At 44.7% G+C, this 72,089-nt stretch overlaps 1 long non-coding RNA gene across 3 annotated transcripts; it reads left to right on the top strand.

The window, feature by feature from the left end:
• Nucleotides 1-22,925: 22,925 nt before the first annotated feature.
• 3632454L22Rik (RIKEN cDNA 3632454L22 gene) lies at nucleotides 22,926-60,852 on the top strand. 3 transcript variants are annotated; one of them, NR_040282.1, is made up of 4 exons: nucleotides 22,926-23,192; nucleotides 23,283-23,347; nucleotides 53,218-53,393; nucleotides 57,829-60,852. It is a non-coding gene; the product is annotated as an RIKEN cDNA 3632454L22 gene (long non-coding RNA). The 3 variants fall into 3 exon arrangements; NR_040281.1 differs by lacking the exons at nucleotides 22,926-23,192; nucleotides 23,283-23,347 and adding an exon at nucleotides 46,660-47,248 and having other exon boundaries at nucleotides 57,968-60,852; NR_040283.1 differs by lacking the exons at nucleotides 22,926-23,192; nucleotides 23,283-23,347; nucleotides 57,829-60,852 and adding exons at nucleotides 46,660-47,248; nucleotides 54,230-55,356.
• The last annotated feature ends 11,237 nt before the right edge of the window (nucleotides 60,853-72,089 follow it).

The following is a 72,089-nucleotide window of genomic DNA, read 5'->3' as shown; positions in this document are numbered from 1 at the left end:
TAGAAGGATGTACTAAAATATACCCATGGAATCCTATCTACTAGCAGAGCCCAAATAGAGTTCAGAGCATAGTGCCATGAAGGAACCAGTGTTTGTAGAGTCAGAGGTGCATTTAGGAAACCTTCAGGAGGACAGAACTATACCATTGTGTCTGGGCTCGCAGCTTCTAGCTCAATACATGGTTACAGAGGGGAAAAACAGGTCCAGTTTTAGAAGGGATTATTCAATTCTATCACCATTGTTGGATCTGCTGAGTCTGTACATCCCATATTGAGTGGGAATTTTCAGGGTAATCCTGCCGTTGTATGTGAGGCACTTATTGAGCTGGGAGGGCATCATGGAGGTGGAAATGAAGGTGGAGATAGCTTGGTCTTCTGGGTAGTGCTAATTGTCACCATGACACACTCTAGAATCATTTGGGTGATTGGGCTTACGAGCATACCTGTAAGGTCATATCTTGATTACATTCATTTGGGAAGAATCATTTTAACTGTAGCCAGTCTCATTCCTTAGACAAGGGACCTGGGTTGTATACATGACAAAATGGAACTGAGAAGTAGCACGTAGTCATTGCTCCCTGCTCCTGATTAGGAATGTGATATGACCAGCTCCCTCAAGGGCTTGCCACTGTGACTTCCCCTCGATGATGAATTGTAACCTGAAATAGTGAGCCAAAGTCAATCCTTTCTATTTTAAGTTGCTTTTGTCAGGGTATTTTATTACAGCTACAGGAAAAGAGACCAAGACCCTTTATCACCATGCCCAAGCTGCAGGATGACCACCAGAACTTGGGTCTGTAAGTGTAAACATTGAGGAGCCCCAGGCCATTTAGCTGATAAGTCTTGCCTTGATCTTTGATCCCCATCTCAGCGTTTTACAACTTAGTTAGTCAGACAAGCTAGGAACGATTCTCTAGGCCAGTCTTGACAACACGGGTAGTGAAAAATATCTTAGTTACTCTTCTATTGCTGGGAACAGATGGTATGAGCAAGTCAATTTATAAAAGAAAGAAGTGAATTGGGGACTTGTTTATAGTTTCAGAGGCTAACTGAGTCTATGATCATCATGGTGGGGGTATGGCATCAGGCAGGTGGGTATGGGGCTAGAGCAACAGCTGAGAGTTTACATCCTATCCACAGGCAGCAGGCAGAGAACGGGACTGAAGGTGGCATTGGCTCTTGAAACCTCAAAGTTCACCCCCAGTGACACACTTTCTTCAACAAGATCATACCTCTTAATCCTTCCTATTAGATTGTTCATCAGCCAGGAACCAAGTATTTCAATCTATGACCCTATGGGGGCCATTCTCATTCAAACTACCACAGGAAAGTTACTCAGTGTTCACTCAGGCAGCCCCTTGAATCACATAACTAAGGTAGAATGAGATCATAGAACATTTATCAAGTAAGGTGTCAAACCTCACCTGAGGTACCCTAGAGCCAGCTCTGGCAAGCTGTCTCTACATACAGAATTATCACCAACATTGCTCTTTGGATTTGTCCTATGGGTATCATCAAGTACAAAACTCAGTGTTCACTCAACCTTTGTCCCTGGAGGCAGTTATTACACATTTAGCAGGTCCATCACTGTCAGGGAGTCAGGAGAAAACAAAGCAAGAAGTCCTAGCCATGAACTGTAGTGGGTAAAAAGCACAAACAAATACATGCGAATGCTCAGACATATAGACAAACACTCCCAGAATAACATCCAGACAGGCAAACAAATGAACTTTCCCGCACAGTCTGGGCATAGAAACATCCCTGAAATTACAAATCAGTGTGCATTCTAACACATCCATATACAAACACAATCATAAACATACACAAACTGCCAGGCACACACTTACATAAATGCATACATGAAAATGAGCAGGTGAGATTCAGCCATCTGTCTTTTTTCTCCCTCATGTACTTCTCTAGCAGGGTGTATTTCAGACAGCCGGCCATCCTAACCCAGGTTCCAGTTCATAGGCCACACTGTGTTATGATGGACAAATAGATGTTAGCCCCAGTTTAGGCCTTTGATGGGCTCATTATTAAGCATCTCCTTGATCTTTAAAAGCTTATCTTTAATGTCCCAGCCAGCCTGCCCTCCCTTAAACCATCCAACCACTTACCCACTCATCAGTCAAACTGCCCATTCATCTACCCATCCCTACATTTATTCATCTATTCATTCACCCAACCATCCTCCCATTAATCCATCTTTCCACACATTTCCTCCTCATCCACACATCTAAATGCATATTTATTCCCCCTTCACACTTACCCTTCTGCCAAGCCATCTGTCCTCTTTCCAGGAACTTTCAAAGGATAATATATTGTTGTGTCTAGAAAACGCCTGAATTCTGCTGGCTTGTCTGTAGTAGCTCCCAAGTGAGTGTAGGCAATAGCTAATATCTACAGCCTTCTCAAGTGAAGCATTATCTGGAGGTGGTTTACCTACCATCACTTTTCTCCATACTAGAAGGTCTGCCTACATATGTGCGATCTGTTGTTGAGTGGGTGTTTTGTGTATGTCCATCATATAGCTGGGTTGTGTTCATCATGTTTGTGTATGAAGTGTGTTGTGTGTGTGAACATACATATTAATGATTGTACTGTATGCTGTGAGAATGCTATTTTGAGTAATGTGTACAATGGTGTGTGCTGTATTCAGTGGCATATGTGTGGTATTTATGTTTTCTGTGTCTATATTTAGTGCTATATGCTGTGGGTTGTAATGTAGATGCTGATTGGTGTATTTTATATGTGTGTTGTATAGTGTGTGGTATCAGCTGTTCTGTGCACCATGCTCTCTTCTATGTCCTGAACCATTTTGCCAAAATTCCTTCCTAATGACACACCAATGAGTGACTCCACTGAAATTCACACTGGGGAACCAAGGGGTTTGTTAACCTCACCTACAGAACAGTGGGTGGGGGAATTACATCCAGGAGTATGGATGACTTTAAAGCAGCCACACTGGAAGGTCCTCACCATGCATGAAGTATGCATGAAGACTCCTCACCATGTCTGTATAGATGGAACCCTCTCCTTGTCCTTCCCCAACTCTACAGTCCAGGCCTGCCGAGAGATCTAATTGCTGCCTGAAATTAGAGGCACTAGATTGCCTTTAATGAGTTCACAGGGGCAGTTGGGTACTCAGGTGAGGGTCCCATTGTCCTCCCTAACCCCTTCTTCCAGAGAGAGAATATCAACACTCTCCATACCAGGCTGTGGTGTTCCCACCTGTTTGCTCATCTCCATGGAGATTCAACTGGAAAGTGGACCACAGTGACCCAAGTGATTGCAAGGGCACCGAGGAATCTCACTTAAGAAGGCAGGTGAATGAAGGGTGAAGATGTACCAGAGACTTTTACTTCACAGCGAGGTGCCCTACTGACTTCTTCATGGAAATCCAGACACATCAGGGAACCATCCAGGAAGTGCACATGCATCAAAATATTTCATCAGGAAGTGAAGTCACAGTAGGAAATCTTACCTGAAAGCACGGATGCCCCAGAGACTACCACCTGAAGTGAAGGTGGATTGCAAAGATTCAAGTGGAAGTGCATATGGAGATGGTATGTTGGTTTGAATATGCCTGACCCACAGCGAGTGGCACTGTGAGGAGGTGTGGCCTTGTTGGAGGAAGTGTGTTACTGTGGCAGTGGGCTTTGAGGCTCCTGTGGTCTGGCTTTGCCCAATGTGGAGTAAGACTCTCCTCCTAGCTGCCTTTGGCTCCTCCAGCACCAAATCAGCCTGCACAGTACCATGCTTCCTGCTGTGATGATAATGGACTGAACCTCTGAACCTGTAAGCTAGCCTCAATTAAATGTTTGCCTTTATAAAAGTTGGCTTGGTCAGGGTGTCTCTTCACAGCAATAAAACCCTAATTAAGCCGGACAAGAAGATTTGTCTTAACTGTGGTCAAGATCATTACCTAGGCAAGGGGTCCTGGGCAGTATAAGAGTGGAAAAGGGGAGGTGACCTTTTGTATGCATATGGTCATCACTCTTTTCTTCTAAATGCAGACAAAATGTGGCCCTGCTGTTTCAAGTTTCTGCTGCTGCCATGTCCCTGTCATGTTGAGCTACAACCAGTAGCTGTGACCCAGATAACTTTTCTTCTGGATGTTACTTATGTTGGAGTACTTTAACACAGTAACAAGAAAAAGAAACAAAATACCTGGCAATTCAAGGTCAATAGGTAATCCCACTTGGAAGTGCAGGTTCTCTGTGGCGTCTCCCTTTAAAATACAGTTGTGCCAAAGAATTGGGACTCATCCAAAGTATTGGTTGCACAGGGAGATCTAAGTTGCCCAATAAAATTGTGTGCAAGTGCAGAGGTGGCAGAGTATTTGACCTAGAAGGTATGACTTATCAGGGAGAATTACATGGGGATGAAGGTGGCCCCCCAAAATCTCATTTTGTATTTCAATTGCACCAAAAAACTTACCTGATAATACAGGTAGAAGAGGATACTCCACCCAAGAGTAAATAGCCAACAGAGAGTCTCATATCACAGGTACAGATGAGACAGGTTTTCTAACCTCTTTAGTACAAGTTGCAAGAGACTCTGACCTAGAAATATAGGCATGTGTTGGAGATTCTAACCTAGGAAGATGGAACACCAAAGAGAATCAACTGGAAGTACAATTATACCACCAAGTCACACTTGGAAATGTCATTGTAACAAAAGAATAGTATTTGTCAGTGAAGATGAGCCATTGTGCTTATTCTAGAAGCTCTTGTGGTAATATGAACTCATTGGAAAGTTCAGCTTTACAGAGAGGACCTAGTGAAAGAGCTTTTGCGACAAGGGAGACTAACCTGGATGTGCACAAGCACCAGAGTGACCCCTCTACAAGGTCAGCTCTATCCTGAAGAATCATTAGAGGTATAGCAGGGATACAAACCTGAAAGTGATGATACATGCAACATCAAAATTCAGCCACATCAGGGTATCTTTTCTGGGAGTTTGGGTGAAAAAGGCAGTCCCATCTAAGAGTTACTTAGCACTGGGGCATCACCTCATGTTATATAACTGCATCAAGAACACTGTCTTGAAAGTGCAGGTACAAAATTGAGACTCACCTAGGAGAGGAAGTGAATCTGGGGATCTTGCTATGAAGTACAGATAAACTAGACAGTTTTTTTCCTAGAGTGAATGTGCCCAGTAAGTCTTTTGAGAAAGCATTGCAATTTGTTCAAGTAAGACTCATCTGGAATTTCAGGTACACTAGGAAGTCTCACTTGGCTATGCAGGTAAAACAAGGCATTTCACCTGCTACCTAGTGTGCATCAGGGAATCTGACTTAGAATTTTAGACTAGAAACAACTACCAGAAAGTCTTTATTGAAATTTCAGTTATAACAAAAGCCTGTGGTCACTCTCTGCAAGGAACATTACTGTTGGGCAGTATGTGCTAAATAAAAGGAGAAGCAAGGGTATGGTCTGCTTTGAGGGCACGATGAGTACAAAGACCTTTCCTGAGACAAGAATATGGCACAATAGCCATTGGGAGGACAATGCTTTTAGCTTTGTGCAAATTGAAGTCAGATAGATACATTGAAATTCTGCAGCAATGCCTCCAGCTGCCACCTCCACCCCCAGTTGTGGAGTTCTGAGGGTCAGGAACAAATCAGACTTACAGTGAAAATGCAAATTTCTATTTTCACAGCTATGGAGAATCTGAGATTGAATATGGACCATTATAAAAATCCAGACATATCGACTCCAAAGCCATTCAGAGGAAAAATGCTAGACAAACATTTCCATAAGGGCCCAAGCTGGTGGGGGGGTTGTGCACCACGAAGACCAGGGTCAACAGCATAAGAGGGTGAAGGTGGATGCCTGGGGTGTGTAGGAAGTGTCTCAGAAATGCTGACCACAGTTTGTTATAACTCTCCCAGCCCTGGCCAGGTGCCAAGAGCTGTCAATTGAGTGAAAGCAGATAAATGCTTTGGAGAAATGTAAAGATGGAGAAGGACTCTGGTTCTCAGACTGCAGAAACAGCTAGTAGCCTGAAAGGGAAACAGAAAAAACAAGCCAGACTACCTCGATAAGATCAGAGAAGCCTATGTCAGAAACAGTTACAAATGGGGAGGCTAGGTGAGAAGCAATAAAGGAAGTCAGACCCCAAGACCAGTTCAGAGCTCTAATACATTGCCATCTATGGAAACCAGACCTGAAATAACCACCTCAGAGTAAAACCTGTTTCCTTTGTCCCTTCTACTCTCCCTATGTCAAAGACACAACTGCAGGGAGGTGAGTGGGTAGCGATTGTCTGCAGGAAGCCCTTGACCCTTGGTGTGAACATAAGCTCTCTGTCATAGGCTATCTGGCTCCTGGCTCCTCATCCCGTTGTCTTGGTGTCCTCTATTAGTAGGTTGGAGATGTGTATGGAAGGGTCTAGTAATTCATAGAAAACGTCCAGCAATCTGATTTCTAACCCACAGGAAACATAGCATCGAGATGTAGCTAATGAATGAAATGGACAAGTGATAGAAAGTTCTACACTGCTGGATGAGGGGGGAAAAACCATTTCCTGAGTCTTGAGATATCACAGCCAGGACAAATTGTTAGGTCAAAAGCTGGGGTAAAGATAGCATGGAGATTGTGGAAGTGCCCATCCAATGACTGGTCCAGCTTGAGAACCACAGTATGAGAGGTAGCCTAACCCTGACACTGCCTGGAGGGCCAGGACCCAGAGCTTGGGTAGCTGAAGGACCTAGGATAGAACCGAACATGGCCAGAAAAAGTCAATAAAATTGATCCTAACGATATTCTGCTATACACATAGATTGATACCTAGTCTAATTGTCATCAGAGAGGCTTTATCCAGCATCTGATGGAAACAGAAGTATACAACCACAGCCAAACGTTAGCTGGAGCTCAGGGAGTCTTACGGAAGAGTGGGGAAAGAAGGATTGTAAGATCCAGAGGGGTCACGGACATCACAAGAAAACCCACAGAATCAATTAATGGGGGCTCATAGAGGCTCACACAGACTGAACAATCAACCAGAGAGCAGGCATGGGTCTGATCTAGGCCCTTAGCACAGTTGTGTAGCTTGGTCTTCTTATGATACTCCAAATAGTGGGAGCAGGGCCTGTCTCTGACTCTTTTGTCTGAGTTTCCTTTCCTCCTACTCGGTTGCCTTGTGCAACCTTGATTTGAAGGGATGTGCCTAGTCTTGTTGCAACATTGTTAGGCAATGTTCAGTTGCTATCCCTGGGAGGTCTGCTATTTTCTGAAGAGAAAGAAGGAGAAAGACTAGATCTGTGGGGAAAGGGGAGTTGGGTAGGAAGGACTTGAAGGAGAAGAGCGAGGGGAGACTGCAGTCAGGATTTAAAAAGAGAAAAAGATGTCACAGCCATAGAACACAGAGGCAGGCATCAAGAAAAACATCCATCCAAGTAAGACCTTGGAAATGACCCTGGGCATGAGTTGGCATGCTTGGGGCCCACCCCTCAGCACCCCATTTCTTATCTTCTTTTCTAGCTTTTAAAACATCCAAGAAAAAGACTGAAGAACAAAGCTGTGGATCTGTACCAGGAGTTGTTATATGAGGATGATAAGATATAGCCTAGAGACAGAGTTGATGCTGCTGAGCACTCGTGAGCTCTAGCAATCAAATGCAAAGTACAGAAAATTCCAGGGAGATGGAGAAAATAGAAACAAGCAGACTTACAAAAGCTTCTCTTTTCTCCTGATTGTGGGCCAAGCTTCTCTGTATGAAAAACCCAGAGTCTCTCTCTCTCTCTCTCTCTCTCTCATCTTAGCGCTGGGACCTATTTGTATCATATTCCCAATGTAGGCAAGAGCAGCTAGACAACCCATCAGCAAAAAGGACAGGAACATGCAAGTTTCAGAGAGAGATGATGATGATGATGGAACACTAGAGGTTTTATATTAACATTTTATAGGAAAGAATCTGCACATACACCTTAAATGTTTTGAGTAAAGCCTCTCAACACATATGTGCATGTGTGTATGTGTGTGCGCGTGTACACACACACACACACACTTTAAATCAATTTCCTTTATTCTGGTTCCCTGGTAAAAATGCTAATGAGCAAAAGCTTGGAAGACCTATAGATTTCTTTCTGTCTTCCCAGGCTCCAGCTCCAGTTGCCAGGCCTGCTATTCTTTACACTTTTGTAGTTTCCTATGTGGACGAACCCTTCTAAAGGTATCTGTTATGTGTGACATAGAAAATAAGCATAAGGAAAAAGACAAACCCAGGAAAGAATGATTGAATAAAAGAATGCAGCCATAATAGTTACATTTGTGTATCAGTGTATCAGGTGACTGTAAATACATTTCCTGTACTAACAAGACTACTCTTCACATGAATTGAGCTCTTAGAAGCACAGTTACTTTATACATCTTTAAAGATGTAGATCCAGAGACATCGAAAACTAATTAACCTGCCCTGGGCCACACGTCTGTCAGAGAAAGAGGCAGGATTCAGAACCAGGCAGGCACCTTTAAAATCTTAGTGCTGGCCAATGGAAAGATGTGGTCACTGGATAAGCAAAATAATGATGACACTTCTTTTTCCATTGCTGGATATTGATCTCAGGATTTCACACAGTGCAGGCAAGCACTGTATGATGAACTACATCCCCATCTGTTAAGTGATATTTTCTACTAACATTTAGTTGATTTTTGTGACACATTTTCTCCATATAGGCCAAGCTGGCCTTGAAACCCAGATCCTCTTACTTTAGCCTCCACAATTATTTCATATTAGGTGTGTGCCTCTATGTCCAAAGAGAGACATGCAAATCCTTTTTTTTTTTAATGAAAGCTTTATTTTCTGCATGCACAAGGAGGTGGCCAGTTAGGTGTCCCCAAGGAAGATTGTACAACATTTTTATAGGATGGGAACACAAAGCAAGGGGGAGTAGGGTGAGCTGTTGCATTGACCAGTCTTATTTTGACACAAGGGCTTAAACCAGGAATTTAGCATTGGTCTTATCTGGGTCACCTGGTTTCAGGTTCACGCCTTTAATCCCAGCACTCAGGAGACAGAGGCAGGGGCAGAGGGGCAGAGGCAGCAGAATCAATGAATTGGAGGCCAACCTGTTTTATAGAGTGAGTTCCAGAGCTACACAGAGAAATCCTGTTTTGAGGGGGAGGGGGAGGGGGCGGGGGAGGGGAGGGGGAGGGGAGAGGGAGGGGGAGGGGGAGGGGAGGGGGAGGGGGAGGGGAGGGGGAGGGGAGAGGGAGGGGGAGGGGGAGGGGGAGGCGGAGGGGGAGGGGGAGGGGGAGGGGGAGAGGGAGAGGGAGAGGGAGAGGGAGAGAGAGAGAGAGAGAGAGAGAGAGAGAGAGAGAGAGGGACCAACTCTTACTTTGAGCTGTTTGACCCTATTTTCAGGTAGTACCCACACTCAGGCAGGTGTGAAAGGACCACTCTTCCATCATGTACAGCTGCTTGTGGTGAGCCGAAACCCAGTTTCACAGCCAGGACAAGAAAGTGAAAGATACTTGGGTTGTTTTTGTTTTTTTTTTTTGTTTTCTCTCTGTCTTCTATCAGGGCCTGTGTTTCTTTACCATAACAAAGGACAGTGGAGTCTTAGCTCCCTTCCTCACCTATACCTTCATCTCAGCCATCAGCTGGTATTTGGTTTCCTGTTCCATCATGGTTTTAGGAGCCTGGGCCTTGATCTTATCTTTCTTTGGCCTAAGATAAGCACACATTTTAGATTTATGGAGACAGACTTGCAAAGTGGTTTTACAGTTTGTTCTTTGAAATGGTCAGGACCAAGGAGCAACCCACAAGCCCTCCCTGATACCCTGTGCCTAGTACCTCCTTGGCCTCTAAGGTAGTCCTGAACAAGCATCCAGTTAGATTAGAGGATGCTTCATCAAGAAATAACGGTGGGCACCTTATTTCCATTTTTTGCTGTGGCCTAATTGTGTTCTTGTTTTCTTAGCAGAGTTTCTGAGGATCATTCTGAGGATGTCTAGGTTGGCAGGACTGCTGTCTAGTAGCATACTCCGTGTCTCGATTCAAAGGTCAAGAGCTGTATCCTCAGAACCCACAGCCACAGAGAAGGATCCTACCACTGCAATTGAATTCCTGTGCATCCTGGAACAAGGAAGGGGCTGACCCTTCTGAGCCCAGTTTCGTCAGTGCTGATCACAAGCTGATGTTGAGAATGGCGTGAGACAAAGAGTGTGGTTAGCACAATCCCATGAAGTGAGGAATTCAGAAATGAACTCTAGATTAGAAAAGTGCTGGATCAAGACCCAATTCATTCATAGACCAACTGGCCTGTATTGAGAATACCACGTTCCTTCACTCAGCCTCAGTTCTCTCAACAGAAAATTAAGTTTCCTAGCATCCTGCCACCTGTAAGGGTCAAAAAAGGAAACAGATCTGGAAACTCCTAGTAACATAAGCACTCTGGGCAGCTGAGAGGATCATCCACAGCACATGGCTTTGGTAACAACAGGATTCCCTTACTCCTCAGCCGTTTCATGCCTCAAGGAGTCAACCTTGCCTGTGCTGTGATAGACAAGGTGCTATCTCAAATACAGTACAGAAGGAACCAGCCCGAAGATACATGGGATTGACAGGGTTAGCCTGCCCCCTCTCTGTCTCTCTGTCTGTGTCTTTGTCTCTCTGTATCTCTCTCACACCCACTCTCAAGGATGATGATAAGATGAGACTTCAGCCTAAAGGATATTACCTAGTCAGTTTGGAATAAGCATCACAAAACAATGGATATAAACAAATATTCAGAAGGTAGCTTGCTAAACATGGCTAAACAAGACATGGCTGTTGTACATGTGAACTCACTACAGCCTTAGTTACCTGCACATGACATGTGTAGGATCAAGACAACCACCATTCCTTCATGGATTGAAGAAGGGCCTCTGGTGTTCCATCCCTAGCCAAGATGTACTAGATTGCTGTAAAAGAGTCACTTTTTTTTGTGGATATGATCAAGATACATTGTATACATATATGAAAATTTCAAAGAATAGAAATACTTAGAATTTATTCAAATATGGATAAAGATATGGTCCAGGTGTAGTGATGCCACAGGCCTCTAATCCTAGCACTAAGGAGGCAAAAGCAAACGAATCTCTATGAGTTCTGGGACAGCCTGGTCCATCTAAGAAGTTCTTGTCAGCCAAGGCTAATGGTGAGACCCTGTCTCAAAAAGAAAAAAAAGAATGCAGATATCAATGTAAAAATAACAGAACATAGAATTTTTTAAATGAAAATTGTTTTCAAAGATTGAGATAGAAACTAAGAACAATGAAACAGGAGGTTAATATTGCAAATTGCATCACTGACAACAAATAACCAACACCACATTTACTGGTACACTGGGAGTCATGGGAGTCATACTGTATTATCCAATCGGCAAATAGCATTTGTGAGTTAAGATAACAAAAGAGAGAGGGAGAGAGAGGGAGAAAGAGATAGAGAGAGAGGGGGGGAGAGAGAGAGGGAGAGAGAGAGAGAGGGAGAGAGAGAGAGAGAGAGAGAGAGAGAGAGAGAGAGAGAGAGAGAGAGAGCAGAGAGACACACAGAGGGAAACAGAGGAAGACTGAGACAGGGACAGAGAAAGCATAGATAGAGACAGAGAGAGATATACATAAAAGGGGGAAGATTAAGACTGCTTTACTGCCAGAAACAAATGAGGGTCTGTAAGAATAGTGTGACAACCATATTGGATCCTAGAGCTAAAAGAAGTGCACACAAGACCCCATTCCTAACCCAGAAGCTATCTCCAACTGATAACCAGTTGGAATGAAACTTTAGTTTTCTCCAAGGGAGTCTCACTGGGGAAACAAATTACTTTTAAATGTAGGCTGAATGTCCAGCAGTAGACAGATGGCCAACAGAAAATTAACTCAATGATATCTTTAAAAGTTCTTTGTCTCATAATGTCCTGTCAGCACTCTTTCTAAAATATATCTTTTAATTTTAATTTATATATACTTTTTCTTTCTCTTTTTAACCCTATAAGTCCTTTGTGCATATACCATGCCCTCCAGTTTAGTGCTTTTATGGAATTCCTCAAAGTGTGAATGAGTGGGTCTCTGATTCTTGTACCCTCTCTTGGGCTCTTTTCCTCCTGTTTGTTGATCTTGTCCAATTCTAGGTATTAGTTTTGTTTTATCTTATTATATTTATTTTATTTGTATCCCATAGAAACCCATTTGTTTATTTTATAGTGAAAGACAGAAGGGAGGTGAATCTGGAAGGGAAGGGAGGTGGGAGGAAGCTGGGTGAAGAAGAGGTAGGGGAAACTGGAATCAGGATATAGTATGGGGAAAATGATCTATTTTAATAAAGGGAAAAAATTTAAAAGAATAGAGTGACAAGATGAGTGAAAATGGCACTTGTGCCAAGGAGATATCACAAGTGCTGTAGCATATTTACAATATTTAAGTGCAAATAAATCAAGAAATATTTTTAAAAGAAAATTTATATAAGTTGTTGCATAGTACAATGAAATGACAAATAATAAGGTAAAAAAATGAGCTAGGCTCTTAGAAATGTAAAAGTTTTTGAAGAAAGTACTAAAAATGTACTATTAGTAATAAAATCAACATAAAAACATCCCATTGCAAAACACAGACAATGGAACCAAAAGTGTAATCATTCACCCGTGGCACCAGAAACTAATGCAAATTTTCAAAGTTATATTTAAAAAAAATTAGACACACATCATTCCCTTCAAGACTTACAGAAAATCACAGAAGATGGACATATAAAAAATGTAAGGGCCAGGTTATGAGCAGGTATGCAGCAAAATGATGTCTTCTGGACATGATATTGCACTTAAGTATTCATGGCAGCCATGGTTCTCTGCATAAGATTTGGTTCATCAACTTTCCATAATGGATGGAATCAGGAGCCTATGAGGCTGTACCCCTCCCTGGGAGACTATTGGCAGTTAGTTGGTGGAGGGAATGACTTTTTCTTCAGTGGTGTAGGTACTAGTAATGTATTCCTGCTACAGAAAATAAACCACCCACTAATGCTCAGACAAGGAACTCAAAATTCAATGTGTCACATATAGAAAGAAAACATGAACGTAGAATAGACATTTGTTGGGAAGAAGGTTCCAGCTAGGGATGGAGAGGCTAGTGGTGGAGGGGTTAGAGATGGGGGAGCTAGAGGTGGGGGAGATTAGATAGGACAATAGGGGGTTGAAAATAATTGAAATTAACTACATGAGATTGTCAAACAAAACAAAACAAAAAAGAATTAAAAATGGACAGACTACTGGGAAAGATTAGAAGCTGCCTCTGCACAACTGAGCCATAGATAAAAGTCAGCCTTAAAAACAGAAAAAGAACTAGATGGGGGGGGGGGGGGCGGGGTCTCTATCTGAAAAGCAGAAAAGCCAGTGCTCAGCTGCTTGCAACAGGCCAAGGTGAGTGGTAGCTGTCACGGAACTACCCTATCCTCTAGAACACAGGCACCATGAGCATAGGGAGCTGTGCTGAGGACCTTCCTGGAATTCTGGTGGACAGGCAGCTATGGGTGGCCAGTGGCGATTGTGGGGGCCCAAAGTTGTGATTATAATGGAAAAAGTCACAGTTGCTGCAACAAAAGTATCTCATTTGGGGGTAATTTTTTTCTTTCTTTCTTAACTCTTTGCTATTGCTGCTGACTTGGGGCAATTAACTCCTGCTGTTCAGCAGCAGGAGGTTAAGCAAAAAAAAAAAAAAAAAAAAAAAGGCTTAATTGAGAGGGCTCTTTTCCCTCTAGTTCAGAGGCCCCTTGCTGGCCAGGCAAGAGGCTTGGAGTTTGTTAACTCTTCATGAGCCAGAGAGAAAAGCAGAGGAAGAAAGAAAGGGAAAGGAGTCACACAGGCAGAAAAAAAAAACCACACACACTCTGGATGTAACAAAAATGGCTACACTCAAATTTTATTATTGCTTTCAGCTTTTTATAACTTTTAGACAAAAAGTTCTCTATGTAAAAAAGAATTACTTTGTAGATAAGGTGTTACCTTAAAAACAAGTTACAAAAGGATGTTCATAGTAACTTCAAAGCTGTGTTTCATTCTATAAACTCCTAAGTTCAAAGCAAGTTTCCCATGGCCTTGCTTTATCATTGTGCACGCATGTGGCTTCATCCTTGGATTTGACCTAGACTGAATGTTTTCCCTTAATTATAAATTTGTGTCAAGCCTGTTTCTCATCTCAGAGTAGTTAGTATGTGACACATGAAGGTTTACAGAACTCTATTTGCAGCCTTCATATTATAGAGGGCTTGAAATTACCTGTATACATTTAGGAATTTTATAAGGTCATTATTAGGAATTATGAAATTATTAATAATTTGCCTACACAGTTTTACTTCATGAAAGTACATCTTCATATTGCTTGACTACATGAAAGTACATCTTTATATTGGTCTGTAGGGAATTTGCCCAATAGAGTGGGCTGATGCTCAGGAACCATTAGTCTATTTAATACTGACAGAAAAGGCATATCAGCAGCAAGAAGCAAGTCTCTGAGGACCTTGCATCTCAGGATTTTCCCATTGTAGCCATGCAAAATGGTGGCTCATCTCCAAAATAAAAGAAAAAAATCCCTTGCTAACCTTAGTCTCTCCTAGATGACTTGTGACAGAACTGGACGAAGATTGTCTGGGCTTTGGACCTGTAATGAGTGCCAGGATACAGTGTGCATGGAGAGGCAGTTAGGGTAGATAAGACAGCAGAGTTGGAAGCTGAAGTGAACCATGGGAGCCTGAAACTAAGATTCTCCTTTGGTGCTCTAAAATGGACTGACAGGGAGGCATCAGACCTACATGAGCAAGCCACACAAGAATTTGGAGGGTGTAAATTAGGGGAGTTTCTGACATGTCTGGCTGAGGAGAGTAAACACAAATAAACAGGTCTAACACACCCCTGAAAGCCACAAAGAAACCCTCACTTGTGGAAAGAATGCTTCCCCAAACACTAGAGATCAGTAGAAAGGCCTAAGGGCAGTAGACACTGGACTTTCCACAGAGTGTTGCTCTCTTCTGAGCCTTGTCAGAAACATAGGCAAGGTACACAAGTGTCTTCAGCAATATGGCACTGGCCTGCTGTCACGACATTGTACCAAGACTACAGTCTGCTTTATCTCTAAATAGTGGAGGACACAATCCACGTGAAGACCACTCACCAGAAGGACTCACATAAAAAGGAACAGACACATACAAGAATTAGGAAAATAAAAAAGGGAGCTCACGACTCCTCAGTTCTGAAAAATGAAGTTAATGACATAGCTAAAATGTTAGAACAGTATTTCAGACTTTGACCTTTGATTAAATAAAAAGATCGTTGAGGGGTCACAGGCAAGCACAACTCAAAGGTAGGAAGTTGGTTCAGTGGTTAAGAGCACTTGTTGCTCTTACAGAGAACCTGGTTTGGTTCCTAGCACCCAAATGGTGGTTCATGACCATCTTAAATGCCAGTTCTAGGGGATCTGATGCTCTCTTCTGCCCCCCAAATACACTAGGTATACATGGTATACATTAATGCATTCACTGACATAAAATAAGTTTTTTTTAAAAAAATCCAATAGAAGAGCCATATTGAGGACTCTAATAAGCAAATGATTGAAGTAAAGAGAGCAATTCAGGCTCTGGATGAAATTAAAAGCCAGAAAGGTGGACGAAACAGGCATTCATTTGCAGAAGAACTCCAAAAATATGGAGGGAAGTTTTCAAAGAAATTAAAAATTAGAAAGAATGAAACGGAAATGTATGAAATGAAATAATCAAATAAAGCACAATCTGTGTGCACACTGAAGAATCACAGTGGAAAGAATTAACAGACAAGACAGAAGTAGACAAATTTCAGGAACGAAGGATAAAACACAGGCAGTAATCCATTCAGACATTGTCCTGCTTTGCTTTCTGATGCTGTAACAAAACAACAGGACCAAAAACAACTGGGGAGAAAGCCTGCTTTCTTATAGGACTCAGGACCACCTGCTCAGGAGTGGCGCCACCCACCGAATGTAGATGCCAAATGCAGGTGCCCTTAGCCTAGCAATAGAAATGGATATTCAAACACAAGAGCAATTTGTAATCCTAAATAGATAGGTCCAGAGAAATTCTCCAAAGAATGCCATACTATTGTGCAATATCATAATATGGTGTAAAAAAAATACTAAGAAAATAAATATGAAAATCACTAAGGGAAATATGTTAACTTGCAGGCAAAAGAAAATATATCAACCCTTCCAGTCAGTGCAAGCACCTGGTCACTACAGAGTAATTGTGATAAAAACTGCATGGTACTGGTATAGAGACAGACAAGTAGACCAATGGAATAGAATTGAAGACCCAGAAATGAACCCACACACCTATGGTCACTTGATCTTTGACAAGGGATCTAAAACCATCCAGTAGACTAAAGACAGCATTTTCAACAAACGGTGCTGGCACAACTGGCGGTTATCATGTAGAAGAATGCGAATTGATCCATTCCTATCTCCTTGTACTAAGGTCAAATCTAAGTGGATCAAGGAACTCCACAGAAAACCAGAGACACTGAAACTTATAGAAGAGAAAGTGGCAAAAAGCCTCAAAGATATGGGCACAGGGGGAAAATTCCTGAATAGAACAGCAATGGCTTGTGCTGTAAGATTGAGTATCAACAAATGGGACCTCATAAAATTGCAAAGCTTCTGTAAGGCCAAAGACACCTTCAATAAGACAAAAAAGGCCACCAACAAATTGGGAAAGGATCTTTACCTATCATAAATCAGATAGGGGACTAATATCCAATATATATAAAGAACTCAAGAAGGTGGACTCCAGAAAATCAAATAACCCCATTAAAAAATGGGGCTCAGAGCTAAACAAAGAATTCTTACCTGAGGAATACATAATGGCTGAGAAGCACCTGAAAAAAATGTTCAGCATCCTTAATCATCAGGGAAATGCAAATCAAAGCAACCCTGAGATTCCACTTCACACCACTCAGAATGGCTAAGATCAAAAACTCAGGTGACAGCAGATGCTATTGAGAAGGTGGAGAAAGAGGAACATTCTTCCATTGTTGGTGGGATTGCAAGCTTGTACAACCACTCTGGAAATCAGTCTGGTGGTTCCTCAGAAAATTGGACATAGTACTACCGGAGGATCCAGCAATACCTCTCCTGGGCATATATCCAGATGTTCTAACTGGTAAGAAGGACACATGCTCCACTATGTTCATAGCAGCCTTATTTATAATAGCCAGAAGTTGGAAAGAACCCAGATGCCCCTCAACAGAGGAATGGATACAGAAAATGTGGTACATTTACACAATGGAGTACTACTCAGCTATTAAAAACAATGAATTTATGAAATTCCTAGGCAAATGGATGGACCTGGAGGGCATCATCCTGAATGAGGTAACCCAATCACAAAAGAACTCACATGGAATATCATCATTGATAAGTGGATATTAGCCCAGAAACTTAGAATACTCAAAATACAAGATACAATCTGCAAAACACATGAAACTCAAGAAGAACAAAGACCAAAATCTGGACACTTAGCCCCTTCTTAGAATTGGGAAGAAAACACCCATGGAAGGAGTTACAGAGACAAAGTTTAGAGCTGAGACGAAAGGATGGACCATCTAGAGACTGCCGTACCCGGGGATGCATCCCATAATCAGCCTCCAAAAGCAGACACCATTTCATATACCAGCAAGATTTTGCTGAAAGGTCCCTGATATAGCTGTCTCTGGTGAGGCTATGCCGGTGCCTGGCAAACATAGAAGTGGATGCTCACAATCAGCTAGTGGATGGATCACAGGGCCCCCAATGGAGGAGCTAGAGAAAGTATCCAAGGAGCTAAAGGGAACTGCAACCCTATAGGTGGAACAACAATATGAACTAACCAGTACCCCGGAGCTCTTGACTCTGGCTGCATATGTATCAAAAGATGGCCTAGTTGGCCATCATTGGAAATAGAGGCACATTGGTCTTGCAAACTTTATATGCCTCAGTACAGGGGAACACCAGGGCCAAGAATTAGGAGTGGGTGGGTAGGGGAGTTGGGGGGAGGGTATGGGGGACTTTTGGGATAGCATTGGAAATGTAAATGAAGAAAATACCTAATTAAAAAAAGAAAATATATCAACATAATATCAGATCTTTCATCAGCAACCCCAGAACTCAAGAAAGCAGGAAATGATGTTTTTACAGTCTTCAAAGTAAACAGCTGCCCTCCTCCACATCTGCCAAAGTTGTCTGGGCTTCTTTTCTGCCCTCCCCTGTCAGTAACTCTGCTACTTTCATGCGGGGGGAGGGGACGCTTGCCCCAGGAACATTGCCCAGTACACAAGGGAAACTATATAGCCGCTCATCCCCACATGCTAGGGATAGCCAGCGTCCACTGGAGCCTAGCCCTGGGAAGCCCGCACAAAGGCTGTTATTCTGTAAAATGCACCCAGAGCTGACTGGTCCAAGATGACACACTCCCCATGTCCTCCTTTCCATGAAGCCTATAACTGTGTATCACAGCCAAAACCATGACTTGCTTATTTGCTTGCTTCCCCTCGCTTGTTCTATGTAGCTGAGCCAATTCAAACCCCAGCACAGGTACTTCTTATCTGGGATCACGAACAGTGCCCTGACAGAAGGCGGGGTTGCACGGAAGAGAGAACTGCTGATAATTATGCCACCTCACACAAGAAATAGAAGGATGGGACTCTCCCCTAAGAAGTAAGGGACTATGGATTAAAGGATGCAGAGGAGAAGGCCGAAGGCCTATAGCCCCCTGAAAGCTGACAAAGTTAGCGTCCAGAAGGGAAACAAGTCAGGCCTGGATCTGGATGCCAGAGAAGGGTTGAAGAGGAGCCAGGCGGAGGTCCTGAGAACCTCTGAACTGAACATTGGCTAGAGGCCAGCTCGTTGAGATCTAGCTGTGCCATTGGAGACATGAGCGGCTGGCCCAAAGGCAGGGAAAATTTAAGTCCACTTCCAGCACTGGATTGATAAGCTGGGTCTCTGACAGACTGTTCCTTGGGTTATGAGTGTGTACAGTGGAGAATATACACCTATCTACAGCAGGAGCCCAGAGCCCTGCCCTTTCCTTAGTAGATCATGAGGGAAACTAGTAATGGGTTTCTGTGGCAACCAAAACGGTAGTCCCAAGTCTAGTTCCAAGGGGGTCAGGAATAAAAGCTCACATAGGAACTTACAGCTCACATTTCCATGACTGTTCATGAGTATCTGCTGCCTCCTTATCAGGCTACCAGGGCATCTGCAGTTAATTCATCCCAGAGGAAAGAGGGTTCTCCTCCCTCTTTGTCCAAAGACAGTAGCATTGTCCACTGTAGCCTGTGTCTATCACACAGGGTCACCTATCCTCACACAGCAGAAACAAACTCTGAGTCCTGCTCTCTGTACCTTATAATGACACTCCAACAGCCACCATATCCCCTGCTTTTGAAAAAAATGACAAAGCTATTTCTGGCAAAATGACCCCTAGTCTCTAGAGGTGTATGGAAATCTGGGGCTTACCACATATTTTCATGTATCAAGGGCCCTGGTGTCCCTCAGAGCACTCTATTCCACCCTATTACTTGTATGTCTCCTCAGATATCTTAGAATCTTCTCCCACGGGCTTGTATGGTTCTTGGTTAGAAAAGACACCATGGTGCCCATGGTGTGATAGCACTCTCTCAGAAGCCCTCCCTCTGACCTAGCTTCGGTTTTCCTCATCTGTACACTGGCTTTATGTTCCAGGTCCTTGATATGGTGTCTGCGTGATTTTTTTAGAGAAACCACCCCCCACAAAGGAAGACTCTCCCATTTTTTCCTTGTCCTTACAACTGCCAGGGCTTCCAGCTTTAGGACATACCGTTATACCAAGGCAAGCCCATTCCCAGGTGTAGGGTGTACAGGAGTAAGGGATCTGCCAGGTACCCCAAAGCTGTGCTCTGGCTTTACTGAGCCGAAGACAGAGCCCTCCCTGTCTTGCCTAGCTGAACATTCCTGTACACCAGAACATCAAGTCAGAAAAAGACAGAGGACAGATAGCTGACCACGTCTTACCCTATCAAGGGCACTTTCTGCATGGGGAATGAAGTACAGGGCCTTGCACCAAGGCAGAGAGCATGACTATAGGAGCCAGACACAGTGATCAGCCACTGTGCTGCCTGATGGATGAGTAAGCAGACATGTGAAGTTTCAGGAATGTTCCCCGGGAGAGGCCTCCTTCAGAGATGCAAGCACAAAAGCAGGAGGAAGAAAGGTAGCATAGGGCAGAGGAAAGGGTGATAAATGTCACTTCTGACATGTTGACACCTCTGAAGACCTCTGTCCAGTAACAAAGGCATAGCACACATTGTGTGGACAACAAACTATCTACAAACACCATAAACATGACACTCAAACAGCACACACAACACTGACTCATCAACACATAACACACATACTAGACAGCACATACCATTTACCACACAATGCATATGTCTGTCATACTACCACTCATCAAACAGAACACACGCAATCCTCAATCTATAACATATACATATAAAACACACATAATAAACAGGACGCACAGCACATATATGTGTTTTAGGCCCACAACACAAACCTCACAAAACACATAGGCAAGTAAGGCATTTGGTTCTCTAGGGGACAATGACGTTGGGTACTCTGCTTCAGATCAAGCTTTGCTTAAGAAATTTCCAACTGTTTCCTCCTGACTCAATTTAGAACAAGTGAGTGTACACTCCAGCCAGCCCCCCAACAGTCCTGTCCCTGGTGAGAGAATTCCTAGAAGAAAGATGGATGAACTTATAGGGTAAGTATAAAAGAGTAGTAAATGCCCATTTAGATGAATGAGTGGATGGGTTGGATAGAGAGAAAGAGGGCTGATGGTTAGATTTATAAATGAATAGGAACATGCTAGCTGGAAAGGGAGATGGTGGTTAAATGGACAGGTAGATGTATGGCTTCTGTATAACTAAGTAGATGTGTGATTTGATAGGTACAAAGATGTATTCATAGGTCAGTAAGTTGCTTAATGAGTGAGGTATATGGACCAATAGATGCACACTAAACAAATGGGTGTCAGTTTGCCCCATAGCCAGTGAGGCTGTTTTCATTCATTGAAGGATATGATAAAGACATATATGGGTAACTAGAGGACTCCAGATATTTGAGATCAAGAATAGTGCAAACAAAGCACTTCTTATTTTTATTATTAAAGCAAGAAAACCGTAGGTGACTATTATGGTTAGCTTAAGCAAATATAAGTACAGTGAGAGAATATACCTGGTGTTATGTCTTATCATCTTTGGTCATGTGAAAGGAGTCGAGAATAGTCCTCTTAGGCCTTTGTCTTTCCCACAGAGATACGTGGACATGCCAGGGCATTCCCTTCATGTCCTTGCTTTCAATTGCATTCACTTATCACAACTTATGCAATTCTTCCTAAAAGGCCACCTTGTTGGAAGAACATTGGGCACTGTGCCCCATCCATAGTTCACAGTAGTTCCACAGGCTCACACAGACAGGAAATATGATGAAGTTATGGGTGGGATGTGTGGATGTGTGGATATGTGGATGGATGGATTGGGGATGGGTTGATGTGTGGAAGGGTGGGAGGCTGTGGGTTGTACTGGATAGCTAAAGCATAAATAGTAAGTGTTGGTTGCATAAAGAAACACTTGGCTATGGATTTTTCAATGGCCAAAATGGGATCAAATTCCAGTTGTCCATCTAAGAATAGTTTGACCAAAGAGCAAGAACAAGAGCTTAGATATGTATGACTAACCAGCTGTGAGAAGGTCTCCTGTTAGAGAGAGATAAGGGGAAAAAGAAACAGAAGGCTGGCTCAATCTCACTTGGTTTTGTTCATGCTTGTATGGGGAAGGGGGCAAGGAGTATGAGTTTATGTGTGTCTCTGACCCTGAGTCTATTTGTGAATGTGTCAGTGTGCTGGGGTATGTGTCTGTGTATCTGTAAGCAAGTCTGTGCCCAGGTCATGTAGACTTGTGCATTGTCTTTCTGAATGTGTCTGTGAAGTATTGGCTGTGTCTCTGTTGTATGTGTTTCCCACACCTTGTGGCTGGGATTTTTCTCTTCCTTGTTTACTCCCTGCTGTTTGTTAAATATTTAACAAATGGCCCTGGGGGGCAAGTTTTACCATTTCTGTGGAGCAAAATCACCTTGGTCGATTTCCACTTTGTCATCCCTGAAGTTAGTGCTGGTCAGACATGTGTGCTATGCCAACTTGCCAGGCTAAGCGCTACCTGGCCCTGGGATACCTCAGCCTAGGATTGAGTCTTTAGTTTTTAAAACTCCTACCACCCCATTCCACCTCAGTTCTTTGACCTAAAAATTGATTCAGGTAGCCTGAGAATCCAAGTGACTGTTCAGTCATGAGTCAGCCTGGATAACCCTTTCGACGGCATCTGCTCACTATGTCCTGTTGAAATGCAGGATTGTAGGTGAGTGCACAGAGGCAGAGCAGTACTCTGCTGGAACGGTGACAGGGGCTCTCCAAGATCAGCACTTGTCCACTTCATCCTGGTCCCTAAGCAGAGATGCTCTGCCAATCTTATCCCTCCTCCTACCCTCCAGGAAGCCCCCTCTGCTGCACAGGCTGCTCACTATCACAGACAGGAGTGTGATTGTCTTCATGTCTCTCACTGAATACGTGTCAGAAGGGAACGGAGCATCCCAATATAGTGGGTGATACTGTTTGTTCATCCAACCTGAAAATATAATCTTATCCTGTGCTTCACATGTTCTGGTGGATGGTGTGACACACTCCACTTTCATGAAGGTCAGCACAGATGTACCATCCCCTACTACAATCATCTGTTGCTTCATGGCACTGTGCCTTCCCTGCCTTCTAGACCCTGAGAGGAGACATGATACCACAGGTGCCTGTTGCCAAGCAACAGCCCTACCAGGGCTGAATTCTGCATCTACACAGTCCACACTAAGTGGGTTCAATTTCCGGCTGCATCCAACTTCGTTGTGAAAATCCTAGCCCTTCAGGGTAGCTTACCCTGATATAACAGCCCTGACTTGGGTCTCCGTCTCCTCTCATTTCTTCCATCTTTGTCATGGGGATGGGATACATGGCCAGAGCTGCCCTCAGCAGTCAGTAACAGCCCTCATCCTTAAAACGAAGACAAGTTTTGGAAATGGTGGCTCCAGTGTCTGCATAGATGACGGAAGCCTACCTCCTTCCTCTACATCCAGCAAGGTGAGGCGACATTTCTTATAGTCTTACCCATTCAAAGCATGTCTCAGCATTTGCATATGCTTAATTAATCATCTCTGCTTTCTTGGTCAGGCTAGCACCAGCTCCTTGCTGTTCCTATCATCTCATCATGCCTTCTTCAGTACCCATACTTGCTGGTAAGTGTATAACCTCATCTGTCTTGCCTACAGCCATCTATGTCTCCTCACTGTCATTAAGGCCAAGCCCAGAGCCCAAAGATTCTGTGCTGGTTCTACCCTCCCTCTCCATCCCTCCTTCCTCTCTAAGCCAGGCTCTCAGGCCCACAAAGGTGCTTGATTTCTCCTGAATGTCCCCTAATTTTGGGTCATCACACTCCAGCTCATCTTTGGATAGAATAGCTTATGTTTGTCTATTTCTCCTTTGCATACACACATTTTAAGTGATCAACATATATGTCCAAAAGAATTAAGAGAACATGGAGTGTGAGGAGCCAGGGGAAGCATATCATGTAAGAGTAACAGACACATAAAATAGGGAAAAGGGAAAGCTGGGTGCAGACACAGGCATGGAGAAGGATGGAGAAGTGAAGCAATAAGAAGGTGGTTGGTATTCCAGTTGCTGGGGAGAGTTGTCAAGGGCAACTGCAACAGTTCAGTAGTGGAGCCAAAGGAGGCCTTATTCAGAAGATGAGGTGTGGCTAGGGATTCAAGGTGGGCTAAAGAGTAAATCACATGGATGGGGGTGTTTTCTAGGTGAAGTGCTAAAGGCCCCCTCACTAGAGCTTTTCAAAAAAGTGACCCAGAGAAATAGTGTAGCTGGATGCAGTGAGGAGGGACCTGCAAACGTCATGCTGAGGAAATGAAAATCTGGCTGTCAGCTTTTCTGGATGGTTGCAGTAACTCAGCAGATGTTTCAAGGAGCTGTCGATAGTGTCTGGCTCTGAATGATAACAACTTCTCTCTGTGTGCATATGCTGAGATGGCAGACACTGCCCCTCAAACTCATATTCCACAGCCATCTGACTTTTACAAAATGTCCTCCATAAGCCAATTTTGCAGTAAAATAAGTGAAAGCGAGTGTGTGTGTGTGTGTGTGTGTGTGTGTGTGTGTGTGTGTGTAGTAACCTGCTTAGAGCTATGTACCAGGCAGGTCTGGTTCTAAATTTATTTCCCCTGCCTGCCATGAACCAAGCATTCATTTTCCTTGAGCAGTGACTTTTCTGGGTGCTGGTGCTGAGGTGACAGCACAGCACTGGCTAGTGCCCAGGAACCAGCCAGAACCTACCTAAGCAAGGAGCTGCATTGTGCCCAGTTATGTATTAACTCACGTATGATTAGCTTACTCTCCTGTACAGGGCTCTCATTAGCACCAGTTCATTTATTCATCTCCATACTCCCTTCCCATTCACTCTCTCCATATTACTTACTCCTCATTACAGCCTATTCCATGAGCCTAGCAAAAGACAGTAGAATGAATCTGTGTTGTCCTCAGCAGGAAAAAAATCAGAGACATCTGGGAGGGAAGCCCAGGGGTGGCTAAGTGTGGAGGATGCCTTTCTCATGGGTCATGGAGTACTCTGGTCTTGAGTGCAGTGACCAATTTCTTCCCTCTTAAGGCCATTGGTTCCATTCCTGCTCCAGGTATTCCAGGGATGCTACAGATCATGATCTCCCACAATGCGGATCCATAGTCTTAGGTGCAAATGGAGGGAGCCACCCGTCATGATCTCACAGAGCCACGTATAGTAGTGGCACAAAATCATCAGACCTGCCTTTCCCATCCAGCACCTGAGGCTCTGCTGACACTCGGTCCTGTAGGCCAGAAGATAGACAGAGCAGGATCTAGCTGAGTTTGGCAGGGTTATAGAAGTATGTTCACAGCCAAGGCAATTGGGGAGGGGGGTTAGAAAATGGCCACATGTCCTGGCCACACTGCAATTGGAAGATGAAGATTTCCAAGTAGAATAGAGCCAAGTTTACCTCACTGGGATATTCTAGACACCAGGTGTGCTAGAAGCTGAAGTCTGAGGGAGCCTCACCCTACAGACTCCAGAGTCAAGAGGTATATGTGTTCCTAGCAAAGTAGGCTCGGAGTATCTGTGAAAGGGAGCCATCTACAAAGTGGACTAAAAGCCATGACCATTAGATACTTCTATCCTCTCAGGATCACAACTTGTGAGGTCTCCAGTGTTCACACACCATAACTTTCTCAGAAAGTCCTGGGTTGTCCTTCAAACAAAATTCTAAGACTTGCATAACTGAAGAGACCAAGGCTCCTGACACCTACCTAGTCTAACTTCCTCTGGGATGAGGCCATGTAGCCACCAAGGGTAAAAGAAAATAGGAGGCCAGGAGACAAATGCTTCACTACCATATATGGACAGCTTTAGCCAGGTTGGCCATAGAGCTATCCACTCATAAGCTGGATACATCCAGACCCACGGCTTCTGAATGTCAGCTGGTAGAGCCATAGGTGCTTTAGATCTGTCTCACCTGCCCCCGATCCCTGGGACACTGACTCAATCATCCAGGTACCATCTGCTTCCCAGTCTTACTATCCAGAAGACTCCTGGCTTCTTCAGCACATTCCATGGCCCAGCTTCTGGCTCTTGGTCACAGGAAGCACTTCATGCCTTCTTTCTCTGCAAGTACCCCAAGGAACCCCAAAGAAGGAAAACATTAAGGTGAAGTTGTGGGTAAGGCTTAAGACTGCTGGTGGCACTGAACAACTGCAATCACATCCTCTACTTGTGAAGTGCTCTCAGCTGACCATGGTCTACCATGCCTAGCTGCCATTATTTACTAGGGTCACTTGGGGAAGGGACCTTACGAAGAGAGGACAAAGAAAGTTGTGGTTCAGCCCCAAGTGCAGTCCTGACCAGGCTCTGTACCTTCCCCCATGCATAAAAGCCAGCTTCAGGGTTCCCTGGGTGTGCACTGCAGGCTGGGTACTCAGTATAGCCATTGAGCTGAGAAAATGTAGTTCCTGCTGCTGTCAGTCCATGTCCTCCAGGGGGCCTGGATACCTGCATCAAAGGCCTGTAGGACTCTCTGATTTCTTTTTCTTGGCTTAGGAGTATCTGGGCTTGTGGTTCCAGGCCTTTCCTGGAGACCACTGAGTCTTGACTTGGGGATGACTAGATGTGGTTTCTCGGTACTGACATGGCTGTGTCTAAGACTTCTTACAAATAAAGTTGGGGCTGGAATGTCTAAAAAGTAAAGAAGGATGTTTATAGACAAAAACAATTTTGTCTTAGGTACAACTATGAAATGAAGTAAGGGTGGCTAAATGGGCAACACTTTACCCTTAACTGGATTGTCTTGTGTCCCTGGACTCTTCACTACTCTGTACATGAGCGTGCCAACAAGAAGGATGGCAGGCACTCCTGTCCAACATTTCAAGCAAGGAAGGCAGCCTGAGTCTATGATTCGGCCATTGGCTCTAATGACCAGAACCTATTAGATTCTGGAATGGTCTTGCATTTCAGGTCCACAGTATGTTATGGTACTGGTCCAGATGTACCCTCACCCCCTGCTGGCTTCTTTATCCACAGCTGGCTTCCTTACCCACAGCTGGCCTCCTTACCCACAGCTGGCTTCCTTACCCACTGCTGGCTTCCTTACCCACAGCTAGCTTCCTTACCCACTGCTGGCTTCCTTACCCACTGCTGGCTTCCTTACCCACAGCTAGCTTCCTTACCCACAGCTGTCTTCCTTACCCACAGCTAGCTTCCTTACCCACAGCTAGCTTCCTTACCCACTGCTGGCTTCCTTATCCATAGCTGGCTTCCTTACCCACTGCTGGCTTCCTTACCCACTGCTGACTTCCTTACCCACTGCTGGCTTCCTTACCCGCAGCAAGCTTCCTTACCCACAGCTAGCTTCCTTACCCACAGCTGGCTTCCTTACCCACTGCTGGCTTCCTTACCCACTGCTGGCTTCGTTATCCACTGCTGACTTCCTTACCCACTGCTGGCTTCCTTACCCATAGCTGGCTTCCTTACCCACAGCTGGCTTCCTTACCCACAGCTGGCCTCCTTACCCACTGCTGGCTTCCTTACCCACTGCTGGCTTCCTTACCCATAGCTGGCTTCCTTACCCACAGCTAGCTTCCTTACCCACAGCTGGCTTCCTTACCCACAGCTAGCTTCCTTACCCACAGCTGGCTTCCTTACCCACTGCTGGCTTCCTTACCCACAGCTGGCTTCCTTACCCACTGCTGACATCCTTATCCACAGCTGGCTTCTTTACCCACAGCTGGCTTCTTTACCTACTACTAACTTCCTTACCCACAGCTGGCTTCCTTACCCACAGCTGGCCTCCTTACCAACAGCTGGCTTCTTTACCCACAGCTGGCTTCTTTACCTACTACTAACTTCCTTACCCACTGTTGGCTTCCTTACCCACAGCTGGCTTCCTTACCCACTGCTGACTTCCTTACCCACTGCTGGCTTCCTTACCCACTGCTGGCGTCCTTACCCATAGCTGGCTTCCTTACCCACAGCTGGCTTCCTTACCCACTGCTGACTTCCTTACCGACTGCTGGCTTCTTTACCCATAGCTGGCTTCCTTACCCACAGCTGGCTTCCTTACCCACTGCTGGCTTCCTTACCCGCAGCAAGCTTCCTTACCCACAGCTAGCTTCCTTACCCACAGCTGGCTTCCTTACCTACTGCTGGCTTCCTTACCCACTGCTGGCTTCGTTATCCACTGCTGACTTCCTTACCCACTGCTGGCTTCCTTACCCATAGCTGGCTTCCTTACCTACAGCTGGCTTCCTTACCCACAGCTGGCCTCCTTACCCACTGCTGGCTTCCTTACCCACTGCTGGCTTCCTTACCCATAGCTGGCTTCCTTACCCACAGCTAGCTTCCTTACCCACAGCTGGCTTCCTTACCCACAGCTAGCTTCCTTACCCACAGCTGGCTTCCTTACCCACTGCTGGCTTCCTTACCCACAGCTGGCTTCCTTACCCACTGCTGACATCCTTATCCACAGCTGGCTTCTTTACCCACAGCTGGCTTCTTTACCTACTACTAACTTCCTTACCCACAGCTGGCTTCCTTACCCACAGCTGGCCTTTTTACCAACAGCTGGCTTCTTTACCCACAGCTGGCTTCTTTACCTACTACTAACTTCCTTACCCACTGTTGGCTTCCTTACCCACAGCTGGCTTCCTTACCCACTGCTGACTTCCTTACCCACTGCTGGCTTCCTTACCCACTGCTGGCGTCCTTACCCATAGCTGGCTTCCTTACCCACAGCTGGCTTCCTTACCCACTGCTGACTTCCTTACCGACTGCTGGCTTCTTTACCCATAGCTGGCTTCCTTACCCACAGCTGGCTTCCTTACCCATAGCTGGCTTCCTTACACACTGCTGACTTCCTTACCCACTGATGGCTTCCTTACCCACTGCTGGCTTCCTTACCCATAGCTGGCTTCCTTACCCACTGCTGGATTCCTTACCCACTGCTGGCTTCCCTACCCACAGCTGGCTTCCTTACCCACTGCTGACTTCCTTACCCACTGCAGGCTTGCTTACCCACTGCTGGCTTCCTTACCCATAGCTGGCTTCCTTACCCACTGCTGGCTTCCTTAACTACTGCTGGCTTCCTTACCCACAGCTGGCTTCCTTACCCACTGCTGACATCCTTACCCACAGCTGGCTTCTTTACCCACAGCTGGCTTCTTTACCTACTACTAACTTCCTTACCCACAGCTGGTTTCCTTACCCACAGCAGGCCTCCTTACCAAAAGCTGACTTCCTTACCCACAGCTGGCCTCCTTACCCACAGCTGGCTTCCTTACCCACAGCTGGCTTCCTTACCCACAGCTGGCTTCCTTACCCACAGCTGGCTTCCTTACCCACAGCTGGCTTCCATACCCACTACTGGCTTCCTTATCCACTGCTGACTTCCTAACCCACTGCTGGCTTCCTTATCCACTGCTGACTTTCTTACCCACTGCTGGCTTCCTTATCCACTGCTGACTTCCTTACCCACAGCTGGCTTCCTTACCCATAGCTGGTTTCCTTACACACAGCTGGCTTCCTTATCCACTGCTGGCTTCCTTACCCACAGCTGGCTTCCTTACCCACAGCTGGCCTCCTTACCCACTGCTGGCTTCGTTACCCATAGCTGGCTTCCTTACCCACAGCTAGCTTCCTTACCCACAGCTGGCTTCCTTACCCACTGCTGGCTTCCTTACCCACAGCTGGCTTCCTTACCCACTGCTGGCTTCCTTACCCACTACTGACTTCCTTACCCACTGCTGACATCCTTATCCACAGCTGGCTTCTTTACCCACAGCTGGCTTCTTTACCTACTACTAACTTCCTTACCCACAGCTGGCTTCCTTACCCACTGCTGGCCTCCTTACCCACAGCTGGCTTCCTTACCCACTGCTGGCTTCCTTACCCACAGCTGGCCTCCTTACCCACAGCTGGCTTCCTTACCCACTGCTGGCTTCCTTACCCACAGCTGGCTTCCTTACCCACTGCTGGCTTCCTTACCCACTGCTGACTTCCTTACCCACAGCTGGCTTCCTTACCCACAGCTGGCTTCCTTACCCACAGCTGGCTTTTTTACCCACAGCTGGCTTATTTACCTACTACTAACTTCCTTACCCACAGCTGGTTTCCTTACCCACAGCTAGCTTCCTTACCCACAGCTGGCTTCCTTACCCACAGCTGGCTTCCTTACCCACTGCTGGCTTCCTTACCCACTGCTGACTTCCTTACCCACAGCTAGCTTCCTTACCCACAGCTGGCTTCCTTACCCATTGCTGGCTTCCTTACCCACAGCTGGCTTCCTTACCCACAGCTGGCCTCCTTACCCACAGCTGGCTTCCTTACCCACTGCTGGCTTCCTTACCCACAGCTGGCCTCCTTACCCACAGCTGGCTTCCTTACCCACTGCTGGCTTCCTTACCCACAGCTGGCTTCCTTACCCACTGCTGGCTTCCTTACCCACTGCTGACTTCCTTATTCACAGCTGGCTTCCTACCCACAGCTGGCTTTCTTACCCACTGCTGGCTTCCTTACCCACTGCTGACATCCTTATCCACACCTGGCTTCTTTACACACAGCTGGCTTCCTTACCCACAGCTAGCTTCCTTACCCACAGCTGGCTTCCTTACCCACTGCTGGCTTCCTTACCCACAGCTGGCTTCCTTACCCACTGCTGACATCCTTATCCACAGCTGGCTTCTTTACCCACAGCTGGCTTCTTTACCTACTACTAACTTCCTTACCCACAGCTGGCCTCCTTACCCACAGCTGGCTTCCTTACCCACTGCTGGCTTCCTTACCCACAGCTGGCTTCCTTACCCACTGCTGGCTTCCTTACCCACTGCTGACTTCCTTACCCACAGCTGGCTTCCTTACCCACAGCTGGCTTCCTTACCCACAGCTGGCCTTTTTACCCACAGCTGGCTTATTTACCTACTACTAACTTCCTTACCCACAGCTGGTTTCCTTACCCACAGCTAGCTTCCTTACCCACAGCTGGCTCCCTACCCACAGCTGGCTTCCTTACCCACTGCTGGCTTCCTTACCCACTGCTGACTTCCTTACCCACTGCTGACTTCCTTACCCACAGCTGGCCTCCTTACCCACAGCTGGCTTCCTTACCCACAGCTGGCTTCCTTACCCACAGCTGGCTTCCTTACCCACTGCTGGCTTCCTTATCCACTGCTGACTTCCTTACCCACTGCTGGCTTCCTTATCCACTGCTGACTTCCTTACCCACTGCTGGCTTCCTTATCCACTGCTGACTTCCTTACCCACAGCTGGCTTCCTTACCCATAGCTGGCTTCCTTAGCCACAGCTGGCTTCCTTACCCACTGCTGGCTTCCTTACCCACAGCTGGCTTCCTTACCCACAGCTGGCCTCCTTACCCACTGCTGGCTTCGTTACCCATAGCTGGCTTCCTTACCCACAGCTAGCTTCCTTACCCACAGCTGGCTTCCTTACCCATTGCTGGCTTCCTTACCCACAGCTGGCTTCCTTACCCACAGCTGGCCTCCTTACCCACAGCTGGCTTCCTTACCCACTGCTGGCTTCCTTACCCACAGCTGGCCTCCTTACCCACAGCTGGCTTCCTTACCCACTGCTGGCTTCCTTACCCACAGCTGGCTTCCTTACCCACTGCTGGCTTCCTTACCCACTGCTGACTTCCTTATTCACAGCTGGCTTCCTACCCACAGCTGGCTTTCTTACCCACTGCTGGCTTCCTTACCCACTGCTGACATCCTTATCCACACCTGGCTTCTTTACACACAGCTGGCTTCCTTACCCACAGCTAGCTTCCTTACCCACAGCTGGCTTCCTTACCCACTGCTGGCTTCCTTACCCACAGCTGGCTTCCTTACCCACTGCTGACATCCTTATCCACAGCTGGCTTCTTTACCCACAGCTGGCTTCTTTACCTACTACTAACTTCCTTACCCACAGCTGGCTTCCTTACCCACTGCTGGCCTCCTTACCCACAGCTGGCTTCCTTACCCACTGCTGGCTTCCTTACCCACAGCTGGCCTCCTTACCCACAGCTGGCTTCCTTACCCACTGCTGGCTTCCTTACCCACAGCTGGCTTCCTTACCCACTGCTGGCTTCCTTACCCACTGCTGAATTCCTTACCCACAGCTGGCTTCCTTACCCACAGCTGGCTTCCTTACCCACAGCTGGCTTTTTTACCCACAGCTGGCTTATTTACCTACTACTAACTTCCTTACCCACAGCTGGTTTCCTTACCCACAGCTAGCTTCCTTACCCACAGCTGGCTTCCTTACCCACAGCTGGCTTCCTTACCCACTGCTGGCTTCCTTACCCACTGCTGACTTCCTTACCCACTGCTGGCTTCCTTACCCACAGCTGGCCTCCTTACCCACAGCTGGCTTCCTTACCCACAGCTGGCTTCCTTACCCACAGCTGGCTTCCTTACCCACTGCTGGCTTCCTTATCCACTGCTGACTTCCTTACCCACTGCTGGCTTCCTTATCCACTGCTGACTTCCTTACCCACTGCTGGCTTCCTTATCCACTGCTGACTTCCTTACCCACAGCTGGCTTCCTTACCCATAGCTGGCTTCCTTAGCCACAGCTGGCTTCCTTACCCACTGCTGGCTTCCTTACCCACAGCTGGCTTCCTTACCCTTGCTGGCCTCCTTACCCACTGCTGGCTTCGAACCCATAGCTGGCTTCCTTACCCACAGCTGGCCTCCTTACCCACAGCTGGCTTCCTTACCCATTGCTGGCTTCCTTACCCACAGCTGGCTTCCTTACCCACAGCTGGCCTCCTTACCCACAGCTGGCTTCCTTACCCACTGCTGGCTTCCTTACCCACAGCTGGCCTCCTTACCCACAGCTGGATTCCTTACCCACTGCTGGCTTCCTTACCCACAGCTGGCTTCCTTACCCAAGGCTGGCTTCCTTACCCACTGCTGACTTCCTTATTAACAGCTGGCTTCCTACCCACAGCTGACTTCCTTACCCACTGCTGGCTTCCTTACCCACTGCTGACATCCTTATCCACAGCTGGCTTCTTTAACAACAGCTGGCTTCCTTACCCACAGCTAGCTTCCTTACCCACAGCTGGCTTCCTTACCCACTGCTGGCTTCCTTACCCACAGCTGGCTTCCTTACCCACTGCTGACATCCTTATCCACAGCTGGCTTCTTTACCCACAGCTGGCTTCTTTACCTACTACTAACTTCCTTACCCACAGCTGGCTTCCTTACCCACAGCTGGCCTCCTTACCAACAGCTGGCTTCTTTACCCACAGCTGGCTTCTTTACCTACTACTAACTTCCTTACCCACTGTTGGCTTCCTTACCCACAGCTGGCTTCCTTACCCACTGCTGACTTCCTTACCCACTGCTGGCTTCCTTACCCACTGCTGGCGTCCTTACCCATAGCTGGCTTCCTTACCCACAGCTGGCTTCCTTACCCACTGCTGACTTCCTTACCGACTGCTGGCTTCTTTACCCATAGCTGGCTTCCTTACCCACAGCTGGCTTCCTTACCCACTGCTGGCTTCCTTACCCGCAGCAAGCTTCCTTACCCACAGCTAGCTTCCTTACCCACAGCTGGCTTCCTTACCCACTGCTGGCTTCCTTACCCACTGCTGGCTTCGTTATCCACTGCTGACTTCCTTACCCACTGCTAGCTTCCTTACCCATAGCTGGCTTCCTTACCTACAGCTGGCTTCCTTACCCACAGCTGGCCTCCTTACCCACTGCTGGCTTCCTTACCCACTGCTGGCTTCCTTACCCACAGCTGGCTTCCTTACCCACTGCTGGCTTCCTTACCCATAGCTGGCTTCCTTACCTACAGCTGGCTTCCTTACCCACAGCTGGCCTCCTTACCCACTGCTGGCTTCCTTACCCACTGCTGGCTTCCTTACCCATAGCTGGCTTCCTTACCCACAGCTAGCTTCCTTACCCACAGCTGGCTTCCTTACCCACAGCTAGCTTCCTTACCCACAGCTGGCTTCCTTACCCACTGCTGGCTTCCTTACCCACAGCTGGCTTCCTTACCCACTGCTGACATCCTTATCCACAGCTGGCTTCTTTACCCACAGCTGGCTTCTTTACCTACTACTAACTTCCTTACCCACAGCTGGCTTCCTTACCCACAGCTGGCCTTTTTACCAACAGCTGGCTTCTTTACCTACTACTAACTTCCTTACCCACAGCTGGCCTCCTTACCCACAGCTGGCTTCCTTACCCACAGCTGGCCTCCTTACCCACTGCTGGCTTCCTTACCCACTGCTGACTTCCTTATTCACAGCTGGCTTCCTACCCACAGCTGGCTTCCTTACCCACTGCTGGCTTCCTTACCCACTGCTGACATCCTTATCCACAGCTGGCTTCTTTACCCACAGCTGGCTTCCTTACCCACAGCTAGCTTCCTTACCCACAGCTGGCTTCCTTACCCACTGCTGGCTTCCTTACCCACAGCTGGCTTCCTTACCCACTGCTGACATCCTTATCCACAGCTGGCTTCTTTACCCACAGCTGGCTTCTTTACCTACTACTAACTTCCTTACCCACAGCTGGCTTCCTTACCCACAGCTGGCCTCCTTACCAACAGCAGGCTTCTTTACCCACAGCTGGCTTCTTTACCTACTACTAACTTCCTTACCCACTGTTGGCTTCCTTACCCACAGCTGGCTTCCTTACCCACTGCTGACTTCCTTACCCACTGCTGGCTTCCTTACCCACTGCTGGCGTCCTTACCCATAGCTGGCTTCCTTACCCACAGCTGGCTTCCTTACCCACTGCTGACTTCCTTACCGACTGCTGGCTTCTTTACCCATAGCTGGCTTCCTTACCCACAGCTGGCTTCCTTACCCACTGCTGGCTTCCTTACCCGCAGCAAGCTTCCTTACCTACAGCTAGCTTCCTTACCCACAGCTGGCTTCCTTACCCACTGCTGGCTTCCTTACCCACTGCTGGCTTCGTTATCCACTGCTGACTTCCTTACCCACTGCTGGCTTCCTTACCCATAGCTGGCTTCCTTACCTACAGCTGGCTTCCTTACCCACAGCTGGCCTCCTTACCCACTGCTGGCTTCCTTACCCACTGCTGGCTTCCTTACCCACAGCTGGCTTCCTTACCCACTGCTGGCTTCCTTACCCATAGCTGGCTTCCTTACCTACAGCTGGCTTCCTTACCCACAGCTGGCCTCCTTACCCACTGCTGGCTTCCTTACCCACTGCTGGCTTCCTTACCCATAGCTGGCTTCCTTACCCACAGCTAGCTTCCTTACCCACAGCTGGCTTCCTTACCCACAGCTAGCTTCCTTACCCACAGCTGGATTCCTTACCCACTGCTGGCTTCCTTACCCACAGCTGGCTTCCTTACCCACTGCTGACATCCTTATCCACAGCTGGCTTCTTTACCCACAGCTGGCTTCTTTACCTACTACTAACTTCCTTACCCACAGCTGGCTTCCTTACCCACAGCTGGCCTTTTTACCAACAGCTGGCTTCTTTACCCACAGCTGGCTTCTTTACCTACTACTAACTTCCTTACCCACTGTTGGCTTCCTTACCCACAGCTGGCTTCCTTACCCACTGCTGACTTCCTTACCCACTGCTGGCTTCCTTACCCACTGCTGGCGTCCTTACCCATAGCTGGCTTCCTTACCCACAGCTGGCTTCCTTACCCACTGCTGACTTCCTTACCGACTGCTGGCTTCTTTACCCATAGCTGGCTTCCTTACCCACAGCTGGCTTCCTTACCCATAGCTGGCTTCCTTACCCACTGCTGACTTCCTTACCCACTGCTGGCTTCCTTACCCACTGCTGGCTTCCTTACCCATAGCTGGCTTCCTTACCCACTGCTGGATTCCTTACCCACTGCTGGCTTCCCTACCCACAGCTGGCTTCCTTATCCACTGCTGACTTCCTTACCCACAGCTGGCTTCCTTACCCATAGCTGGCTTCCTTAGCCACAGCTGGCTTCCTTACCCACTGCTGGCTTCCTTACCCACAGCTGGCTTCCTTACCCACTGCTGGCCTCCTTACCCACTGCTGGCTTCGTTACCCATAGCTGGCTTCCTTACCCACAGCTAGCTTCCTTACCCACAGCTGGCTTCCTTACCCATTGCTGGCTTCCTTACCCACAGCTGGCTTCCTTACCCACAGCTGGCCTCCTTACCCACAGCTGGCTTCCTTACCCACTGCTGGCTTCCTTACCCACAGCTGGCCTCCTTACCCACAGCTGGCTTCCTTACCCACTGCTGGCTTCCTTACCCACAGCTGGCTTCCTTACCCACTGCTGGCTTCCTTACCCACTGCTGACTTCCTTACCGACTGCTGGCTTCTTTACCCATAGCTGGCTTCCTTACCCACAGCTGGCTTCTTTACCCACAGCTGGCTTCCTTACCCACAGCTAGCTTCCTTACCCACAGCTGGCTTCCTTACCCACTGCTGGCTTCCTTACCCACAGCTGGCTTCCTTACCCACTGCTGACATCCTTATCCACAGCTGGCTTCTTTACCCACAGCTGGCTTCTTTACCTACTACTAACTTCGTTACCCACAGCTGGCTTCCTTACCCACAGCTGGCCTCCTTACCAACAGCTGGCTTCTTTACCCACAGCTGGCTTCTTTACCTACTACTAACTTCCTTACCCACTGTTGGCTTCCTTACCCACAGCTGGCTTCCTTACCCACTGCTGACTTCCTTACCCACAGCTGGCTTCCTTACCCACTGCTGGCGTCCTTACCCATAGCTGGCTTCCTTACCCACAGCTGGCTTCCTTACCCACTGCTGACTTCCTTACCGACTGCTGGCTTCTTTACCCATAGCTGGCTTCCTTACCCACAGCTGGCTTCCTTACCCACTGCTGGCTTCCTTACCCGCAGCAAGCTTCCTTACCCACAGCTAGCTTCCTTACCCACAGCTGGCTTCCTTACCCACTGCTGGCTTCCTTACCCACTGCTGGCTTCGTTATCCACTGCTGACTTCCTTACCCACTGCTGGCTTCCTTACCCATAGCTGGCTTCCTTACCTACAGCTGGCTTCCTTACCCACAGCTGGCCTCCTTACCCACTGCTGGCTTCCTTACCCACTGCTGGCTTCCTTACCCACAGCTGGCTTCCTTACCCACTGCTGGCTTCCTTACCCATAGCTGGCTTCCTTACCTACAGCTGGCTTCCTTACCCACAGCTGGCCTCCTTACCCACTGCTGGCTTCCTTACCCACTGCTGGCTTCCTTACCCATAGCTGGCTTCCTTACCCACAGCTAGCTTCCTTACCCACAGCTGGCTTCCTTACCCACAGCTAGCTTCCTTACCCACAGCTGGCTTCCTTACCCACTGCTGGCTTCCTTACCCACAGCTGGCTTCCTTACCCACTGCTGACATCCTTATCCACAGCTGGCTTCTTTACCCACAGCTGGCTTCTTTACCTACTACTAACTTCCTTACCCACAGCTGGCTTCCTTACCCACAGCTGGCCTTTTTACCAACAGCTGGCTTCTTTACCCACAGCTGGCTTCTTTACCTACTACTAACTTCCTTACCCACTGTTGGCTTCCTTACCCACAGCTGGCTTCCTTACCCACTGCTGACTTCCTTACCCACTGCTGGCTTCCTTACCCACTGCTGGCGTCCTTACCCATAGCTGGCTTCCTTACCCACAGCTGGCTTCCTTACCCACTGCTGACTTCCTTACCGACTGCTGGCTTCTTTACCCATAGCTGGCTTCCTTACCCACAGCTGGCTTCCTTACCCATAGCTGGCTTCCTTACCCACTGCTGACTTCCTTACCCACTGCTGGCTTCCTTACCCACTGCTGGCTTCCTTACCCATAGCTGGCTTCCTTACCCACTGCTGGATTCCTTACCCACTGCTGGCTTCCCTACCCACAGCTGGCTTCCTTATCCACTGCTGACTTCCTTACCCACAGCTGGCTTCCTTACCCATAGCTGGCTTCCTTAGCCACAGCTGGCTTCCTTACCCACTGCTGGCTTCCTTACCCACAGCTGGCTTCCTTACCCACTGCTGGCCTCCTTACCCACTGCTGGCTTCGTTACCCATAGCTGGCTTCCTTACCCACAGCTAGCTTCCTTACCCACAGCTGGCTTCCTTACCCATTGCTGGCTTCCTTACCCACAGCTGGCTTCCTTACCCACAGCTGGCCTCCTTACCCACAGCTGGCTTCCTTACCCACTGCTGGCTTCCTTACCCACAGCTGGCCTCCTTACCCACAGCTGGCTTCCTTACCCACTGCTGGCTTCCTTACCCACAGCTGGCTTCCTTACCCACTGCTGGCTTCCTTACCCACTGCTGACTTCCTTACCGACTGCTGGCTTCTTTACCCATAGCTGGCTTCCTTACCCACAGCTGGCTTCTTTACCCACAGCTGGCTTCCTTACCCACAGCTAGCTTCCTTACCCACAGCTGGCTTCCTTACCCACTGCTGGCTTCCTTACCCACAGCTGGCTTCCTTACCCACTGCGGGCCTCCTTACCCACTGCTGGCTTCGTTACCCATAGCTGGCTTCCTTACCCACAGCTAGCTTCCTTACCCACAGCTGGCTTCCTTACCCATTGCTGGCTTCCTTACCCACAGCTGGCTTCCTTACCCACAGCTGGCCTCCTTACCCACAGCTGGCTTCCTTACCCACTGCTGGCTTCCTTACCCACAGCTGGCCTCCTTACCCACAGCTGGCTTCCTTACCCACTGCTGGCTTCCTTACCCACAGCTGGCTTCCTTACCCACTGCTGGCTTCCTTACCCACTGCTGACTTCCTTACCGACTGCTGGCTTCTTTACCCATAGCTGGCTTCCTTACCCACAGCTGGCTTCTTTACCCACAGCTGGCTTCCTTACCCACAGCTAGCTTCCTTACCCACAGCTGGCTTCCTTACCCACTGCTGGCTTCCTTACCCACAGCTGGCTTCCTTACCCACTGCTGACATCCTTATCCACAGCTGGCTTCTTTACCCACAGCTGGCTTCTTTACCTACTACTAACTTCGTTACCCACAGCTGGCTTCCTTACCCACAGCTGGCCTCCTTACCAACAGCTGGCTTCTTTACCCACAGCTGGCTTCTTTACCTACTACTAACTTCCTTACCCACTGTTGGCTTCCTTACCCACAGCTGGCTTCCTTACCCACTGCTGACTTCCTTACCCACAGCTGGCTTCCTTACCCACTGCTGGCGTCCTTACCCATAGCTGGCTTCCTTACCCACAGCTGGCTTCCTTACCCACTGCTGACTTCCTTACCGACTGCTGGCTTCTTTACCCATAGCTGGCTTCCTTACCCACAGCTGGCTTCCTTACCCACTGCTGGCTTCCTTACCCGCAGCAAGCTTCCTTACCCACAGCTAGCTTCCTTACCCACAGCTGGCTTCCTTACCCACTGCTGGCTTCCTTACCCACTGCTGGCTTCGTTATCCACTGCTGACTTCCTTACCCACTGCTGGCTTCCTTACCCATAGCTGGCTTCCTTACCTACAGCTGGCTTCCTTACCCACAGCTGGCCTCCTTACCCACTGCTGGCTTCCTTACCCACTGCTGGCTTCCTTACCCACAGCTGGCTTCCTTACCCACTGCTGGCTTCCTTACCCATAGCTGGCTTCCTTACCTACAGCTGGCTTCCTTACCCACAGCTGGCCTCCTTACCCACTGCTGGCTTCCTTACCCACTGCTGGCTTCCTTACCCATAGCTGGCTTCCTTACCCACAGCTAGCTTCCTTACCCACAGCTGGCTTCCTTACCCACAGCTAGCTTCCTTACCCACAGCTGGCTTCCTTACCCACTGCTGGCTTCCTTACCCACAGCTGGCTTCCTTACCCACTGCTGACATCCTTATCCACAGCTGGCTTCTTTACCCACAGCTGGCTTCTTTACCTACTACTAACTTCCTTACCCACAGCTGGCTTCCTTACCCACAGCTGGCCTTTTTACCAACAGCTGGCTTCTTTACCCACAGCTGGCTTCTTTACCTACTACTAACTTCCTTACCCACTGTTGGCTTCCTTACCCACAGCTGGCTTCCTTACCCACTGCTGACTTCCTTACCCACTGCTGGCTTCCTTACCCACTGCTGGCGTCCTTACCCATAGCTGGCTTCCTTACCCACAGCTGGCTTCCTTACCCACTGCTGACTTCCTTACCGACTGCTGGCTTCTTTACCCATAGCTGGCTTCCTTACCCACAGCTGGCTTCCTTACCCATAGCTGGCTTCCTTACCCACTGCTGACTTCCTTACCCACTGCTGGCTTCCTTACCCACTGCTGGCTTCCTTACCCATAGCTGGCTTCCTTACCCACTGCTGGATTCCTTACCCACTGCTGGCTTCCCTACCCACAGCTGGCTTCCTTATCCACTGCTGACTTCCTTACCCACAGCTGGCTTCCTTACCCATAGCTGGCTTCCTTAGCCACAGCTGGCTTCCTTACCCACTGCTGGCTTCCTTACCCACAGCTGGCTTCCTTACCCACTGCTGGCCTCCTTACCCACTGCTGGCTTCGTTACCCATAGCTGGCTTCCTTACCCACAGCTAGCTTCCTTACCCACAGCTGGCTTCCTTACCCATTGCTGGCTTCCTTACCCACAGCTGGCTTCCTTACCCACAGCTGGCCTCCTTACCCACAGCTGGCTTCCTTACCCACTGCTGGCTTCCTTACCCACAGCTGGCCTCCTTACCCACAGCTGGCTTCCTTACCCACTGCTGGCTTCCTTACCCACAGCTGGCTTCCTTACCCACTGCTGGCTTCCTTACCCACTGCTGACTTCCTTACCGACTGCTGGCTTCTTTACCCATAGCTGGCTTCCTTACCCACAGCTGGCTTCTTTACCCACAGCTGGCTTCCTTACCCACAGCTAGCTTCCTTACCCACAGCTGGCTTCCTTACCCACTGCTGGCTTCCTTACCCACAGCTGGCTTCCTTACCCACTGCGGGCCTCCTTACCCACTGCTGGCTTCGTTACCCATAGCTGGCTTCCTTACCCACAGCTAGCTTCCTTACCCACAGCTGGCTTCCTTACCCATTGCTGGCTTCCTTACCCACAGCTGGCTTCCTTACCCACAGCTGGCCTCCTTACCCACAGCTGGCTTCCTTACCCACTGCTGGCTTCCTTACCCACAGCTGGCCTCCTTACCCACAGCTGGCTTCCTTACCCACTGCTGGCTTCCTTACCCACAGCTGGCTTCCTTACCCACTGCTGGCTTCCTTACCCACTGCTGACTTCCTTACCGACTGCTGGCTTCTTTACCCATAGCTGGCTTCCTTACCCACAGCTGGCTTCTTTACCCACAGCTGGCTTCCTTACCCACAGCTAGCTTCCTTACCCACAGCTGGCTTCCTTACCCACTGCTGGCTTCCTTACCCACAGCTGGCTTCCTTACCCACTGCTGACATCCTTATCCACAGCTGGCTTCTTTACCCACAGCTGGCTTCTTTACCTACTACTAACTTCTTTACCCACAGCTGGCTTCTTTACCTACTACTAACTTCCTTACCCACAGCTGGTTTCCTTACCCACAGCAGGCCTCCTTACCAAAAGCTGACTTCCTTACCCACAGCTGGCCTCCTTACCCACAGCTGGCTTCCTTACCCACAGCTGGCTTCCTTACCCACAGCTGGCTTCCTTACCCACTGCTGGCTTCCTTACCCACAGCTGGCCTCCTTACCCACAGCTGGCTTCCTTACCCACTGCTGGCTTCCTTACCCACAACTGGCTTCCTTACCCACAGCTGGCTTCCTTACCCACAGCTGGCTTCCTTACCCACAGCTGGCTTCCTTACCCACTGCTGGCTTCCTTACCCACTGCTGGCCTCCTTACCCACAGCTGGCTTCCTTACCCACTGCTGGCTTCCTTATCCACAGCTGGCTTCTTTACCCACAGCTGGCTTCTTTACCTTCTACTAACTTCCTTACCCACAGCTGGTTTTCTTACCCACAGCTGGCCTCCTTACCCACAGCTGGCTTCCTTACCCACAGCTGGCTTCCTTACCCACAGCTGGCTTCCTTACCCACAGCTGGCTTCCCTACCCACTGCTCGCTTCCTTACCCACAACTGGCTTCCTTACCCACAGCTGGCTTCCTTACCCACTGCTGGCTTCCTTACCCACTGCTGGTTTCCTTACCCACAGCTGGCTTCCTTACCCACAGCTGGCTTCCTTACCCACTGCTGGCTTCCTTATCCACTGCTGGCTTCCTTACCCACTGCTGGCTTCCTTATCCACTGCTGACTTCCTTACCCACTGCTGGCTTCCTTATCCACTGCTGACTTCCTTACCCACAGCTGGCTTCCTTACCCATAGCTGGCTTCCTTAGCCACAGCTGGCTTCCTTACCCACTGCTGGCTTCCTTACCCACAGCTGGCTTCCTTACCCACAGCTGGCCTCCTTACCCACTGCTGGCTTCGTTACCCATAGCTGGCTTCCTTACCCACAGCTAGCTTCCTTACCCACAGCTGGCTTCCTTACCCATTGCTGGCTTCCTTACCCACAGCTGGCTTCCTTACCCACAGCTGGCCTCCTTACCCACAGCTGGCTTCCTTACCCACTGCTGGCTTCCTTACTCACAGCTGGCCTCCTTACCCACAGCTGGCTTCCTTACCCACTGCTGGCTTCCTTACCCATAGCTGGCTTCCTTACCCACTGCTGGCTTCCTTACCCACTGCTGACTTCCTTATTCACAGCTGGCTTCCTTACCCACAGCTGGCTTCCTTACCCACTGCTGGCTTCCTTACCCACAGCTGGCTTCCTTACCCACTGCTGACATCCTTATCCACAGCTGGCTTCTTTACCCACAGCTGGCTTCTTTACCTTCTACTAACTTCCTTACCCACAGCTGGTTTCCTTACCCACAGCTAGCCTCCTTACCCACAGCTGGCTTCCTTACCCACAGCTGGCTTCCTTACCCACAGCTGGCTTCCTTACCCACAGCTGGCTTCCTTACCCACTGCTCGCTTCCTTACCCACAACTGGCTTCCTTACCCACAGCTGGCTTCCTTACCCACTGCTGGCTTCCTTACCCACTGCTGGCTTCCTTACCCACAGCTGGCTTCCTTACCCACAGCTGGCTTCCTTACCCACAGCTGGCCTCCTTACCCACAGCTGGCTTCTTTACCTACTACTAACTTCCTTACCCACAGCTGGCTTCCTTGCTCACAGCTGGCTTCTTTACCCACAGCTGGCTTCCTTATTTGCTGGCAATCCCTAGGAATGAACCTTCACCAGATGCTACCATTGTTCCCCCAAGACTGTTGTCCTTGAGACAACAAGATTGCTGTCCTTGAGACAGGACTCTTGGACTATGTGACATATAAAAGTGAGGGAGCCCAAGAACACAATGCCACAGCCTCTTACCTCAGACTCCTTTGGGATCAGTAAGAGCTGGAGTAAAAGTTGTTGGAGGCTGGGACATCATTAGGTCAAACATGGTGGAGAGCTTGGTACATATTCTCTTGCTTCCTGGCTCAAGTAACATAGCCACCCACAAGAAAGCATTTGCAAATCCCTGTGAGAACAGAGTCTGGAGAAGGAGTTGACCTGATGAATGTGTATTTAAAGGACTATGGTTTACCAAGATTAGTAAGGTGTCCGTGCTATACATTAATTAAAAGGTTCCTTTAGACTGGGGTATGTATATCAGTGGTGCAGCACATACCTGGCATGTTCATGACCCTAAGTTCAATCTCCAGCATCATGCACAGAAATAATAAGGCAGTCAGTCATAATGTTACCTGGAATTCTGGGTATTCAGGAAGATTACAAGTTCAAAGTTACCTTGGGCTACAGAGTAAGTTCAAGTCTAGCCTCAAAATCTAGTAAGACCTTCTCTCTCTCTCTCTCTCTCTCTCTCTCTCTCTCTCTCAAAAGGGGGGGTTATAGCTTAATGGTAAAGTGCTTGTGTGACATACAAAAGGTCATGGGTTCAATCATCAAGGCTGAAAACAGCCATGTTGGCTGAGGTGTAGTGTGCACCCTTGTTTCACCTGACTCGTTCTGGGTCCCTATCAGATCAGGCTTCTTAGGAGACCCCGAAGGGAATAGGCTCCCCATATAGCTTTCTTACAAGCTCTGGGGGGGCATGTTGTGCAGAGCTTGTGAGCACCCTACTGTAGATCAAGCCCTGGATTAAAAGACAAAATGGGATGTCACATGGAGATTGTGATGTCAGGGAGGCCCTGCTGAGGCTACTGACCCAAGCTGATTGCAGAGTGACTCTGGGCATAAGAGAAATTGTACCACCGATCTTGGTCCTTAGCCAGCTTCTCTTGTCACCAGTATAGGTGACCTCTTGGGCTTGGAATGGCCCTTGTCCTCTGTCTTATCAGCCTTCATATTTGACCTGTCTTCCTACCTCCCATGATCTGCCCATGGCAACCCCAATATACCTAGGGTTCTACTAACAATAGTATCTTAAAAAAAAAAACTGCTTCCCCACACATGTGCCCATATACTCACCCATGTCCAACACACACACACACACACACACACACACACACACACACACACACTCCCTCTGTGATCACTGCATATACTCCTTAGCCCCAGAATTCCACACCACAGTTTGTGGGAAACGACAGGCATCAGTGTGGCCAGTTTCACTTTTGATCACTGTCTTCAGCAACCTTTCCCAACAAATGCTCCTGGGCTGTCACCCTGTCAGAGATTTCTAGTGTTGATAAGTGGGTCTTGGAACAGGTTTGAGCAGGATACCTGGCCTAAAGGTCTATTGTGTTTGCTGTGCTAGCTTCCTGCAGGAAGTTGGTGACAAGTCACCTAAGTTAATTTGCTGGGACCACCCCCACCCCCACCCCTGAATGCCACATGACTCTCTGGGAGAAAACAAGAGGTTTTGTGAAAAAGCAATGAAAACAGCAATACACTGGAAAAGCATGATAGTGTGTGGGACCCTTGTTGGGAAGAAATATTTCAATGGGAAAGGTGACAGAGGTAAATGGGGTGAAAACAACTAAAATTCTCTCTATAAGTGTATAAAAGTGTCAAATAGTAATCAATTAATTATAAATCAGTGTCTGGTTGGGTGTGGTGGCACAGACCTTTAATCCCAGTGCTCCGGAGTTAGGCAGATCTTTATGATTAAAGACTTAGTTACCAGGGAAGATTGTTAACAAGTGTGCCAGGAGATGTCAAAGGCAAAACCTGGTTGACTTTTGTTTGCCATCCTGTAATTTAGAATCACTTCTCTAAAGTTAAATGTGTGTCCTAATGGGTTGAGCTAAGGACTGGCTTTACAGACAGAAGGCTGGAGAAAACTTCAGAGAGAGATGCTTCAAGGTCACTTTCTTTGTAAAGGTCAAAGCAGAGGGATTTCCTTATTACCTTGACACAAGATGACTGGAACTTCCTATTTTTTAGAAAAATGATGTTATTCTCAACATTCTGTTTGGCAAGAGAAACTCCATTCACTAGTCTTGTCTGCTAGAGCCTACTGCAAGGGTTCAGCTCAAAGCACGGGCCTCTGATCAGTGTTGTCTAACTGGAAGAAAACATTTGTAAATTTCCAAAGGACATCCATGGGTACTTTGGACAGCTGAAAGAGCACATATTCTAATATGCAATAACTTCATGTGAATAAGACACAAGTTCTTCACAAATCAACATATACATTCATCATGATTTCCTTCTAGACCAATTAATTTTATTTTTTTAATAAAATAAGATAGGAGAAAGTCTACTGAATAAATGCAGAGGAGTAATACTAGTATTGGCATGTACTATAGGAGGCTTGACACTGAAGGAACAGGCATCATACATAGGAATTGCACAAATGATAGAAGGAGACACAAGTGACTCATGTCACTGGGGTATACGAGACTGTTCAATAGATGATACTGGAAATGCCATGTCAAAAACATCTGCTCCAATCCCAGCAACTTCAGAGGCAGAGCCAGGTGGATCACAAGTTCAAGGCCCACCTGCACTGCAGTGAGAGTTAAAAGCCAGCTTGACAGTTTGGACAACTTAGTGAGACCCTGTTCGAAAATAAAAAGTCATCAGGGTTATAGCATAGCGGTAGAACACTTTGCTGCTCTATATGAGGCTCTAATTTCAATCTCCAGCACCACAGAGGAAAAATGAAGAATAAATGTAACTTACGGTCCAGTAATTTACTCTTAGGTATTTACCTAAGACAAATCAAAATGCATGTCCCAAAGAATGCATGCACAAAATATCCATAACAAATTTCACTTACAATAGCCCCAAACTGGAAATGGCCTAAGTGGATAATCAGTAGGAAAATCAATAAGGAATTCATACTCAGAAATTTTTTTAAAGAGCTAATTGTTGCACAAGTGGGTTTTTTTCTTTTGATAAGCAGGTAGGCTATAGGAGTGTATACCTTTGCCAAAACAGTGAATTTTAAGATTTTAGAAGTTCATGTAAAAATTGTATCTAAAATTAGGGTAATATAACTTGCCTGGCATGCATGAGACCCTAGTCTCAGTCCTCAGTACCACAAATAATTATGCGTTATAATTATGTGTGTATATGTATTTATACATATGTATTACTATACCATATGTTTATTTTCCCATATGTTTATACTCCCATGTATTTATCCAGACAAATAAAAATGTATACCGAGGGAGATTAAAATGATACAGCAGCTACTTAAGAGAAGTTAACTTTTTCTATGCAATAGAGCAGTATATTACTCATAAATATTTTGTGATTATATAATTATGAGAAATAACTCTAAAACAAGCACCTCTAAATCTAACATCCCATTTCACTAGCACTTTTCAAAATGTTCCGGCTTCTCCCTCAAAGTGTCTGTCTTATTTTGAATTTTGTTTCTAGTCTTTCAAAAGCAGTTCTACTGCAGAGGCTGGGACAAGAAAATTGCAAGTTCAAGGGCTTTCCGGGTTACAGACTTACCTCAAGACCAACCTGGGCAATTTAGTAAGATCCTATCTCAAAACGACATTTAAGGTGTGCATGTGTGCGCGCGCGATTTTGTGGAGTCAATTCTCTCATGCCACAACCTTCACATGATTTCGGGGGATAGAACTCGTGCCATTAGGTATATGTGGAAAACACCTTTACCTACTAAACCATCTCGCTGTCCCCAATTAAATTGTAATTATGGCTTCTCTAGAATATATTTAGTTTAGTATTAGTAATCATCCAGGAGCTCACTATAGCCTTTAAGCTAGTTAGGATTTTTAATTTGCTGGTGGAAATACTTAAGTGGGTGGGTGGTATAGCATGAAATCCTCCCTTGGCATATGGCCTGTACCTTGCTGATAAGAAAACTGAGGACCGCTGGGTGGCGCCGGGATACCTAAAGGTGCTTGTCTGTAGAAAGGAACGTTGTGACAGTCCAAGGCTCGGAGATACGCTTCCAATATGCCTGGAAGGCCCCTGTGAAGAAACTGCGCGCAGGGATCAAGAGCCTGCGGGGGTTGGGACTGTTGCTCGCGGCCACAGAGATGCGGCAAGCGACTGGGTGGACGCCACGTGGGGCCACTAGGAGGTGGTTCCGGGATCGCTCATCCTGGATCATTGCCTTTCTCCATCTGCACGCACGCAGGCCAAGCTGGACCACTCGGAGGTGCTGGAGCTGATGGCGCGCACGGTGAGTAGCTGCGCACAGGCAGGGGAGCAGGCCACTGGGGCCTGCCAGTGGTCTCGGAGCTCATTTGCTCTGCCGGACCAAGGAGAGCTAGCCTCATCATCTGGTGTTGAACGCCTTGTACCCTAGGTCCTGCTGGGCGTGAGTAATACCTGCTCGCGTTGCGCGGATCACTACTTTGGAGCTCCAGTTTTCGGATGCGTGCAGAACAGCTACAGGCAGAATCCGGAGAGCTCCTTGCCGCCTAATTACATACAAGAGATGTACTTGCCCACAAACCTTCTTTGCGGCTAAATTTCGGAACCACCTCTTCCGACTCTGCCACTATGTAAGGTTGCAGCTTTTAGGATCTGCTGGAAAACACCCTGGCTAGGCTGGCTGAAGCCCCTGGCCTGAGGGGCTGGTCCATGGAAGGAGCTCCTGTAATCCCATTTGCCTAGTCCCCAAGGTTCAGGGGACAAAACATTCTCCAACCTGAAGAAAACCTAACAGTTTAACTGAGTCAGGAGTCCTTTGAGGCTAGGTGTAAGAGCTTGTGGCTTTGGGCAGCTCAACCACTGGCCTAATCCAATGTCTGGAGACCTTGATGGCCAACATCAGTCTAAGGCCTTCACGAGTGTGCATGTCTTCCCAGATTTTAATCCCCTATGCCTAAAATTGAGATATAGCTAGCTGTATAATGCTGTTGTGTCCCCCTCCTCCCTTTTCCACCAGTAATTTGGCTTGCTAGACAGTCCCTGACCACTGGCCTAGTCTTTATCCATGTTTCAAAGGTTTATGGGTGTGTCTATGTATTGGTGTGTACCAACCCCCTTTTATTAGTTGTATTTAATTAGTATAGAAAGTAATGGATTTCATTATGGGGTTTTCAAACATACTTAGATCTTGTTGATCCTCTTTCCCCAACTGCTCTCCCCGAATTTCTTGGTCCCCTCCTTCTGTTCCCATTAGTCCTTTCTCCTTTCTTATTATATGTATTTTCTTATCCTTTTTTCTTTCTTCTATCCACTTTCAGTAATTTGAATAGATTTGCCCCCCCCATAGACTCAAGTGTTTAAATGTTTGGCCCATAGGGAGTGGCACTATTAGGAGGTGTGGCCTTTTTGGAATAGGTGTGGCCTTGTTGGAGGAAGTGTGTCACTGTGGGGGTGGTCTTAGCTAGTCTTCTCCTGTCTGGATCAAGACAGAATTCTCAGTTCTTCCAGCTCCATCCCTCCTTGCCTGGATGCTGCCATGCTTCCTGCCTTGGTGATAATGGACTGAACTTCTGAGCACGTAAGCCAGCCCCAATTAAATGTCCCTTGTAAGAATTGTCACGGTGTCTGTTCACAGCAGTAAAACCCTAACTTAAGACACCACTCCATATAACCCTCCCTGAAGATCTCTTTTTCTGCTCGTATGGTCCTTTTTCTAGTTTTGTAACAGACAGCACACACACACACACACGCACACACACAATAGCGCTGAGGTAGATGGATAAGAGAATTTGGAAGAGCTATCAAAGCTTCTCACACGTGAGCAGGCAAGATGGCTCGGTAGGTAAGAGTGCTTTGCTGCCAAAGTCTGAGGCTTGATTCCATTCCCGAGACCTAGAATGTGGAAGGAAAATAACAACTCCCTCAAGTTGCTCTCTGATTTCCATATGGGCTCCTGATATACAAATAAACATATAACTATTAATTTTAAAATAAGTTTCCCACCTTTACCTGTGCCAGTGTTCAGTGCCAAGCACTGTATGGGATCTGGAGAAAAGTCACTGGAGTCAGACTGAACCTCCACTGAACTGGGAACTAATACTCTCATCGGCAGGGTCAGTTGGGTTTGGCTGTCCTGACCTAAACAGATACTTGAATGTGTCACTTCGATCCAATGACTAGGGCAGACAGGTTTATCATAGACCATTCCTTAGTTGCCAGACAGGGGAAAGGCTCTCCATACAGTTTCTTTGCCACATACTTAAGTTTTTTTTTTTCAGCCTGTTACACCACACATCCCAACTGCATTCAGTGAAGAATTTCAGATTAAGTTTGAGGAAAAGAAAAGATGGGCGTGGTGACACACACCTGCAATCTAAACTTTCAGTGTACTGATCCAGGAAGATTGGGCACTGGAGGCAAGCCAGGGCTACATAATAAGTTTACATCAGAAAGAATAGCAAGACAGAGTAAGGGGAGGATGGGAGACGTGGCTTGTGTCAAATTTGAGAACCCGAGTTTACACTATTCTAGGTATTGTGTTATCCTGCTTTGGCTAGTGTACTGACTCTGTACAACACTTTCAGTAATATAGCCATAATCTATGTCAATGTTAATTCTGTCCATTTTCTCCAGTGCTTTAAAGTTTTCATTGCAAAGGTCTTTCAGAAATATCCTTGGTTAGATTAGGTTATTCCTAGTCCATTTTGGAGGTTAGTAGACATTGGAGCAAGGACTTGGACCCAAGTCTGTTATCAGAGACCATACTCATTCCATAATATTAATTTTATTATTCATAATGGGATATTAAAACCTAGAGATCTGGGCTGGAGAGACGCCTCAGTGGTTAAGAGCACCCGACTGCTCTTCCGAAGGTCCTGAGTTCAAATCCCAGCAACCACATGGTGGCTCACAACCATCCGTAATGAGATCTGACGCCCTCTTCTGGAGTGTCTGAAGACAGCTACAGTGTACTTACATATAATAAATAAATAAACCTTTTTAAAAAAAACCTAGAAATCTGCTTAATGTACATTTTCAGACCTTCTGTGGCCTTCTAAAGCTATGTCATAATAAACTGAAAATTGATCTGATACAAGCTATCAGCATTGACACAAACTTCTTTGGGAACCCCAGGGTTATGCTATTTTATTTAATCAATAATTAGATTGAATCAGCAAATTTTTAAGAGCAATTTTGTCACCAAGCACCAGGTTCAACTTCTCCAATTGTGTGACTTTTGACACCATTAATTAACATGTTTCTTGAAATTCTGATTCTATTGAGTAGAAATGTTAAAAATCACTATAATCAGCCATATAAAGTTTAAATTCGATGATATACAGGAATGACTGACACATGGAAAGGAATGTGCCAATACTAAACATGTTGTTATAACAAACACCCTGTAGTCAAAGACATGGAGAATGAGACCCCTGTCCAGCCCACATGAAGGCAACCATTACTATATATTGAAGAACACCTTTATACCCCTGTTTCTTATGTATCATGTAATAAATGATAGTGTATTCAGGCTTCAGGCTCTAAGGTAAGGCACCAAAGCAAAGCCCTGCCTCTCACATGCCTGACTCTGAATATTTGTTTCTAAGGTCTCCCGCATTACATTCAGGTTTTAACCTGGGAAAAGAAGACTTATTTCTAATCTGACTAGCTGTGTGGGCTAGATGGATTCTTCCTGGGAAGAGAATCACTTCTAAGGACACAAACAGATCCATCAAGGCAATTAATTTATAATCTGTTGCAATCTTCAAAGAGCATAGAAAGGGAGGCACATAAATTTTTCTCCTTATGAGATAAAAAAATATTTTTATATTCAAGGCTAAGTAATCATTAAGAACTAGAGTCATTGGGTCTTAAATATTAAAAAAAAGTAATATTATGAAACATTTTACAACTTTGGTTTCTTGATTATTACACTATTTTTTTTTAAAATTAATCATTCCATTTGTTTACATCTCAAATGATATCCCACTTCCTGGTTACCCCCTCAACCAACCCGTATCCCACATCCACCCTGCACCCTCCCCTTTGTCTGTATGAGAGTGCTTCCCCCACCCACCCACACTCTTCCTCCCAACCGCTCCAGCATCCTCCTACTCTGGGGCATCAAACCTCCCCGAGACCAAGGCACTCCCCTCCCATTGCTGTAAGGCATGGCCATCCTCTGCTGCATAAGTATCTGGAGCCATGGATCCCTCCAGGTACACTCCTTAGTTAGTGGTCTAGACTCTGGGAGAACTGGGTGGCCAGGCCATCTTATGTTCTTCCAATGGGGTTTCAATCCTCTCAGCTCTTCCAGTCCTTCCCCCAGCTCCCCCACCAGGTTCCTGAGCTCAGTCTGATGACTGAATGCAAGCATCCACATCTGCATTGGTCAGTTGCTGGGAGAACCTTCCAAGGAACAGCCACACCAGGTTCCTGTCAGCAAGTGCCTCTTGGCAACAGCAACAGTGTTGGGGTTTGATGTCTACAGATGGGAGGGATCCCTAGGTGGCTAATTAAAACAAAAATCCATGCATTGTAAATTTAAAAACAAATCCTGTGAAGATGGTATGACTGGAAGAAACATAAAGAGAATATGAATTCTAATCTTGGATTTGTTGGCATTGGGGCACACAAGCATGGGGAAGTCCATCACCTTATCATCTATCATTTGGAAAGAAACAATGCTTATCCAGTCATTGGTTTGTGTTAGTTCCTTTACTTAAGTTGCCTGGGAATGGATATTGCTGGTATTTACCAGTTACTTTGTCTTTTGCTCAATGTCCTTCTGAGGGGATGCTTTTTGACTAAGGTAATCCTGCTTTGTGTTTCACACTGTGTCTAATTATCCTGTCTGGTTGGTTTTTAAATGTCTATATCTGTACAGTTGCTTTCAGTGGCCCTTAGCAGGTTATTACTGAATGATTATTCACCTCTAGTCAGTGAGGCCTCAGTATCTGAAATACACACAGGACCCAAAGGGTCAAGAGTTGGTGGCTACTACTCATTTCACTTCTAAGAGGTTGCAAAGGTGGAAGAACCACATACTAATTTCCATCTTGTTTGGGTTAGCTTGATATTAATTCTGACTTTGGATGGTCTTCAGTAGTTCTTGCATTTAATTTCTTCTTACAGGACTGTGGGTTGAAGCTAAGTCCTCGCACATTCTCCTCACACGATCTGCCACTTAGTTATTCCCCCAGCCCTCCTTTCACTTCTTGAGGTGGCCTCATGAAGGTGCTCAGACTGACCTTCAACTCATCCTGAGCTCGGGTAGACCTTGATTTCCTGACATCCTTGCCTTAACTTCATGAGTAATGGAGGTTACCAACCTATTGTGCTGAGTCTTAGTGTCTTTTTAAAATTTAATGCACAGTTAGATGGGTCATTGGAGTTATGACTTAACTTATAAGCGATTAAAATCTATTTGCTCTTAGAAGCCACACTGAACCATAAGTGTCTCTCAACAAATGTTAAACTTACTGAATAATCGAATGTGCTAATACAGCCAGTCTTTGATTTCATCCATTCATTTATCTCTATTATACATCTGCATTAAGGATAGATGTGGTTCACTTGGACCTAAAGTTAGGAGTTCTCAAATTAAAAGTTATATGTAACATTGGCTTTTTGTTTTTTGGTAATTAGTTTCTGAAAGACTTGTGCCAGTATGAATCTGAAATTATTCCTTTTGAAGATTTATTTATTTTATTTATATGAGTACACTATATCTGTCTTCAGACACACCAGAAGTCGGCATCGGATCCCATTACATATGGTTGTGAGCCACTATGTGGTTGCTGGGAATTGAACTCAGAACCTCTGGAAGAGTTAAGTCAGTGCTTTTAACTCCTGAGCCATCTCTCCAGCTTCCAGAAATTATTGTGCCATTTGGAATTGTTCACCCTGTTATTTCTCCTTTCATTACTTAAAGATAATCAATTGGTAAATATATAAGTGTAACATAGAAGGTGCATATTATCGTGACTAAATCACTCCTTTATTGGAAATTTGCTTAAGCTGAGTCCAGAATAATTGAACAAATGGCATAGCTTTTTGATAAAATAAGTAAAATGCCATTAACCATGAAGACTATCTGTTACAATTCATTTTGGAGTCTAGTAGCAGTACATCCCTTCCTTTGGCACCTCTCTCTGCAACCTGGCAAAGTCATTTAATTCTTTAATTCTTGAGAATAAATCAATCTCTCTCTCTCTCTCTCTCTCTCTCTCTCTCTCTCTCTCTCTCTCTCTCTCTCTCTCTCCATTTCTGCAGAATTGAGTTCTAGGCCTTAGGCAAGACCAAAGAGGAAAAGGAAATCAACTTCTTCCTAGTTGATAAAGACTGGAGGAAAAGCAACTGTTAAAACTGTGTTCATATGACCACACATAGGAACTGTCAAGGAAGATACCAAAGGACGAACTCTTCTTAAGGTAAAAGACAACATAAAGGTATGTGTATTTTTTCTGCCTGGGTTTTTGTAGCCATTTTTTTCCAGGATTGAGAAGAACATTTATTTTTCAACTAATAGAGGTTCATTTTAAGTGTCTCTTACTTCTTGGGATAATACTGTATAATAATGGAGAGAACATAGGATTTGGCTCTGAAAAGACCTAATCTGTATTCCTGACTGTCCTGTGTAGTATATATTTGAGTTTAAAGTTACTTACCATTATCATATGTTAACTGGGGATTAAATATTTACCAGATGTGATTATCATAAGTCTTGAGAAAGATAATATAGGTAAAGTTATTGATATGTTGTACAGAAACAACAAGGATTCCTCAACTTGGCCCATTATAGATTAAATTATAGTTTGTATTTCTGTGATTAAAGCCTGGGCATGTGGACTTCTTTTGTTAGTTCTGTGTCTGATAAGAACACTGCAGGCTAGGACGCAGCACAGGATGGGTGGGCCTGTTTGGGTCTGAAGTGTTGATTTGGTTTGGGTTGTACAAAGTCAGGTGGACACAAGGGGATTTGCTGGCACACAGGATTGTGCATCCTGGTCAAAGCCCAAAAGGTGGAGGCAGCTCGGGTGCAAGATGTGCAGGACCTGCCTTGGCAGAGAGGCTGGATATGCCATTGTGGGCATGGAATGTCAAGTATTAGGAGGCCCTTGTACGTATTGAGGCTAAAGTTATTTTGTCAGGTTTTGCCACAACAATGTTAAAGTTAGTTAAAGATAAGACCTTAATACACATACTAGCATATGCATTTCTATATACATAGCATGTACACTTCTCAAAGTAGCAATAGAAGCAGGTTCTTGTTTTTTTCCTGCAGAGACTACAAAGGTGTGTCACATCCCCTGGAACTGGAGTTACAGATGTTTGTGAGCCACCATATGGGTGAAGGAGTCGAACTCAGGTCCTCTAGAAGAGCAGCCAGTGCTCTGAACTGCTGCACCATCTCCTGAGCCTCTAGTTTAAATCCTTTGAGGAGCCTCCAAATTGATTTCATAATGGCTATATTAATTTGTGCTCCCACCAGTGAGAATAAGTGTTCCTGTTTCCCTACATCTCCTCCATTTATTGTTAGTTTTCTTAATGATAGCCTTTCTGACTGGGATGAGGTGGTAAATATCCTCCCATAGAGCTATTTTCACCTCCACGTTTATTGCTATTCTACATAGTATAGCAAAGATGTCTATTAACAAATGAGTGGATAATGAAAATGTGGTACATTTATGGAGTGGACATTCTTTAAATTTTCAGGAGGATGGCTGAACTTGGAAAGTTCATTAAGTGAGATACCCAAAATTCAGAGAGAAAAGTTACATCATGCTCTCCTTCATATGTGGATCCTAGCCTATAATCAATCAAAATATCTCTCTCTCTCTCTCTCTCTCTCTCTCTCTCTCTCTCTCTCTCTCTCTCTCTCTCCCTCCCTCCCTCCCTCCCTCCCTCCTTATCTCCCTATCTCTCTGTATATGTGTGTATATGTGTGTGTTTGTGTGTGTGTGTGTGTGTGTGTGTGTGTGTGTGAGTGTGCATGTGCATATGCTGTCAGTGTATGCATAGCATCACCTTTAGAAAGGAAACCAAGAAAGGGTAATGATCAATAATATGGAATGATGGAATACAGGCAAAAGAACACATGAGTGACGAATGAGGCTATAATGCTATTTTCTTTTCTAGTTTCATCCCTGTTGTAGTTCTGTTTTTTTCCCCCATTTTGTGGAGAATAGGTATACAAAAATGTAATGGAATGTTAATAGTTAAAACTCCAAGGGAAGTTCCATGGCTTTAGAATGGCTCTTAGAACTGTACAAAAGTTCATTGAGATGTACAGAGTTTAGACTGAGCAAATGTTTGAGTGGCTACCTTAGTTGAGCTGTGTGATATCTTTATTTGTGAGTTCATTACAACACAGTGTTTTTGTTTAGTAATAAAATAATTTTAAGATTTCATAATCATTGGAGGTTAGTATTCATAAAGAGAGGCATTTGTGAGACTTATACCTGAGTAACGAAGAAATAGTGTACTAAAAATGAACATGAGAAGATGTGTTGAATATATCCGGGGTAACAACCCCAATGTTCTGCATGGTCCACTTACAAATATAGGAATGTCTTGTGGCCACTGGTTTCAATACATATACAGTGTGGAAAGCAGAAATACCCACCAAAATATCTTGACTATAAATTAGCAGAAGGTTAATAGAACTGTAATGGGTAAAGTTGCATTTTCTTGTTTAAACTCTGCTCAGGTTTGGATGTAAAATGCATATATTTAAACACTTGAGCCTCAGCTGGTAGCAGTCTATGAAGAGGTTGTGGAATCTTTGGGAATTGGGGTTTAGGTAGAGTAGGTCCATCACTGGGCACAGGCCTTGAGGGTTATAACCCTTCCACCTTTGCTTCTCAGAACTATATAACAAGCAGATACTACATGCTTATGCTTTCTTGGATAGATCCCAAGGCACTGTGTCTTCACTGCTATGATGGGCTATGACTACCCAAACCTCTGAGCCCAATTAAATTCTTCCTCCCTTAAGTTTCTTCTGTCAACTGTTCTGTTATAATGAGGATAAAAGTAAATAGTTTAAAAAATTGGTACTGTGAGTGGGGTCACTGCCATATTAAACCTGGCTGTGTGATTCACAAGCCTCTAGAACTGTTTGGTGAAAAGAATATTGAAGAGTTTGGAGCTACAGACTAGATATCTAAAATAGTCAACAGAGCTTTAAAGGCCATTCTGGTAGCAATTCGGAAGACCAAAATCCAGATAGAATGATGGAAGTGAAGGCCTGGCACCTGAGGTTTAAGAAAGGAATAAAGACTCATATTACAGTCTGGCAAAGATTCTGGCTATACAATCTTCATGTCCTGAAGTTTTGAGTAAGGATAAATTCAAATACTATGACAATTTAGAGGAAATTCTAAGATTGTATAACATTAAGCTTATGGCATGGTCACTTATCTGTACTTTCAGCCAGATTTATAATGAGAATGGAGCAAAAGTAGCACAGCATAAAGATGTAAAAATGTACTGTTTAGTAAGGAGAGGAATATGAACATATTTAAAATAGTAGACATGCAGTGAGTACAGTTGTTAAAGAAATTGGTATCATTAAAAAAGCAACTACATAAATTTCACTGCAACAGTGAGAATGGTGCCTTAATGATATGCCCTTAATCATCCAAAATTCCAAGGTATAACAATCAAACTCAGTTTGAAACCTTCATTTAAAACTAGAGTGCTAGAACAGGAGAGATATCTCAGTAGCTAATACACAATGCCTTTGCAAAGGACCGTTGTGGTTTGCAGTTCCAGGAGATCAGTGCCGTCTTCTGATCTCCATGAGCATCCACATGCACATGTTCCCACCCCACACCATCTACAAATTAAAAATAAAAGCAGAATGTTTAAAAAGCGAAGAAGCCCAGGGTACCCTGATGAAATGAGGGAATGTTTCCCCTAGTTTGGGCATTCGAGCACTTGGAGACCACTAGAGTCAATATGCCCCTGGACCAGGCTACATTAAAAGCTAGCAGCAAAGCTTCTTAGTATCATATATGTGGTCCTAGTTCTACAAGCATACAAAATGCAATAGTTTGGTGAGAATGAACTCTTGACCCAAAACTTCAGAGGAAAAAGCCTATGAGACTAGGCAATGCATAACAGAGCCATATTCTCTGAATACAGGCCCTGATAGGCTGATTATGAAGCTGTTAAAGTGAGCCCCAAAGTTGCAATGGAGTCACAATGATACAGGAGATGCCAAAAATGCCAAATATCTACTGAGGGAAGTTGAAAACATTGGGTAGAGCCACTGCGGGAGAGAGAGCATAGATACTAGAGGAAGCAAGGCTGGAGGGGGCTCTGGTCTTATTTTTCTCTGCTCTTACTTGCCTCTTCTTCCACACCTTACTTATGAAATGGGAATGTTGATTCTGTGCCATTATATATTGGAAGTATGGAACTTGGATCTTTTATTTTTTTAAAATTACTTTTATTCTCTGTGTATTGGCATTTGCCTGCAGGTAAATGCAGCAGGTACATGCACTGCCCACAGAGGCCAGAAGGTGTTATATCCACCAGAACTGGAGTTTACAGATGGTTGTGAGCTGCCACATAGGTGCCAGGACCTGACCTTAGGTCCTCTTCAAAAGCAGCAAGTGCTCTTAAACACTGAACCATCTCTCCAGCTCCTGGATTTTTTAAAAAATTAGGACTTATAACTAAGAGTTTGCCTGAGACTTTGGACTTTAAACATTGATCCCCTAATACTGGTCTTGAGAATATTAAGACTATTAAATATTTAATATAAGAATATTAAAGTTGGGCTAAATATATGTGTATTATGAGATAGTCATGAGCCTATGGAGGAGTACTACAGTTTGAATACAAGGCTCATGTGTTTGAATACTTGGTCCCCAGCTGGCGGTGCTCTTTGGGGAGGTTTCAAAAGTCTGAGAAGGTGGAGCTGAGCTAAGGAAGTTCGTCACTGGAGGCAGGTCTTGAGGGTTAGTTATAGCCTGGACCTGCTTCCAGTTTCATCTCTGCTTCCTGGCCTAAGCTATGCATCAACAAGCTGCAACAAGCTCCCGCTGCCAAGGATGGAGTCCTCGCTACCAGGGATGGAGCCCCCGCTTCCAAGGATGGAGCCCCCGCTTCCATGGATGGAACCCCCGCTTCCGTGGATGGAACCCCCACTGCCGTGGATGGAGCCCCTGCTTTCAAGGATGGAGCCCCCGCTGCCAAACCTTCCCTCCCAAGATCAACCGTATCTCCTCAAACTGTAAGCCAAACTAAACCTTTCCTCCCTTGAGTTGTTTCTGTTAGATTTTCTCTCACAGTGAGGAGAAAAGTAATATGGATGCTTAGCCCATTTCTAATATTGTGTCACCGTCATTTATGATTTAAACATGGACTGGTTCTTTAGTATTGGCAGAAAGTAGAAAGCTTGTAATTTTTAGTCCCCATCACATAGGTAGGAGCTTAGGAAAAATCCCACATTCTCCTGGTGCTCTCTAACTAAGACCCGACAGGGAGAAAAGATCTTCTGAGACTTTGCAGCTCTATGGGTGCCTTCACAGATACATTTCAGACAGCTTCCATAACTGTTCTTTGAGTCTAAAGCCCCATGGTTGGTAACAACAGAGCTACTGCGATGTTTCTATTTATAAAAGGTAAATGTTCAATTTTTCAATTCCAAGAGACTTTCTTTGTGAGACCCAATTAACCAAGATCTGTTAGGCTAACAGAAAGTAAATGACTCTTCAGAAGGCTGCGGACTTCATCTATGTAAAATGTAAATTTCCAGGAAAGTCTCCATGGCACCTTGAGAGCTTAACCGAGGTATCATCTCAAATTGTAATCACTTGCTTAAAGAGGGGCTGAGAAGTTCTATTATTCCTTTGTGTTGATTCGATGAACTAAAACAACGACCTCAATTTGCAAATGAATTTAGGATGAGCTGAAATGGGAAAAAAAAGGAGTGCTATTCTCTTATAAGAGAAACAAGATACAATAAAATCTGAAAGACATGTTTTGTACTGGTTCAGAACTGCTGTCTAATGTGTGCCAAATGTCCTACTTTATATTAGATAAAAATTAGAGGAGGCCATTGTTTTGGATTCTAAGCTCCTGCATGAAGCCCTGACAGAACATAATAAATATCAAAATATTGTTACTTATACTGAAGCAAGTTATCTGACCTTCCAAAAATGAGAGATGATAGTGCAGTTTCTCAAACAGGCCAGTTACAGTAGGCATGATAATGAAGCTCTCCCTGTTCCCAATGTTTCATCCCCAAAGTAACCTGAAGTAACCTAAAGTTAACCAATCAGTGTACTTTCTTTGGTTCTCTCTATATATATATTGTCTGCCAAAGGACCTTGGAACAGCTAACCCAGTCTGTTATTTATGTATGTTTCCTTCAGTTTCTGTTTACCAACCTTCTACTAACTTCATTGAAGCATTTATTTGCTTCATGAAACGAAGCATTGCCTGATTCAAGAACCACAAACCCACTCCAAAACCTTTAAGATAAATTTGCTGTATTCTGCCATTTGACAGCAGTCTCATTCAGATTGCCTATGCACAAATAACTTGAGTATGCTTAATAAATAATCAAACACAATAATTTTCTAGGCTTTAAGAGAATATTCTGTGCCAGAATTTTTATCTCTTGAATAGGTTGGATACCTATAGATATGGAACAGAATAAATAATGTTAGAAATCAAAAGTCCAGGCAATGTATAATAATATCTGCTTGTCAAGACTTGGAAGCAACTTGAAACATGAATTCATATGCAAGCCAAATCCCAGGTAAAACACAAAATTAGAAACCATGAAGGAAAAAGACAGAATTGTAAGGTATGTGGAATGGAGCAAATTTGGCAACAAGCACCCAGAGACATGGCAAGGGTGTTCAGGGGAGAATAAACACTGCAATGAGGAAGAGAGGGTAGCCAGATATTCAAATATAGTCTGCATTTCTTCCTGGGTCAAATGGGCAAGGCAAAGCAAAACCAGAGAATTGGTCTCTTCATTGAGAGAACAATATGTACAAAGTTGTCCTGGCCAGAGGATTCATGGATCTTCTCTGGCTAGCCATAAGGCTGGCTAAAAGCACTAGAAAGAACATAAGGGAAAGAGGTAACATCTATCAACAAAATGACAGTATTTGTAACCTGTTAAAACTAACTCCAACTTTACATTCTGGAAATCTTAGCATGAGTAATTTCACCAAGCAACATCTGCCACAATCTGAAGTGAATTCTAGCTTACTTAATTCTACTTTAAAAACCAACATAAGCAGAGATCTGATTAAAATATGCTAACTGTATATAGTGAAAAAATGATGTAGCTACTTTTAAAGGATAAATTCAATTTTTACACATAAAATATCTATGGTATATAATTTTTAAATTTAACTAGAATATACAGGTAAGCCCACATCATATTTGTAAATGACCTATGTGTGTTTGATGATTTTCTTATACCAATTATTCAATAATTTCAATTTCTTCTTTCTATAGATGCAGAAAATTCACCAAAGATCTAGCTGTTATATTGCTCACGCCTGAATGTTCTAAAATTTCTACTTTGTTGTCCTTTAAATAACAAACAATAACACTAAAAATAAAAAAAGAGCTAATTCATGTTGCCCATTTCCCTCAGGTGTAAGCAAGTGATTCTCAAATCTCACACTGCATTAGAACTATCCAGGTACTTTAAGAGCTATAGAGATTTTCTTTTAATAATTCATGGTAGGTATGAACACAAAAATATTGTACAAATATTCCAAGTGAGTCTAGTATGCACACAAAAGTGGTACTCCACCAAGAACACAGACTAAAAACCAGACTGCTTGAACTTGAGTCTTGGCTCTGTCATTTACTCTTCATATAGGCAAAATAGTTAAGACTCACGGCTCACCTGAAAAAAAAAAAAAAACAAAAACCTGTTTATGTTAGTAACAACTATCTCTTAAAGTTACATGAGATTAGCCCAACATATATACCCTACATATACATATAATGTAATACAAAGTTTCTTCTGTTCTCTGGTAAGTATTGCGATCCCAAAGCTAGTAGCAGCACCTCAGTCAGCATCTGTAATAGAATGAAGCCAAACTTCTATTCTATTTAATAATACACTAGTTACAATATAATTTTGAAACATTTCTTCTCTAGAAAATGCATACACTTGAACATATGGGATCTACTCTCTGAAAACAGGAACTTTCCGTTAACCAAACTTTAAAATCACCATTCTGAAGAACGACAACAACATACTTAAGCTGATTTTTTTTTTTGGCCTGTGCTATATAGAATAGCATCTTGGGGGGTACAAGGTTCTGGATCTCTAGTGAGCCTCACTCATCTTAGTATCTGTCCTCGATGCATATGCTAACCTGACATAGTTTGTGAAAGGTCGGATGATAGATGATGGATGGTAAAATGTGGAGATGTAATCAATGAGCGGGTAGTGCTGCATTTGGGCATTGTACACTTATACTCATAAATGGAAAGTGCCCCTCTTATAGGAAGGAAAATGATGGCAAAAGGTTAAAGAAGAAAAAGGCAAGTTCAAAAGACATCGAATATACAAAAGCATGTAATGAAATCCTATCTTTCTTTGTCTATAAAACAGAAATTAAAATGTACACAGGTAAAATATTAAAAGAAATGTTAAAACATACATATATTTGGAGGTGTTGTTTCTGGCACTTAGGTTCTCAAATTTTCAGCACATGTTCTTTGCATATCATTATTTCTCCCAAGCCACTCAGGAGAATGAAGGAAGATTCCTAGAGATTGGGGTAATTTAATGTATTTTGTTAAATCCGATTCTCTATCTCTTGTGGGATAATATGAATGAAGACTATATAAACTCTCTGCTTCTGCTTAAAATGAGTAGCCTAGGAAGTCTGATTTGTCAGCTCTGGTGGTAAATGGTTAACATTTTGGCATTTTTACAAGACCATTTTGGCTATCTCTAAAGACACTAAGGCTTTTTTTTTCCTACATCTTTCTTCTTCTGAGCACTATCAGATTTGTTCTTATTGTCACATTCACAGCAAATCAGTTTTTCATTTTATTTGTGTTTTTTCCTTTTGATTCAGGGTCTTACTATTTGCTCTGGCTGCTCTGCAACACACTTTGTAGACTAGGCTAGCCTTAATCTCAGAGATCTGCCTGCCTCTGCCTCTCCAGTGCTGAGATTAAAAGCATGTACCACCATACTGGGCTGCAAAGTAGTTCTATTTTGTTTTAGCCCCATCATATTGCTTCAAATTATTCCATCTTATACCTGTGTGCCAGTTTCCAAGCCACTTCCACATTTTGAGTATTTATTCTGTGTATGAATTTGTCTTGGTCTGATTGAACTACTAATACCACAGTCTGAATAATTAATAAACTATGAAATGTAATGCCCTACAGCCCTAGGAATTCTGAGATGAATGTGCCAGGAGATTTGGTAGATTTAATGAAGGCTCATCCATCATTGACTCCATCTTCCAGCTGTGTCTTCATATGGCAGAAGGGCAAAGAGGGACAAAAGCTCTTTTATATAAGGACAAGCCTCTTTTATAAGGACACTAATACCATCTAGTTGCTTACAAAAATCCCACCTTTAATACCCACAAGAATTCGGTTTTAGTGTATTGATTTGGAGGGGAACAAACATTCAGACAAAAGCAAATGGTGAAGAATTTGTGGACATAATTTTTGGCAACATACTTCCTTTTTCATCTTGATAACATTCACCCTTTTATCCTATTAACATCTCATAAGAAATACACAAACAAGGAATATTACCTTAAAATTTTTTGGTTACCATTATTAAGTTTCCATTGGTATTTCTAAGAATTGAATAAAGTATGGTGACTGTGCTATGGGAACTCCAGGGGATGCTGGCTGACTCTGCCACGTTCTATGCTTGTTCCTTGAAAAACTTATTTCAATTATCTTCTACAACTTTGATGAACAGTGTTATCATCTCTATTCAATAGATGGCAGTCTTGGGTAATATAGTAACTATATTGAAAGATTTACATTGCAATCCATGTCCTTGTGATATTATAATCAATCTTACTGCTGTTAGGGATGCTCATCAACCTCTAGTATAAATATTGGAACTGACTGCATAAGTCATCTATATGGTGCATTTGAATGTTTAATATGGAGAATTATTAATAAATAAGGAGGGTGGTGTATTCTAGTAGGGTCTGCTGAAGGAGAGGGAGGCAGAAAGATCATGCGTTCAAGGCAAGCCCGAGCTATATATTTGAGCTTGGCATAGTGGCATGCACCTCTAATGCCAGCACTCTAGAGACAGAGGCATGTGCAGCTATGTGAGTTTGAAGGCAGCCTGGTCTACATAGATATTTCCAGGATAGTGAGGACTACATAGAGGGACAGCATCTCAAAAACAAACAAACAAACAAACAAATGAAGAGAGGGAGGAAGGGAGGGAGGGAGGGAGGGAGGGAGAGGGAAAGAGAGAGAGAGAGAGAGAGAGAGAGAGAGAGAGAGAGAGAGAGAGGGGGGTGGAGAGAGGTGGTAAGTCTTTTTAAGTCCAGTGGATTCTGGAAAATAAAAATGTGGCTTGATTTTGTGTTAAAGAAACAGCTGAAGCTGGGCGTGGTGGCGCACACCTTTAATCCTAGCACTCGGGAGGCAGAGGCAGGCGGATTTCTGAATTTGAGGCCAGCCTGGTCTACAGAGTGAGTTCCAGGACAGCCAGGGCTATACAGAGAAACCCTGTCTCAAAAAAGAAAGAAAGAAAGAAAAAGAAAGAGAGGGGGGGGGAAGAAAGAAAGAAAGAAAGAAAGAAAGAAAGAAAGAAAGAAAGAAAGAAAGAAAGAAAGAAAGAAAGAAAGAAAGAGAGAGAAACAGCTGGATAGAAAGGCTGAGTTTATCAGCTGAGCTCTTGTAAATCTGGTAGTCTTGTGAAAGTGGCACACTGGTTATCATGTGATAAATATCTTCATCAATTACAGCTTTACTTAACATTGATAGTGGAGGTCTATTTGGAAATTCAGCTGGTTTATATTTTACATTTTAGTACTGTGAGGAAAGACAGAAATACTACTCATTACTTCATTGTTATTCGAGTATAGAAAAGGGGCCCCAGTTCTAAGTATACGGACATATAGACATGTATACATGTACAATAGGAGAGTGGTTAGTGACCTTAAGTAATGGATACATGTTGGTTTGATGGAGACTTGGATTAACTCTCATTGAAGCTTATGTTAATCCATTTTCCATTTTGTAGTAAAGTAATAACTTTAATTCAGTGTGCACTAACTATTTTAACATGCATCTTCATAAAGGTAAAAGCAGTAACATAACCAAATGAGGTCTTAACCCTTGCTAATAATTAACACTGGGTGCTTCTTGGTGCCAGTGTGCTTCAGTATCATGAAGCAGAAGGTATTTAGTCAAGATAAGTCACTTAAACCTCACATTACATTTCTCTGCAATTATAGGTATTTGAGAAACAAAGTCGCGGAAACCTTGCTGCTATGTGAGGTAAAGGAGATAGGTGATTGTTCAGGTTTATAAAAGGTTGTTAAGGTTCATGGGTTGGACCTATCAGAAAGGTGTCCTGACTCATGTTAGGGGCCTCTCTAGCAGTCAACATACTTGTTCATTGCAAAGTCCTGTCTCACATTTCATCAAAATTCTTTAGGTACAGGAGAGACAGTAGCATGTCACATTTTCAGAATTCAGTAGTTTAAGGATTAATTACTGGATTTGGTAAGGAAGAAAATGATATATTTTAACCTTTTTTCTTGTGTTTTTCAAACCTCAGGGCTTACTGTTATTTAGTAGAAATTTTCCTGTTGTGTTCCAAAAGTAAAAGATGATGATACAAAGACTATAGCACAATGCTAGACTTCCTAGACAGATAAATGCATTCAAGAAACTCATGCTGTTTTTACTCAGTCATGACCTCCATAGTGACTGTGACTGGCAATTTGCTTTGTGTACTTGGATTTTATATTTTTTGCACGTGAGTAGACAGCTAATAATAACAACTGGATAGTGTCAACTGATTGCATTATTCTTTCTATTCACTTCTTACAATGTCTTTCGTAGTAGATGCACTTTGGTGAACATTAGTACACAATACAGATAATGTCAGTGTTTATTGACCCCTATCCATATAGTTCCACGCCTTCTCCCCCACACCACCTGGACCTGATACCCTAGTCATTCACTCTGCAATACTCAAATCATTTTGATAAGTCATTTTCCATTATCTGTAAGTTTACAAACATTTTACTTTTGCTTTGAAACAAAGGAGAATGTCCGGATGCTCTGGCCCTCATCTTGCACCCTCATGCTGAGCAGAGCCACTCATAAATCAGGTTTGGTCATTTTCCTTCTCTATTCACTGAGACCTCAGGCTCCAGTGTAAACACTAATAATGTGGGAATCTGGAACACCCTGCCCTCTAGGCTTCCTTGCACATTCTAATGCTGCATATGCCAATCTTAGAGAAAACAAAACAAAACAAAACAAAACAAAACAAAACACATCTTACAGTGAGTTGTCATTAGGCCCATTCAAACAGATAATATTGTGGGCTTAAAAAGGATTCAATTCATGGTGGTAGTTTTCTGCCCTATACTAATTTTTGCTAAAGGATCAAATGTTGTCTCTATCGAGGCCTAATAAAATTCCAGAGACTCCTAACTTATGTCTAATTCTTTACTGCAGATAGCATACCCTTGTTCCAGACCATCAAAGGTTATGTTGTAAATTTCCTGTGATACTCATCACAAATTGCATATGGAATCTGTTCCCTCCACATATAGTCTAATACTATAAGTACCTTTAGATCAGTGGTTCTCCACCTGTGGGCCAAAACCCCTTTGGAGGTTGAGTGACCTTTTCACATGGGTCACATTATCAGATATTCTGCATATCAGATATTACAATCCATAATAGCAAAATTACAATTTTGAAGTAACTGTGAAATAATTTTATGGTTGGAGGTCATCACAACATGAGGAACTGTATTAAAGGGTCACAGCGTTAGGACCCTTGAGGACCACTACATTAAATTATATGGCCCAAACAGCAGGGTTACTTTCATCCCAATTTGGACCTGCTACAAATTCTCTTCCTGATTTTGGACTTAATCCAAGCTGGAATATATTCAGTCAGTGTATCAGGACAATTCCAACTTCCAGTATTTTACTTTCACAAAAAAGAGGTCTAGGTGTGGTGTCCCAGTATATTCTCAAAACTACTGGACACCTCCAAATTTGACTGACATGAATCTCTGATAGTTGTCTTCCTCACATGTGCCAATTACCGAGCCTTTCTCATTTGGTCCAATTATTGGTGTTGTCTGAATAGTGGATCAAATAGAGGACCAAACTTCCCTTCAGAAAATCCATATGATCTACATCTTTATAACAAAGTAGGAGTGTTAATATATCCCTGGGGCAGAGCCATCAATTATTTATGTTGTCTAAATAATGTGAATGTAATTTACTCCTGTTTGTTTTTCATGGGAAATAATTTCATTAGATTGGTGGCTACATACTCTATATCTGAAATCATGTTAATCTCTGTTAGCACAGATACCAACATCTAGTACAGACAAGGTAGTTGTTTTGAGTTTTTGGTAATTTTCTTCTTTCTCATAAAAATGTGAGATTTTTTTATAGCCTAAATGGGCTAACTAAATAGGAAAATAATTGGAATCATTTCCTATGCATCATCAATGCTTTAAGGATGGCACAGATTTCTTTTGTTCTCCACAGAATTTTGCATAGGTGTTTGTTATTGCTGTGTGTTTTTACTGTCATGGCTACAGTAGCATCTTGACAATTTCCACTTAGAGATATTCCCAGAATCAGAAAAAAATTTTCTTCATAGATTAAGGTATTAACTGTCAACTTGATACAACCTAGAAGCACTTGGGAAGAGTCTTAATAAAGAATTATCTAGGTCAGGTTGGCCTGTGGACATGTCTCTGGGGGACCATCTTAATTGTTACCTGATATGTGTAGACCCAGTCCACTATGGGCAGCACCATTTCCTAGGCTGGGCCCTGAACTGTATAAATTTAGAAAGCAGTCAAGCAAGGGCCCATGTATTTTTTTTTCTTTCCCTGCTCTTGACAGTGGATGTGGTCCTTTAATTTTCTTTCTTGTCTTTCACACCGTAATGGACTATAACTTAGAATTGTAAGATAAGCATGACCTTCCTTCCCTACATTGCTTTTTGTCAGGGAATTTATTTGTCACAGCAACAGAAATTAAAGAGCACTGCTCTACAATCATATTATCAACACAAGTTAAAGGAAAGTATTCCATATACAGAGAGTTACCCAATAGAATTTTCTGCAAATTTCATGATGTTTATAAACACAGGGAAATTTTGTAATAGATTTGTATACTAAACATGTTAAGACTCTTCTCTTATCTGACATGTGTGTATGAAATTATTTTGTTCATTTACATTCCAAATGTTGTCCCCCTTCCTGATCTTCCCTCCCAGAGTTCGTCACCCCATCCCCACTCCCCTTTGCCTCTAAGGGGTGCTTCTCCATCCATCCACCGTTCTCACACCCCCACTCCCACCCTGTTTCCCCCTTCCCTGGGGCATCAAGTCTCTACTGGATTAGGCTCATCCTCTCCCACTGAGGCCATACAAGGCAGTTCTCTGCAATATATGTGCCCAGAGGCCACTGACCAGCCCATGTATGCTCTTTGGTTGGTGACTTATTCTCTGGGAGCTCTGAGGTATCCAGGTTAGTTGACACTGTTTGTCTTCCTATAGAGTTGCCATTTCCTTTAGCTCCTTCAATCTTTCCCCTAAATCTTCCATAGGACTCCCTGACCTCAGTCCAATGGTTGGATATAATTATCTGCATGTGTTTCGGTCAGCTTGGTAGAGCCTCTTAAAGGATAGCCATGCTAGGCTCTTGTCTGCAAGCACAAGATGACATCAGTAATAGCATGAAGAGTTTGGTGCCTGAGCATGGGATGGATTCCAAGTTGGGCTAGTCACCGGATGGCCTTTCCTTCAATCTCTGCTTCATTTTTGTCCCTGAATTTAGACAGGGGCAATTCTGAGTCATAAATTTTAAGATGGGAGGGTGGCCCCATCCCTCTACTGTCTATCTATTGGAGGTGGTCTCTTCAGGTTCCATCTCCCCACTGTTGGGTATTTTAGCTAGGGCCGTACCTATTGAGTCCTGGGAGCCTCTCACCCCAGATCTCTGGGACTTGCTAGAGGTTCCTTCTGCTTCCCCTGCAACCCACAGCTGCATATTTCCATTCATTCTCCTGGCCCTCTGGGCTTCTCTCCTGTCTCCTCCCATACCTGATCCTGTCCCCATTTCCCTTCCCCTTCCTTGCCCCACCCAGGTCCTTTCTTCTCTCTGCCTCCTGTGATTATTTTGTTCCCCCTTCTAAGTGGATTTTCCTTGGGAAAGTGCTTGCCATATTATCATGAGAACCTGATTTTGATCCCCAGAATCCACATACAAAAAAAAAAAAAAAGCCAGACATGGTAGTATCTACTTCTAATTCCAGCAGTAGGAGGGAGAGACTAGTGGATCCTTGCAGCTTAACCAGCCTTTCCTTCTCAGTGAGCTACCGTGTCTTTAATACCAGTATCTCAGTGAGATATCGTGTCTCTAATTAAAAAATGGTGAATATGTCTGAGGAAGGATACCTGAGGTTGGCCTCTGGCCTCTCTACATGTGTGTACACATATGCTCACACATACACACACAATGCAACTAACTTATTTTTTAAACTATTTTGCCTATGAATGTCTGTGCACCACATATGCCCCTTGTACCTGTGCAGGCCAGAGGAGGTAGTTAGACCCCTGGAAACTAGAGTTACAGGTGGTTGTGAGCTGCCATGTGGGTGCTGGGCATGAAGCCCAGGTCCTGTGGAAGAGCAGCTAGTTAGTGCTCTCAACTGTGAGTCACCTCTCTAGCCCACCTGCTTTATTTTTTTTGTAAAAATAATATTTACTATTCTATGTAAATCAGTGCTTTGCCTGCATGTATGCCTTTGTATTGTGTACAGAGGCTAGAAACGAGTGTCGGATCCTCTGGAACTGGAATTGCAGACATTTTTGAGCCACAACAAGGGTTCTGGGGCTTAAATCTCTAGAAGAGCAGTCAGTGCTGTTAGCTGTTGAGCCATCTCTTCAACTCCCTTATACTGCTATATTTTAATTAAATATATATTCAAAACTGCCAATGTCAATAAATATATATTTAATTTTATTTCTATAACATCAGTTCCTAACCAGCTACATCCTATGATACCACATGTTTACCTATTAGCAATAAAATTATTTTTTCAAAATGAATAAAGGTGGGAACTGATTTTCCTCTATTTTCTTCTGAACTGTAACTTATCATACATTTTCCTTTACTTTTAGATATATTTTGTGCATGTAATTCCAATGGTATAGCTGTAGTTCTTTTTTGTTTGTTTGTTCAGTGCTAAATCATGTTATAATTAATGCCAGGTCTAACTGCCCTCCACCCAAAGTCATGTGTTGAAATTTTAATTGACAGTGTGATAGTACTAAGAAGTGGCACTGTGGGCTGGAGAGGTGGCTCAGCAGGTAAGAAAATGAACTGTTCTTCCAGAAGACCTGAGTTCAATTCCCAGAACCCAATTATGACCTGTAATTTCAATTCCCAGGTATCCAATCAATGTCTTCCTTTGGCTTCCATAGGTACCACACACATAGTGTACAGATATGTAGGCAGGCAAAACACACATATACATAAATTATATATATATATAATTTAAAATGCCTTGAATGACGTCATCATCTTCTGTTCTACTGTGAGGACATAATATCCATTCTTTAACCCTCTTTCATCTTAGCTGCCTGACCAGACACCAAATACCAGTTTCTTGATCTAGAAATCCCAACCTTAAGAAAAATAAGAAAAAAATACTTCCTTCCTTCTTTGCTTCTTTTCTTTTAAGGCAAAGTATCACACTGTATGTAGATTAGCAATCCTCCTGCCTCAGCCTCCTAAGTGATGGGATTTCAAATCTGAGTCATCACACTCAAGTTATACATTGTCTTGTAAATTATTTAGCAGCATAAATACACATGGCATTTTATACATTTTCATTTGTATATCTTAATATGTCTATTTGACTTCTTTCCAATGTTATTGAACAACTTTACATGTTTCTATCACTTATTACACTTGAATCACTTGTTAATAAAATTAAGCATTTCTGTTCTATCCAGTCACAATCATTTTTACCTTATTAATTGTAAGCTATGGTCTTTAATGGCTCAGCCACCTCTCCAGAACTATGTTTGTTCATTTGTTCTATGTGTATGAATGTTTTGCTCACATGCATGTCTGTGCACCAAATGTATGCCTGGCTCCTACAGAAGTCAGAGACAGTGTTATTCCCCTGGCATTAGAGTTATAGATGGTTGTGAGCTGCTTTGTGGGTCCTGGAACCTGAACCCAAGTTCGCTGCAAAAACACCAGGTGTTGTGTTAACTAAAGAGAAATAGGATGGGCTACCTGGAGGAAATACACTATTATCTAAGTTTCAAGGGGTGTGTGTAGACTTTACTAGGTACTTCCTACTACGGGAGGATCTGGGTCATTTCGATAAGTGAAAAATGTTAAAACAAAAAAACAAACAAACAAACAAAACCCACCACACTCTGAAATACATGGCTTTCACAGGAATCTATAAAATTTAGTATTGTTCACTCTTTTAGTAAGAGAGAAGAGGTTAGGACAACAAAGGGGGATGAGAACATTAGTAATATAAAACCATGTCTCTAACTTTGTCTAAGCAAGCAAAGGAACACTAGTGATGAATGACAGCCCTACGGAAATAGGTTTGAGGGATGGACACTAGAGGAAACATGATCGGGGTTTGGGGGGCGGGGGAAGATGCCAGAGCTCTGAACTAAGCAATGAAGATGTGACTGGAAAGGAGAGCAAACACAAAAGAGGTCTGCTGAGTGTGTCTCTTAACAAGGAAATAGAAGGAGTTTGTCCACTATTCCCAGTGAATAACTACAGCCTCAAGTAGCAACATGGGTGTAACTTAAAAACAAAATGCTAACTAAATGAACAAAGTTCCAGAATTCTATCTAAAGAGAGCTCCAAATTTTGGTAAATCTTGTAAGCAATCAAACTAAAGAATACTCTTTATTCACAATGTGAAGATGGTTACATGATATTCTTAGTTACTTTTGCCAATAAATTTTAAAATTGCAGACCAACTTTAGTATTATCAAAAGGCCTTAAAAGTTTGAAAATACAGTATTTTTAATCCTATGAGAATTTCATATTTATATTTGCCTCTTATTCCTCCCCTAAGTCCTTCCAGATGTGTTACCTTCTTCCTACCCTCTTCCAACCTCATGTCCTCTGTTTGTTTGTTTTTAAACAACCCAATGAGTCCATTTGTGCTGCTCATCCACTCACGGTTATGGGAGCATCTGCTGGAGTATGGTGGACCTACCAGAGACCACAGCCTTAAAAAAAAAAAAACTGACCCTCCTTTCTCCCAAAGCTTTCAACTTAGCAGCAGCTACTAGCTGGGGTTGGGGCTCTTAAAAGCCCCTTCACCAACACTGGAATGTGATTGTCTTGATCTTGTAGAGATCCTGTGAAGGCTGTGAGTTCATGTACGCAATGGCCCTGTTGTAGCTAACCTCTGGCTCTTACAATCCTGCCATCCCCTCTCCTTCCACGGTTCCTAAGCCTTGCCAGGAGGAAATGGGATACAGATGTCCCATATGTGGCTGAGCATTCCACAGACACCTCTGCACTTTTTGACTGCTTGCAAGTGTGTTCATCAATATCCAGTTATTTACTGCACAAAGAAACTTCTTTCGTGTCTGAGAGCTGCACTAAACTGTAGGTTTAAGTTTAGTGACAGGAATTTAGAGGGCAGTTTGCTATTATATCCCTTTAGCAAAATAGTAGCAAGTTCACCCCCTGGGGCCTGTGAACTCCCCAGCTGTGAATCCTTAGGGAGATTTACAATACAGGGTATGTGTTTCCTTTTGAAACAGAGTTTTGTTTGTTTGTTTTTCCAGAAGGGGTTTCCTCTGTCTAACAGCCCTGGCTGTCCTGCTGTAGGCCAAGTTGGTCTGGAACTCACAAAGATCCACCTGCCTCTGCCTCC

The sequence above is a fragment of the Mus musculus genome, chromosome X, assembly GCF_000001635.26.
Source record: "Mus musculus strain C57BL/6J chromosome X, GRCm38.p6 C57BL/6J".
NCBI lineage: Eukaryota > Metazoa > Chordata > Mammalia > Rodentia > Muridae > Mus > Mus musculus.
Note: the sequence above shows the minus strand (reverse complement) of the source record. Positions and strands in the feature narration are given on the sequence as shown.